This window comes from Tamandua tetradactyla, chromosome 8 (assembly GCF_023851605.1).
Source record: "Tamandua tetradactyla isolate mTamTet1 chromosome 8, mTamTet1.pri, whole genome shotgun sequence".
In the NCBI taxonomy this organism is placed as follows: domain Eukaryota; kingdom Metazoa; phylum Chordata; class Mammalia; order Pilosa; family Myrmecophagidae; genus Tamandua; species Tamandua tetradactyla.
The window spans coordinates 63564529-63636617 of NC_135334.1; the positions used below are offsets into that span (position 1 = coordinate 63564529).

The 72089-nt window shown below is 36.6% G+C and overlaps 1 long non-coding RNA gene across 1 annotated transcript; it reads left to right on the plus strand.

Annotated features, from left to right (window-relative positions):
- The first annotated feature begins 11380 nt into the window (after nt 1–11380).
- LOC143643438 (uncharacterized) lies at nt 11381–21095 on the plus strand. The gene is made up of 3 exons (XR_013156283.1): nt 11381–11599; nt 13308–13361; nt 20786–21095. It is a non-coding gene; the product is annotated as an uncharacterized LOC143643438 (long non-coding RNA).
- The last annotated feature ends 50994 nt before the right edge of the window (nt 21096–72089 follow it).

Sequence of the window (72089 nt, forward strand, 5' to 3'; positions counted from 1 at the left end):
TGCACTCCAAATTTCAGAAAGAACTAACGAGGTGGGGTGGGGTAAGGTCCATATCTCCACTGCTTCCTAGAACATAGACATGTCATTTCCACTTACATTTTATTTGACCTGAATTTAGTCACATGGGCATATCTGGCTATAAGAGAGTCTATAATGTATTGTTTATTCTAAATGGCTCAGCTAAGGGAAAAATGTGAAACAGAATGGATACTGGGTGACGGTAGTCGCTGCTTCAGCAGAGATTTAAGAGTCCAGCAGTTTGTGTGTATATATATACATATATATATATATATATATATGTATATATATATATATGTATGTGCTAACTTAAACACATATATAAAAACTAAAGTAACACTGTATAAGTTTCGTCTCTGGGCGAGGATAACATGTAACATCCTGAATCAAAAAGAATATTTTAAACTGCTCTCAATTATAAACATGGTTTCCAAAATATAATAAAATATAATTTGAATATGACAAAGCTTAAAAAATCATGATACTGTTATTTTCTAGAAATATAAGAATGATATAGTACAATTAGGCAAGAAAAGTAAATGAGGAAATAGGATAAAAAACAAAGAAGAGGTGTTATCCTCAGGCAATATAAATGCATACATAACAGATTCAAGAACATCTAAAAGGTATAAAAATAAGAGAGTTCATGAAGATTGCTGAAACAAGACCACATTCAAAAACCATATAAGTGGAAGAACAAACATCTAGAATTGTGAAGTTGTTTTGACATTACTCCCCCAGATAGCAATACTTATTACATAACTATAGTAAAACAAACCAAATGGAACTTGGTGGGTTAAGAAAAGCATAGAGTAAGAATAGAAGATTCAATAATGGACAATTACATATATCCCATTGGAAAAATGTTTTTTCATTTCAAAAATCTTTTATAATATTTCTCATAAAATTGTAACATTTTTATAGAAAAGAATAAGCAGCTAGTTTTGAATATCTAAAAAGTGAAGGGTTAATTAAACAAGGCAGTTAAAAAATAAATCACAAAAGTTAATATCCTTTTTTTTTTCAATTAATTAACGGAAAAAAAGAAATTAACCCAACATTTAGAAATCACACCACTCTACACATGTAATCAACAATTCTCAACATCATCACATAGATGCATGATCATCGTTTCTTAGTACATTTGCATCGGTTTAGAAGAACTAGCAACACAACAGAAAAAGATATAGAATGTTAATATAGAGGAAAGAAATAAAAGTAATAATAATAGTTAAAAACAAACAAACAAACAAACACACAAAAACCTATAGCTCAGATGCAGCTTCATTCAGTGTTTTAACATGATTACTTTACACTTAGGTATTATTGTGCTGTCCATTTTTGAGTTTTTGTATCTAGTCCTGTTGCACAGTCTGTATCCCTTCAGCTCCAATCACCCATTATCTTACCCTGTTTCTAACTCCTGCTGGACTCTGTTACCAATGACATATCCTTTTCAATAATTCAAAATATAATATTTAAAACAAAACAAAAAGATACCATCAAAAAAGTTAAAGAAAACAAAAAAAAGGAAGAACTGGATGGAGAATTACACAGCAATGTAAATTTTTCAAAAACCTTATAAATTAAAAATATAACAAGCTAATAAAAATACAGACCAAGGATATTAGCATGTACCACTGAAAAAAGACCATCCCAATAGCCTAACCAACAGGAAAATAATCAACCTCACTGGGTTGGGAAGTACAAATGAAAGCAATGAAGTCATTTCACAGCCATAATGTCTGCACACATTTAAAAAATATGACAATACCAAGTGTTGACAAAGAAACTTATGTATTCATAAACAGCTGATGTGAATAGAAATTTGTACAATATGCAAAATCTAGTGAAAAATCACAAAATGTATGTCTAGTAAGGTTGGCAGTGTACTTGACCTAAGACCAAAAAGTCCCAGTTATTGGTACATGCATTAGAGAAATTCTCATACACGATGCGAATTGATATAATAGTATGTTTAGAAATTTGTTAATAATAAGAAAAGATGGTAGAAACTTAAATATGTAAATATACTATGGCATATTTATATAATGGATTACTGTTTAGCAGGTCATTTGAATTTATGTATTAAAGAAGACATTTATTGAGCATCTGTTATGTGCAGAACCTATTTTAAGTACAGGGCGAATAAGTGAATAAAACTAACAAGTGTAACTCCCTTCATTGAGCTTTCGTTCTAATGGAGAAGAGGGAAATCAACAAGTGAATTCATTAAATATATATCCTTTGTTAGATGTGTGTTCTATGGAGTAAAACAAAACAGGCAAGGGAAATAGAGATGAGTGAAAGGCAGAACTTAATTTTAAGTAGGGTGGTAAGGGAAAGCTGCATCCAAAAGGTGACATTTAATAAAAAACCTGAAGGAGAGTGTAAGGGAATAAGTCATGTGGATATCTAGGAAACATCGTGCTATGCAGAGGGGATGGCAAAGACAAAGAGTCTGAGAACAGAGGACACTACGAATTTGAGAAGTCGAAAGGAGGCTCCTCTGATAGAGCGGAGTGAGAGGGGACAGAGAGGAGCAGTGGGAGGTAAATTCAAATAACTAACGGTGGGAGCGTGGGTGCTACTATTCCATATATTGTTCAGAACATTTGTGTATAGCCTACTTGACGGATTTTAGCCTTTTCTCAGGGCAAAGAGGTTTTGAGACAAGACATGAGATCTTACTTGAGGTTTAAAAGGATGGTTCTGCATGCTCTTTTGAAAGTAGGAGAAGGAACAGGATAGAAAATCATTCAGGACACTTCCATCCTGACCTCATGACAGATTGTGGCTTGAACCTGGGTGTTGGTGGTGAAAAGTTGAGAAGCAAGCAGACTCTCGGATATAGCACTAGTACCCCAGGTTCATAATATTCTAAATTAGATGTAATAGAAATGGGTTTGGGGAAAGGAGGGGTGTGGGGTTGGAAAGTGACAGCCTCCTAAACCCTGGGGACTTTCTCAGTTGAGGCTAAATTCCACGTTTTGCAATGTTTCACTGCTTTTATTTTTGTGGTTTTTTTTGTGACACTAGAGACTCACTGAAAAATACTTTCATCATTAGCTTCACCATCATGCCACCTCACATCTTATGTGATTAAAACTTTTGGGCAGTGCCACTAACACATCACAGAAAGTTTTATTGTACTTTGAAGGCAGAGCCAGCAGAATATGCTAAGAGGTTGATTAGAGAGAGATTTATAAGAGTCTAAGATTTTGAGAAATGAATGATTAGAAGGATGGAATTTATGAAATTCCCAAAGCAGCAGTTTTCCGTAAAAAAATAGAGTAGTAGTCTGTATTTGGCTATGTTAAGTTTGAGAAACTTATTAGACATCAAAACAGGTATTTGGGTTATTTAGCTATATGAATCTGGGTTCAAAGGAAAGGTCCAGATTGAATGCATAAATTTGGAAGCTCCCAATACACATACAGTATATACACCTAAAGTATTTAGCCATAAATTTAGCATACATAGAGTACTTAGTCATATAATTTTAACCATAAGAATAGATGAGTCTAGCATAGGGCTGAATATAGATAGAAAGAGAAGTATGAGGATTGAACTGGAGGGTATTCCAACTTTGAGAAGTCAGAGAGATGAGAAGGGGCCAGCAAAAGAGACCGAGTAGGAGTTACCCTACATAAAATCATGAAAATGTGTTATCATGTAATCTAAGTAATCAGAGTATCCCGAAAGGTGTGATCAACTGTGTTCAAGCTGTAAATAGGTTAAATAAGAAGACTGAGGATTGGTCTTTGATTTTTATAAACGTGAAATCATTACTGATCTTGACTGGAGCAGAATTAGGCAGAGAGTATTGTGGATGGAAACCTGGTTGGTGTGATTTCAAGAGCAAATGAAAGAAGAATCAGAGAAAATTTTGCTATAAGAGAGGACACATAAATAGAACAGTGGATGAAAGGAAATGTAGTTTTGAGAAAGGTTTAATTTTTTGCTTTTGAAATTATAGCATGCATGTATAGATGAAAGAAATGATTCAGAAGCAGGGGAAAATTTGTGATGCATGAGACAGAGGGAGAATTGCTAATGTCCTAGGTTGAAACCCTAGTGCATGTGGGTAGGGGCTGTTTTTTGATAGAACCATAGCCCATTCATTTATTTAAGAGAAGAGAAGGCAGAGTAGTGAACGTGGCAGAGGGGCACTTGAGGTTACCAGTCATAAATCTAAGCTTTATTTAAAGGCATATATAAATTAATATAATACTAATATGTTCTTCTCTGGCCACATTCATTTATGTAAATATAGATGCAACAATGGTAGAGGGATGACCAGGTTTTTGCTCATGATAGGCAGGTGTGAGAAAGCAGTGTAAGGACAAAGAAGTTGAGCACATGCTCAAGAGAGTAATAGCAATACTGGGCTGTAGAATGTAAGCTGAAGATGGAGGAAATGACACAATGATAATATCCTGGTGTAACACACTGATAAACATAGGGTTAGAAACATTGGTGAAGTGAATATGATAGATAACAGTTCTCAATAAGGCTAGGCTCAACACACAGCATTGAATGAGAAAAAAAGTTTATAAACATAGGCACAAATGGAATAAATTTTATTCTTTTATTCCATTTAAGTAAATTTTAAACTGTATTAATCATAAAAGTATATATGAGTAGACATATAACAGATGAAGTATATATGAATAGATATGTATAATAGAAATGTACGTGAAGATATATAGCATATAAATAAGGGAAGGTGGGAAGATACCCTCTAGAGTCACAATAGTGGTAGCCTCTGTAGAAGGAGAAAAAGGGCTTAACTTCAGTAATATCTTATTTTTAATGCCTTATTTTTCTATAAGAGCGATAGTGCATAGTTAAGAATGTCAATTGGCGCTCGACTCCTGGGTTCAAAAGCTGTGCTGCCATTTACGAGATTACCCTTAGGTGAATCATTTAATCTTTTTTGTGCTTCTTTCCTTTTTTCAAAAGTACTCTGCACCCCAACTTCACTTTTCTCTAAAACAGAGATAATAAAAATGCCTTCCCCATGAGGATTAAAGCACTTCCATCACCGGTACATAAGTGCTTTATAAGCATTTGCTGTCTTCAAACGATTTGAACCACAAAGTAAAATATCTGAGTGATGAGGACATGGGCATTTGTAATAATTCCTTTAGTTTCCTGTAAACTTGAGGTATTTAATATTGTAAATGAAAGAACTCTATAAAATATAAATCAGTTTGACAGTAATACGGATTTGAAGAGCAAGATGAAGGCATGGACATGAGTTAGGATTCTATTTATAAATCTCTAGTCCTAATGAGGTATGATTAGTATTCAGCTAGAACAGTGGTAGATGGAAAGAAAGACTAAGAGATTCAAGGAATACTTAGTTATAAAAACAACAGCAAGATGAAGGAATGAAGGGTGATATACAGATTTTGGAGCCTGTATAGCAAGTGATGTCATTATTGAAATAGATCCTCTTCACAAGAGATTTATTCAAGCAAGATGATGCATTTCTCCTTTGACCAATTCCATTTTAACTCATTTTAAACAGCAAACAGAAACAATCATACCAGTACTTTATGTGATTTTGGTTTTGCTATTAAGCATTGTACCACCCCGTTGCTAGCTATGTAAGTATACATCTGTGGTACATGTACGAATGGGTCAGGAGAACATGGTTAAGAAAGATGAACCCAGGATAAGCTCTGGAAGATGGGAAAATTTGTACAATGGGGTAAAGCCTCAGGCAATCCAGAAGGAAAAAATGATAGTCTCAGTACAGGGGCAAAAAATTAAAGCCATGCTGTCAGAGGTGGTATTTAGACTAAACTTGTTAGGTATGTTTTCCAAGATTGTAGCAAAAGTCAGCCCTTAGGTAGCATCCATCAAATAAATTAGATGAATACACTAGAGGGAAGAGTTGACTAACATATACCTAATGTCCATATTTAAGTGAAAAACTATTAGAGAGGGAAAATAAATAACCAAAGAACTTATATGTTGCTAAAGATTTTCAATTTTCAAAGCTGTAATACTAACTAGAACATTTTTAGGTCACAAAAGTAAATAGATTTATTTGGCCATACAAGAGTTTAGAAGGATCCATTGTGTATTGGAGAAACAAGGAAAGAAAAAAGAAATTCTCACTAGGGAAGGTACAGTAGAAGTAAAACCATCAAAAAATGTTTTTTTGTGTGTGTTTTATCCAAAATTATTTCTTGGTGTACAACATTACTAAATTCAGCATCGAGGTTTGCCAAATACTTGGGAGGATGATAGCCTCGAGGAAGGAGAAACTAAGAACTATACTTCTGTGAATAAATTTGAGGTATCTTCTGAAATTGTGGTATGTTACAGATGTTTCGGAAGGAACATGAACACATGCATTGTCAATTATGCTAGTCAAGAAAGTTTTTCCTTTTGATGTAAAATGTAGTATGCTATTTGTTATTTACATTATAGTCTACTGAGTTGGAGAGTCTTATTTTTGTAATTGATAATTTACCTTCTTGAATTACTTGGAAAGTAGAGCCTAAAAGCAACTACCAATTTCCCCATGTTTCAGATTTTTCTGTCACCATTGTTGTTTTTAGGGAAGAACAATAATCAATAACGTGACTCAAAAACCTTAATAAACTCAGTTACAATAAAAATTTTTAGGATACAATTTAGAAAGTGTTTTCCCAATCTAGAAATGGAATAATCCAAAATGTAGTTTATAATTGTTTCAGTTTACTAAAGCTGCTGGAATACAGTATACCAGAAATGAGTTGGCTTTTACAATGGGGATTTATTGGTTTATGAGGTTAGAGTTCTAAGGTCATGAAAATGTCCACATTAAGAATCAAGAGGAAGATACCCTCTCTGAGAAAAGGCTTCTGGCATCTGCAGTTCCTCTGTTACATGAGAAGGCATATGGTTGACATCTGCTGGCCCTTCAGCCCCAGGTTCCTTGTTTTCAGCTTCTGATTCCAGTGGCTTTCTCTCTGAGCATTTGTGGGTCCTCTCTTAGCATCTCTAGAACATTTTTCTCTCTAAGCTCAGAGTTTCTGCTTTTTATCCTCTCAAAAAGGGCTCCAGTAAAGGATTAAGACCCACCTTGAATGAATGGGTCACATTGCAACTGAACCAGTCTAACCAAAAGATCCCACCCACAAGTCTGCATCCACAGAATGGATTAAAAGAACATGGATTTTTCTGTGGTACAAAACAGCTCCAAATTACCACAGTACTACTACTATTAGTCCTGATAATTCTCCAGAAATGATGACAGCATGTTTCAACAGCTTAATCCTTTGTTAAACTTCTTATATGTTCCAACATCATATGTATTTTTAGTGTACAATGTACTCTGTTTCCTTTAGTAAAGATATTATGCATTTGCAGAACAATCATGCATAAACACAGGATTCGCATGTACCACCCCATCGCTAACAACTTGCATTGGTATGGAACATTTGTTACAATTGACGATAGCATATTTTTATAGCTGTACTATTAATTAAATTCCATGGTTTAAGATGGGGTTCATTCTTTGTGCAGTATAGTTCTATGGATTTTTTTGAAAAAAATTTATACTTTTCCTCCTGTAATCACATTCAGATATATATTGCAGTGCTGTTAGTTCCATTCACAATGTTGTGCTACCATTATGAAAACATTTCCATTATTCCAAATAAAAACCCTGTGTATTTTAAGCCTTTACTTCCTATTACCTATCCCCACACCATCCCCCAATAACCCATATTCTAGATTCCAACCCTATGAATTTGATTATTCTAATAGTTTCAAATCAGAAGATCATACAAAATTGGATCTCTTGTGTCTGGCTTATTTCACTCAACAAGATGTTTCCCAGGTTCATTCATGCTGTCACATATATCAGAACTTCATTCCATTTTACAACTGAATAATATTCCATTGCATGTGTACATCAGATTTTATTTATCCATTCATCAGTTGATGGACATTTGGGTTGCTTCCATCTTTTGAAAATTGTGAATATGCTGCTATGAACTCCAGTGTGCAAATATCTGTTCGAGTCCCTGCTTTCAAGTTTCTGGATTTATACCTAGTAGTGGGATTGCCAGGACACATGGCATTTCTATATTTAGCTTTCTGAGGAAGCACCAAACTGTCTTCCACGGGGGTTATACCATTTTATGTTGCCACCAGCAAAGAATGAGTGTTCCTATTTCTATGCGTCTTCTCCAACACTTATTATTTTCTGTTTTTTAACTAGCAACCATTCTAATGGGCGTGAAATGGTATCTCATTGTGGTTTTGAGCCATCCCTGATGGCTAGTGATGATGAACATATTTTCATGTGCTTTCTGGCTATTTTTTTTGTTAATCTTCTTTGAGGAGATGTCATTCCCCAGCAAAAACAGGGCCAGGGACCCTTGAAAGTGGTGCAGATTGGCTCCAAATATCCCTGGGAAACAGATTAGGAAGTGTGTCAAATGCTTCTCCAACAGCTCCCCAAAGCTAAGCTTTCCTGATCTGCTAGCAAAGGCGGTGCTACAGCTAACTGTCCCTTGTAAACCTGAGGAAACACAGTGTCTTTGAATTTCCACCACCTCTTTGCCTAAGCAAGAAGAGTTGAAATAATGGCTGTTGCTTCCTTTGTTCAGGACAGTTTGAAACAATAGCTGCCCTCTGAACTGGGTCCCAGGTACATTTAATTCGCTAATCAAAAGCCATGACCAGCAGTTGGCTATGCCCACACCTGTTCTCGGGGAAGTGGATTTTTATTTTCCTTTCTGTAGCCAGCAAGCTAGCCAGATACTGTTCCCCAAGGCTGCCTGAAATTAGAGTAGAGTTTGGGTGCCCATAACTAGAGTACATAAAACAGTTTCAAACCAGCACAGAAGTTTTTACCATAATTGGAGCAAGCAAGAGAGGTGGCCTGGGCCAGGACTGTGGCAGGAGAAATGGAACATAGTTGGCGAATTAGGAAGATGTGTTCGAGATGAAAGCTTCCAAATTTGATGATGGATTAATAATAGGAGTAAAGAGAGAGTAGAGTGAAAAAGGAAACTAGGTTTCAATTGAATATAATAGACTATTGTTCTGTTTATTGTTCTTCCTTGTAAAGATTTTTTTTAAATAATTATAGCTGTTGGGAAAATAGAAAAAATTATCCGAAGTATTAATTGGCTTAATATAAAAGTTAATGTTCTTTTCATATTTTCTACACACACACATACATACTTCTTCATTCCTTTATTACTAAATTTAAATACTGTAACAGTATCTTTCTATGTTGACATGCAATTAAACATTTTTAAACTTTTTATTTTTGTAAAACTGGATGTACACTGCTAAAAACATATATTGATAACTCACTGAAAACAAACTTCAGAAGCAAAACTTTTTGAAGTGTTTGAATTCTTTCTACTTCTGATGGGAACACCTATAGAAAGAAATCATGAGCTCTAAAATAGCTGCCCCCCTTCCGTGTGGGAGACCTGGGTTCAATTCCCTAACCATACACCTGAAGGAAAAAAAAAAAAAGAAAGGTAAATAGCTGTTCCATAACATGTCTGCCAATTGTCCTTGATTATAAGAGATGTCATTCATTTTTTTCCTTTTTTTTTATTAATTAACGGAAAAAAAGAAATTAACCCAACATTTAGAAATCATACCATTCTACATATGCAATCAGTAATTCTTAACATCATCACATAGATGCATGATCATCGTTTCTTAGTACATTTGCATCGGTTTAGAAGAACTAGCAACACAACAGAAAAAGATATAGAATGTTAATATAGAGAAAAGAAATAAAAGTAGTAATAATAGTAAAAAAACAACAACAAACAAAACAAAAAAAAAACCTATAGCTCAGATGCAGCTTCATTCAGTGTTTTAACATGATTACTTTACACTTAGGTATTATTGTGCTGTCCATTTTTGAGTTTTTGTATCTAGTCCTGTTGCACAATCTGTATCCCTTCAGATCACTGTCCTTTACCAAAGAGTAGGTTACTATTTATTATATCTGGAAGATATTTTTCACATCAAAATGCTGAATCGTGAAATTGAGGTTATAGGAAGTTTCTACAGGTCAGAGTAATGAATCTTAAAATTTTTGACTTCCCATTTTGAATTTGTGTCAGTTATATACAAATCCAGTAACCCATTTTGAATCATTGGCTGTTGGTAAGCTTAAATTCTTTATTTTTTAAAAGGAAAACAATCTATGAAATTTTATTATTTTGAAGAGGATTATTTTAAGTAAATTATAATTAATGGGTCTGTCTTTTATGAAAGAAATGCCATGCATAGTAAATTCCATAATCTGATCTTAGATTAGCTGTGCAAGTTTAGAAGACCATCTTTAAAATTAAAGTGTTTAAAGTTTCTGGAGTTGTATCAGTGTCTACCCAACCGCATCGGTGATTGGCATTATAAAAGCAATTTTGTCTCAGGTACAGATGTAGCGAATATATTTGCTTTCCTCATTGCAGAACTGGCAGATAAATAATAAATGGATTGCATTTGATTATCAACGTAGTCAAGATATGCAGTTGTCAATTTAGTTCTTTATTTCTGTCCCTAGAATCAGAATTAGCCCTAAAACTCAAGTATCAGGCTCTGATAAGATTTTGCGACCCAAGAGGGCCATGGTGGCTCAGCAAGTAGAGTTCTCACTTGTCATTCCAGAGACCTGGGTTCATTTCCTGGTGCCGGCCCATGTGAAAAAAAAAAAAAAAAAGATTTTGTGACCCATCCGAGATCAAATTTTCTTTATCTCTGTTTTGAGAATGAGATGAATAGAAAAGTGAAGTACCATCCCTTCATCTAAACCTTAAACTGACTTCAAACCTTGCTTTGACCAGATAACCAATTCAGTGAATGCTGCGAATATTTTATCCTGCATCTAGTGAGAAAGCAACTCATGAGCTGCCTCCGTCTTCACCTTTGCGGATGGGGACCTTGCCTGTTACTGCTCAGAACTCTGTGCAGCACGGGCTCTGGCAGCCTCCTGAGTCATTGCATCACAATGCTTCTATGTTCTAATTGTAATCCATCCTGGACCCTTAGCTTTCTAAAAAAAAATGGTTAATGATATTCCCTTATTTCAAATTGTCCAGAGCTCCCATTTCCCATAGGTTAACTTGAGAAATCCTTTGTCTGGCATTCTAGTTTCTCCTTCATCTGGCTCTCTCATCCCTCCTAAGTCTGCCTCCCATTCCTATATTCACACACCATGATAGTAACCCCTGGCTTATTGATTTTCCCCAAATACATTGTTCTATTTCAAGGTTCTGTGTCTGTTTCATATATCATTCTCTTTTCCTAAATTGCCTTTTCCTTTTCTCTCCAAGAAAAAACTCTTCTTAGCTGACAAAACTGAGTTCATTATGACCTCATCTGTCAAAATTCCACCATATCCCTTGGCAACTATTTGCCTTCTCTTCTGTGTCTATGACAAGTCTCCCTATATCTTATTATTTATTGGTCTTAATATTATTGAGAGAAAGTTCTCAACAAGTGATAGTTGTTATCATCAATCTAACATCATATTTGCCACCTCTTCTGAGCATCTAAAGGGTTCTTGGCAACTAGTAATCACTTAGTAGATGCTTGGGTAAGTTGCATCTGCTCACTGAGAACATTCTTTTTGGTGAGAGAAAAAAAAACATTTAAATTCCATTTTTCAAAAGGTACCTTTGAGAAAAGCTTACTGGATGTCATCCTAGAATATAATAATGTTGTGTAAGTGAAAAAGTAGGGCAGATAAATTCAGTTTCTTTGGACTTTGAAGTAAAAAATATGTTTCCTTTTGCATAGGAGACTAAAAATACACATCTCTGCTAACATCCAATAAGATAAAATATGTAGATCCCTGTAAAGCCAAGAATAAAAAATATATATACTGATTGTTTTCTAGGTAGAATTTAGAGTAAATCAATTCTGTTGAAAACAGGATTCAGGATTACTCTTTGCGCAATCATAACTTTACTTTTTTTTCCCCTGTCACAAATTGAAATTTTAAATATGTTCAACAAAATTATGTTTGTGATACTCCTTTAGAAACTGATGTGTTAGTTGTTGGGAGTTTTATTGTTATAATAATATACTGTCATTCTCTGTGATATGTGAAAAGAGCTGTTATAATAGTAACAAAAGAAATGTTATCAAGACTGATTCTGGTTGCATACCAAATCCCTTTTACAATTAATTGAGTTATACAGTTTTTAAGAAATGGATAATTCCAGCTTTAGTAAATATGTCCTTGTCTGAAAATACTTTATGCTTTGAGATCTTTAAACATCATTTTAGCTGATATAATGATGTTTATTATTACCTAATAGTTATAATTTGGAAGACAACTATGATTTTTTTCCTTTTATTTGGTATTCATTGATTCAGAAAGCATTTACTGAATACCTGGAATTGGAGATACAAAAACTAACATTTATTGAGTGCCTAATATCTACGCCGAATGTTATAGGAAACATATAGTTGGGTGTGTGTACGTATGTTATTTCTGACAGTAGTTCTTCAAATATTTTAAACAGTGTTTTGCTCACAACAACAAAAACAAGTGCAAGATCACTGAGTATAGGAAACCGATAGAGTAAGGATCTGAAACCTCCACTCTGCTTTATACTTTGATGAGTAAACCAAAGACTTTGGCTCTGAGAAACTGAAACAAGGGTAAGGGCATTAGAGCAAGTTGGGTAGGAAAATGTTTCTCCTCCTTGAGGAGATGAGGGGGATAATAGAATCCCTGTCCCAGCACATTTATGAATCTAGAAGATGTGTGTGTGCGTGTGCGTGTGCATGTGCGTGTGTGTATGTGTACACCTCCTTAAAGAGATGTGATGTTTTGAGGAAAAGAGGCACTGAGAATAGGGACAGTTTTCTTTGGTGGGAATCCCAGCTTTGCTATTACCAGGTATGAGACCTTAGCCAAGATTTTTAAATTACCTGTGCCTTGATTTTATTGTTACCTTGTCTCATAAAAGTTCTGGAAGGATTAAGTAAGTTAAAACATGCTAGATCCTCAGATTATGGCATGTCCCAAATTAAGTGCCCAATAGATGTGCCTTACGATGTTTAGTATTTCCACCACACAATAGAATTAATTCAGAAGACCAGTTTTACATTTCTGTTAAGATGTTGCTATTGATGTTTCCTTGTGTTCCTTCTGTTCACTTTGCCTTGTTTCCTCAAGTGTAGTAAAACAGGCATGTAAACTAGCCTCAAGTGAAGATTAGTTACATAATTGAAGAGTTCTTGCAAAGATAGAAACTGATTTTTTTTTATTTTAGTTTTATTTTCCTTTACAGCATCCATATAGGCATTTGAGACCAAGATATCATCATCTGAAGACCTAACACTTGGTAATTAACAAGTAGACTTTGAGTCTGCAATTTTATATTCTAATTTTTATTGGGAATCAGAGGGGTAGTGTCAAAGGAGTGTCAGCAAATAATTTCTAGTTGAGAACATCTAGTAATGGAGGATGGCTGTATTTTGTTGGAAATCCTGTTAAGTTTCTGGTGATTAGCAGAATAGAGTTTGTGTCCATGGAGAATTCTGGTTACTAAGCTCATATAGTCAAACCAAATATATAAAATGGGTCTAGGTCAGACAACCAGGAACAGATCATCAGTTTAGTCAGATTTTAAAGGAGTAACTGTTACAAGTTTGACTTCATTTTATGCTAATAAAATAACACTGTTGTCTTTTAATTTAACACAACTCCGTCTGTGATGTTCTTTTTTACTGAGGAAAAATGTTTCCCTTGTATGATAAAAATAATATTGGTTAATACGATTCCAATACTTACCTCCCTCAGCAATTTCTTAAATTAATTCTTAATAAATCATATTAAACGAATTTTGTTTTTTTATTTCACCCTCAATATCCATATCTGTAAATTAATAAGGAATAATACCTACATCAGAGGGTTAAATAATATAACATTTTTTAGTCTTGGCGAATAATTGAAACTTAAGAAATAGTCTTTTTCTCCTTCATTCTGACTTGTTGCTAGACTTGGCATTATATTACGTTGTAGTTTTGAAGGAGAAATAATTTCTAACTAAAAGTCCAGATCCTATGCTAATTAGTTGGTAAGCACTTTTAGAAATGAATAGACGCTTTAGAAATTTTGTGCTCTGAGATAAATGTAGGGTTGAGATTGCCTAACGTTATACTTCAAAGCAAGGGGAGTCATTAGTAAATGATGTCAATTATGAAAAGTAATTTGGCAGAATGGGAAAGAAGAAAAGTGAAATCTGAGTTCTAGTTCTGAAGCTGGGTAGCTTTAACACATGGCTTACTCCCTCTGAAAACAATTACTCTCCTCTGTGAATGAGGGAATTGGAATAACTATCCAAGTGCTGACTACACCAGGACTAAGAATCTGGCATCTGCTTTCATGGTTTCATTTCCATCATTCTTTCTTCATCACGTACTCACCTATAATGAATTCCTGATTCTTTTATTTATTTATTTATTTTTTAAATAGTTAATGCTCCATTATTTAACATTAAGTAGTAATGTAGCTCATATGTGATTGGCATAAAGAAAAAAAAATAGCTGTTAAAAAAAAAAGTGTTTTGTTTGCTTTTCTTCCCTTAAAAAACATAGGGGAAAACCATGGCTGGACAGCTAATTAGGTATCCAGGGTTATATAAGCTCACATGGGTAGTGATTGTAGGGCAACAATAGGCAATTAGTAATCAGTCAAGTTTAGGTATCATTAGAGTTAGTATTAGTTAGGTGGGGAACTAGATTACTATTTTTGATGAAATTTGGAATAATACTTGCCATGTTTTCTGAATACCTAATGAAAGCATTTTAATTATAGGAAATAAAAATGTTAAACAAGAATAAAATAGATATTGTTCTATTCTTGCACTCAGAGGTAGCATCTATTAATATTTCTTATATACCATTCTATATTTTTCTATGTATATATGTACCCATGTATATTTATTTTTGTTTCTTAAATGCTACAAGAATGCAACATACCAGAAATGTGTTAGCTCATATTAAAGGGAATTTATTAAGTTACAATTTTACAGTTCTAAGGCCATAAAAAATGTCCAAACTAAGGCATCCCAGAATGAATACCTTCATTCAAGGAAGGCCTAATGACTGTCCTTTGAGAAGGCGTGTGGCTGGTACCTGCTATTCCCAATTCCATTGTTTCCAGTTTCTTCTCTAAGCATCCATGGGCCTTCACTTAGCTCCTCCAGGACACAACTGTGTGTTCTGGCTTGCTTGGCATCTCATCTGCATCTCCAGTTGTCCATGTTTAGGTGTCTGCTCTCTCTGTCAGCACTCCAAGTATCTCTAAATATCTGTATCTGTGTTGGCTCTCAAATAAATATTTTTTCTCCAAATGTCTCCCTTTGTAAAGGACTCCAGTAAACTAATCAAGCCCCTCCTTGAGTGGGCAAGGTCACATCTCCATCTGATCAAAAGGTCAGACCCACATTTGAGTGGGTTACTCTCCATGGAAACAATGAAATCAAAGGTTTTCACCCTAAAATATTGAGTCAGGATTAAAGGACATGGCTTTTCTGGGATACACAACACTTCAAACCAGCACAAGATTCGCAGACATATTGCTAAAGTTTTATAGGCTGTTTTGCAACCCAAATTATTTTTAACTTTTCAAACAAATAGTCCTTATTATTAAACATTATTTTACTTAGGCAATTGTTTTGGCTATACATTATTATATTGAGCAGATGTATTATAGTTTATTTTGCATAACCCTGTTTTTGCACCATTAGATTGCTTCCAATTATTTTTAATTTGACTGGTAATGCCATAACAAACATCCTTGTGTGTGTGTGTGTGTGTGTGTGTATACATATACAAATACATGCATATACACTTCTGGTTACTTCCTTAAGGTAAAAACAGAACAGACTTGCAGAGTCAAAGAGTTAGCACCTTGCTGAAGGGAGACTTTTTAATAGTGAAATCATTCAAATGCTCACCCATTATAACTAAACAGCAAAATTTTATCCCCATCATCAGTAAATTTTTCTTCCCAACTAACCAAAGAGAACAGAATTGTACACCCCTCAGCTGTTCATGCAATTTGTATAATGAAAGAATATTAGACATTTTGTGGAATATGCAGAAAGAAGTGCAGGTTAAAATGAGCAAGTGTAGAAGATAAATATTTAAAGTTAGAACCATGAAACACAGTTATATAATAACTACAGTAAATTCAGAGGAAGCCTAAATATAAATATACATGAAAAGGATAACCAATTAAAAGGAACTGTCCATCATCCTTAGTAAGAGAACATTTTCCAGGTCTCACAAAGAAGGATCAGCAGCCAAAGACACAGGCACACGTTAGACAACCCTCGGAGTTAGACAGAGATTTCAATTTTATTACTTTTTAAAGTCTGTTTATAAGCTCATCTATAATATAACCAATAAAATCTCACCAACAAAGGCCCTTTAAGTTTACTTAAATTAAGGCTAAATAGGATATAAGGTTTATTTAAAAAGCAAGAAGATTCTAATAAGCATGCAGCTGTGGTACTAAAGCACAGGAAGGGAAGACTTTAAGCATCCTCCAGGGCAGTCAGAGAAGGCAGGGATTATATCATTTCCACTCTGTGGTTGTCACTGTGATGTGCCAGCACTCCCAGACCCCTCCTCCATGAAGAATTTGTTGCCCCAGCTGCTGGGATGCTGTCAGGAAGTGGCCTTCAGCTGTCACGTACTTCAAGGACTGCCTCCACTGCAAAGAGCTACCTCACCCAAGGCCATACCTTTTCCTGAGATAATCCGTATCTCGTGACTGATCAGTGCAAGAGTGTAAAGGCCTGGCTGTCTCAGCCCAGCTTGGGACAAGTCAGAGGGACATTCTGCTCCAGAGCTCTCTGTGGGGGTAGGTGGTGGCTGTCGCTGGCCTCACTGTAGCTTGACTTCTCTCTGCAAATCCTGCTTTTCACCCAGAACTTCCACCGGTGTCGCTCCCATGGGCACAGCTAAATCCACACCAGGCATGCTGAATGCCATCTCAGAGACTGCTTCCCTGAGCCAACTGTGGTGGGCTGTGGGTAGGAAAGGTTATAATAATATTTTTAGGTGCTATAATTGCATCACTGACTGATTGCTTTTGCCTAAAAATGGTCCCCAGAGGGAACTCAAGCCCTTTATTGTAAGCCAGTTGGCTCACAAAATCTGACACACCTACCAATTGTAGCATAGGACCATGTTAGTCTAAATTTTCCCATCACAGTTATATAAAACATGTAAGACTTTAATGATGAACGTCTTCTTTCTTAAGTCAACTGTTTTGCTATTAGCTTTATTACAGATTATTCTTACTGCAAAAAGTAAGCTATATGTTCAAAACAAGACATACAAATAAATTTATGCTTAGAGATCTAATAATTTAAAATTCAAATTGCTGTTGAGACTTTTTCAAGTAGGTGTGATGTCACAATATATATTCTATTCACTTACATGTACTTTTGTAATAGAAATCTTGTGGCTAGTTGTATTCATATAACATTGTTTTCCTCCCCCCACCTCCCCTTCCCATGCATGCACAGTTCTTCCCTTCTCTCTCAAGTCTTCAAATCCATATTTTTACCTTTCCCTGCTATGTGACATTGAGAAAGTTACTTGACTTCTCTGAGCCTTAGTGTCCTTTATGGTACAACAGAGAAAATATTTAATCATGAAAACTGTGATATAAATTTAAATGAGCTAATATATGAAACACACAAAACATGGTGCCTAACACATACTATATGTTTAGCTTTTTTTCCTTTATTCTTTCCTGTGAGAAAGGCCATGAGAAAGACTTTAAGTAATGGAAGACACTGGGGCTGGTTTCAAATGGTGGGTGTGTTGCGGCAGGCAGAAATCTTTCTCTTCATATTTTGATTAACCCTTATCTATCGGACACTTACTGTGTGCTAGGTGTACACCTGTGTAAAGATAAAGTCTCCTGACTCAAAGAGCTTAGTGTCTACTGGGGGAGTTACAGGCAAGAAAAGAGCAATGTCCAAGTGAGGGCAGGTCGGTGGTGTATATATAGGGAGAATGAGATGGTTAGTCCTTTCCTTATTTATAACATTGCTTCTTAAATACAATAACAACAATATTCAGAGAGAGAGCTAGATTGCCACTCTGGGGTAGCATGAAGAAAATGTTAAGTACACATGAGACTCACTTCCAGAACAGGTGTGTATTTCTGGCACTAATACAAAGAAGCTCAACCAGGGAGAATTACAAACTATCTCTGCTCCTTAAGTACATCCCCTACCTAAAACACCTGGCTTTCCAAATCTAATATAGGTCTTTGAATCACTGTTAACAATGGATAAATGATGACTAGAAAGCAAGACCTAAGTGATGTCTTTGATGAAATAGGAATTATTGCAAATTGGGGGAGGAGCATATCTTCAGGAGCTCTTACCCCTCCCCCCCCAAATAATTACAATACGTGTGTCAGAAGCAAAGGTATCTGCCTATTACTTTGGCCTATGTGTCATTCAGGCTTCTCCAGAGAAACAGGACCAGCAGGAGATATATCCATATGTATAAAGAGATTTATTATAAGAAATTGCCTCACATGATTGTGAGGGCCAGCAAATCCATTCTGCAGGATGAGCAGGAGGTTGGGAATTCTGGTAAGAGAACTATTGCAGTCTTGAGTACAAATTAGTTAGACTAGAAACTCAGGAAGGAGTGGGGGGTATAGTCTGGAGGGAGAATTCCTTCTTTTTCTGGAACCTTCAGTTCTTTGCATTTAATGTTTCCAACTGATTGGATCAGACTTACCCATAGACTGAGGGTAATCTCCTTTGCTTAAAGTCAACTGGTTATAGATGGTAATTCCATCTATAAAATACCTCCATAGCAACATCTAGGCCGATGTTAGATCAGACAATTAGGCAACATAATCTAGGGAAGTGGAAACATAAAATTAACTATTACACACGGCTCACTCCAAAAGACTTTGCTGTCAATGAAGCAAATGCCTCAGATGAGCATCATTGATTCAACATATGTTTCTGGGAACTTCTTGAATTTGAAATGTGCAAAACTGCCATTTGCTTACATGCTTCTCTTTTTTTTTTTGGTGGGGGGGTGGACTGAAGAAAGCATGCAGTTATACAGTACAGAACACTGTATCATCTCTATAAGGAAAAAACTTGGACAATTAGCCCTAGTTTATGACAGAATAAAACTCTTTGGTAATAAAAAAGCATGAAAGTGGAATAAGCAAAGGTTTGTTTGATTTATCACCACGAATGAAAGAGAAAAGATATTCAACCAAGAATAAAGAGCAGGGGGCATAGAAGAAATTTTGTCAGAAAACTGGAAATACTACAGTGTATGAAGATGAAACAAAATTGGATGAAGGAAGGAAAGGGGGATGCAAACTCAGAGTATTGAATATGTATTCAGTACTTTCATTCATTCTTCTGCTTACTCATTATAGTATTTTACTGATAAAGCACCTGAGGCTCAGATCGCTTAAGCAGGCTTCCCAATTACCCAGCTAGTAGGATGCAGAGTTGAGATTTTGGCCCAAATCTGCCACGGCGCAAAGACCACTCTTGTTGTTATAGGTCTCAGATTGCTGAAAAATCTCTCCTTGCATACTAAGGAGACTGACAATACGGCTTATGTTGATTGCTGTGAAGCACATCCATTCTATGCTGCAGCATGAGTGGCGGGTGGTTTCTGTTTACCCGAACAGAAGGAGGAAACTCACAAGCCCAGCTAGATGCTTCAATTGAAATGGTTTTTTTTTTAAAGCTCATCTTCCTAGACACAAACCTTCCAATTTTCCCAGATTTCAGTGTGAGAAGACTTCTATAATCTATTCTTTCCTCAGTTCCCAAGGTCTTTGCTTCTACTGTTCGATGCCTCCCCCAAGTACTCCACTGGCCGCCATGCGCTCACACTCATGGATCCCTGCTGTGGCTCTGCATTCTTTCATCACATCATAAAAGACCTGGTCAGATCAACTCCTTCCATGACACTCACGCAGTATACTAAATAGCTCTGCTATTTACTGTAAGCACAGTTGTATGTTTGCGTTTATCTGTGTAATTTTTGGCCAATGCTTGCTTCTCATACATCCACAAGGAAAGGGACTGTATGGTTGTGTTATAATAGTAAACATTGCATCCCCAGGATATAATTTTATTAGAAGCTTGAGTGGATTAATAGTAGTAATCCAATAAATTTTTCTTCCTTTCGTGGAAAACACACTACCTTGGGAAAACTATGTTCCTTTAGTTTCTTTTAGTGACATTGGATAATATTGTGAGATGTTGAAGGGACCCTGAGTTTGATAACATTCAGGGTTTGAATCCTAGCACTGTCACTTAATGTGTGACTTCGTGTAATTTGTTAATTAAATTGAGCCTCTGGTTACTCATTTATTAAAAGTGAGATAAATTCATATCTCATGTGGCTGTTCTGTGGTTTGACGAGATATTGATATATTCTATGTACATAGCAAATATAGGTTCCCTAACTCTTCCCCTCCCATGCCTATGCCTTCATTCTAACAAAAATGCTTGATAGATGTTAAATATGTGCTTTGAAATCTTGATAGTGCTCACTATCACAACTCCTGTCAGATTTTCCTATCTTCATATCCATAAGATTTTATCTCCAACATGAATGCCAATCTTATTCTGAGCTAAGGAGGATGCAAACAATTGATGCATTTTTATTAAACTAAATAATAGCCATAAAACAAAATCAAAACAGGTGTCTGATAAACTTGTTTTTTCTGGTTCTGTTACAGTATCATTCAATTATTTTACTGTTGGGTTTGAAAGAGACTGAAGAATTGAAAGGAGAATTTGGAGACAAGATGCCCCTGCTCATCTTACAACTAGAAAAGGACAATGTGAAAATGTGTCTTAATATAAACGAAAAAAAGTTTAGAGAAAGGGGAAAGAAATTGCCCATATGTTTCTCTTTGTCTCTTAAACTCCATTCAAATGAAGGTGGAAGCTGTCCATGTACCCTCTAACAATCAGTTGTTAAGCACGTATTATGTAGAAGCCATTGTGATCAACAGTAGGGATAAATAAAAAATAAGTTTGTTCTGAGTTATGGTAAAAAATGAATCTACTTTTCCTTAGTACACTTTGGACCTAGAAGAAATTGAGTGTTCAACTTTTACTGAAGAACTAACAAAAAGTGTTAAAGATTGTAGTGAGAATAAAATTCACAAGTTTAGTACTTGCTTTATAATGTTTTTCAAAGTCTGGTGGAAAAACAGATACTTCAGTATCACCTAGAACTTGCTAGAAATGCTAAGCCCTCAGGACTCACCCCAGATACACCAAATCAGAAATTCTGAGAGTGAGACTCTGAAGTCTGTCTTTAACAAGCTCCCTAGGTGATTCTGTTGGATATTAAAATTTGAAACCACTGTTTTATATGGAATAATCTATATGGATCATCTCATTTAAATCTCATCAGCCTTATGAGTCAAATATTATTCTATTTCTGTACTAGTTATCTATTGTTGCCTTGCCTATCACTCCAAAACTTAGTAACTTAAATCAGCAAAAAAACATGTTATTATTAAGTCTTATGATTCTGGCATTTGACTGGGCCCAGTTGAGTTGTTCTTACTCAGGGTATCTTTTTTGGTTGCGGTCAGAGCTTGGCTAGTGCTATAATTGTCTAAGCACTTGTTTATGCCTATGTCTGTGGTCTATTTAGGAAGATTTAAATAGATGGGAGATGGAATATTTGCAGCTGTTAGGGCTCTCTCTGTTTTTGTGTAGTCTTTCCACATGCACTCTCTATCATGGCAACTGCAAAGAAGCCAAGCTTCTTATACGGTAGCTCCAAAATCAAGAGTTTACCTATATAAGATGGATGGATGGATGCAAGAAAGGAAGGAAAAGTAAAAAAGGAGAGAGAAGAAAGAGGAAAGAAAGAAAAGAAGAGAAAGAAAGAAAGGAGAAACTAATCCCCTTTTATGGCCTAACGTTGGAAATTATGCAGTTGACTTTCCTCATTTCTACGATTCAGTCAGTCGCAAAGGGTGTGGTGTGGACTCAGCCTCTCGATGGGGGCATCAGCAAGTATTGGACTGGGAATATGTTTGCACACACTTTTGTAAAATATAATTTGCTACAGTCTCTATTTTTTCTACTGAGAAAACTGAGATGGAGGGGGGAAAGTTAAATAACTTGACCAAGATTTTACAGTTAATAAGTTGTATAATAAAGATTCAAGCTCAGAATTTACATTCTTTCTCAGCATGAAATACTGGTTTACATTCTGTTTATTCTCTGCTAGGTGGGACACTGTATGTGGACTATTTCTCTTTAACTTATGGAGATCCAATGAGGTCTAAACAATTATCTTCCTCATTTTATATATGAGGATACTGAGGCTTAGAAAACATAAATAACTTGCCCAAATTTACGTGCCTAATAATTTGTGGTATGACGATTTGAAACCAAGTGGTTTTATTCTAATGCATATACTCAATCAAAGCATTATATTACTGGTTGCTTTTAATAATTTCTATTATTATCATATATGCATATAGATTTTTTGATGTGTTTCACTTTTAATTTCCTCATTTTTTCATTTCTAGTTTAAAAAAAAGTGATTATTACTATAATAGAAAAAAATGAGGCCTTTTTAAGGAAATATAACCAGAAAGGAATGCAGGCAGCCTCATATTTTTCTCATATATCCGCAGCACCTAAAGAAAGTTGTAGCATACAGAAAGAACTCAAAAAATATTTGAAGTGACTCAAAGTCTTCAGATAAAGGAAATACCTTTGCTCTGAGTCAGATATTACCATCTGCTTTAGAAAATATACAGAGAGATTAATCCAAAGACTTAGTACAAGAAGAAGGTCAGAAAGACGACAAAGACATAGAAAATAGTTAACAAATAATAGAATAGTTAAAGAAATGGGACATGATTTTTCGCTAAAACAAACAAAAAACAGGAAGAAATTAATGGGGCATAAAATTTCTGTCTTTGTGTATGTAAAGTTCGGTGATGGAGAAGACCCTAAGCATATTCTGTGTAACTCTCAAGGGAGAAGAGAGACAGAATTAATGGGTAGATGTTTTATGTAGACCGGGTTCTTCCCAGTACAAAGATCTTTCCAATGATGGGGACTACTTGGCAATGCAGAGGACCCCTAGGATGAACCTGTTTTCTGTGGATGAAAGTATTAGCGAAAAGGCCAGGTGATCAGGTGCTACAAAATTGCAGAAGAGTTTCCCATATTGGGCAAAATATTAAAGGTGATGGTTTGTAAAGTTTATTCTAGTCCTAAGATTCCAGGATCGTTTGGCAATTTATTGAAGACACAGAACAGAAGGACAATTGTAAACACTGACAGGGGGGCATCTTAGGCTCAAGCAAATATTAGACCCAGTAGTTCTCCATGGAAATGTCTACTGAGAAGAAGCAGCCGGAGCTTGTTGGCAGGGCAGCATGAGGCTTCTCTCTCTGAGGGAGCAGTCCTGCAGCAATCCATGCAATAGTTCCCACAGTGGCCCAGGAGCTGTCTTCTTCCCAGATGACATTGATTCTTCAAAGCATCATGTTTTCCAGGTATTATTTTTTTATCCCAGGTTTTAGACAAAGAAATTAAATATTGAGATCGTAAGTAACTTGACAAGGTCATACAAAGTTAGCAAATCGGAGACAGGGTCAGAATTTGAATGTGGTTCTCTCTGATTCTGGAGTCTGAGATCTTAACCATTTGTTTATTTGCTAACTATTTATTGGCTTCTAACTCTTTTCCAAAATCTTTGCTAAGAGCTAGGGATAAAGAATTAAACAAGACACGTGGAGAACCTGTATATGGTATGTAGTAATGACCCATGCTGAATACTTAGAGGTGAAAAGGTCCAAGTACTAAACTATACAGAAGAAGATGCTATTAATGCTTGAGATGCAGTGATTAACTCTGCAGCTAATTAACTTCCGTAATGAAATGCCTTGGACTGAGCAGGATTGGCCCAGAAACTCCTTAGAACTGATCACATAAAAGGGTCAAATGAGACCCGAGTTACCACTGCTTTGAGGTTATTGGACCCCTGCTTCTGTAATTTTGGAAGCTTTTATGTAAATCTTTACTAATACCTCAATAGAAAGAAAAGAATGTAGTAGTCTTCCTCAGTATGTTGTAAGGAATGAGGTTAATTCAATACTATTGGCAACTTTGAGATAAATGAGTTTTATTTAGAGATAGATTGAATGGACATATTAAATCCAATTTCTGTTTGTCATGAACTTGACTGGGTGTCATATAGGTGAATTTGTGTCCCCATTCTCAATCTCGATATAGAAACTGAGTCTTACAGATTTAAAAGGGGCTTCAGGGTACAGTTGCCCAATAAAATACAGGATAAACAGTTCACAGCAGATGCCAGATAAAAGTGAATATTTTTTAGCATAACTATATCCCAAATATTGCATGGGACATCCTTTCACTAAAAATGATTTGTTGTTCATATGAATTTCATATTTAGCTTGGTGTCCTGTATTGTTAATTGCTAAATCTGGCAACCTGACTTCAAGGGTAACTGTGCTTGGCATACTACAAACTTAGCTTTGCAGAACTGGGAACATCTTTGCACTCAGGGAGCTCATTCATCCATTCCTTCACAAATATATATTCACTCAAGGCCTACTGTATGTCAGATAGTATTAGAGATGGACATTTATTTATAAAAGTATAGGTGACTATGATGCAAAGTAGAAAATATTATGAAAGCCAAGATGTCAAAAAATTAAAATGATTACAAAATGGCCAATATTTATAGTGCTCTATCCTCTATGGAGATACCGGGTTGAGCATTTAGATGTGTTTTCTCCCTGAATCTTCATGCCAACTCCTTGAAGTAGGTCCATTTCACATATGGTAGAACTGAGATGTGAGATTGGAGATGTTAAGTCATTTACCACACAGCATGTGACTGGTAAAGGGCAGAGACAGGACTGAGGCTTTGGTTAGCTCATGGGCACAGGCTGAGATATGGCCTCTGCTATCACCAAAGGAAATAAAGCTGGGATAATGCAGTAGGATCACAATAGGATTCCTTTAGAAAGTGCCTCAAACTTATGTTTCTTAGTGCAAGTAGGGAGCGGCCAGAAGAGCAGAATGATTGGTGCAAGTGAAGAGGGTCTTCTTAAGGAAATGCTAAGCCTGAAGAGTAAGGGGTAAGGCGAGAAAGTGGACAGAAAAATGGGTAGAAAGCCAGTCAATGTTAGGTTTTTAAGTCTCCTGTTGAAGAAATCTTTTCTGATTGTCCCATTTCGCTAATTACTGATAATATCTATTTATAGATAACCACAAATTAGGGTCCTTTTTATTTTAATGAGAAGGATCTAGTGTAATCAAATACTTAAATAATTTAGCAAGCTCACCCGATGTGAAGATAATAGCAAATAATAATAACTACAGCAATAATTTGTTAGGACTCGCCATGGGCCGAGAACAATTTTAAGTGCTTTACACATATTGACTTCTGTAGACTGCACAGCAATGCTATGGGTTAGACAAAATTTGACCTCATTTTAAAGCTGAAGAAACTGAGGAGTAGTAATGAATTGAAATTACTTGCTCAAGGATGGCACTTCCATAAGGAAAGTTTAATGCTCTGGCTATCCTTGCGTTTTGGTTTGTTAAAGCTGCAGAAATGCAATACGCCAGAAACGGGTTGGATTTTACAATGAGGATTTATTAACTTACATCTTACAGTCCTTAGGCTATGAAAATGTCCAAGTCAGGGCATCCAGAGGATGATACCTATACTCTGAAGACAGGCTACCAGCATCCAGGACATATCTGTCACATGAGAAGGCAGAAAGCTGGCATCTGCTGGTCTTTTTCTCCAAGGTTACTCTGCTTCCAGCTTCTGGCTTTAGTGCCTTCCTCTCTGAGCTCTTCTGGAACTTTCTCTGTGAGTGTCTCTTAATTTCATCTCTGAGCTTCTGTATTTTATCCTCTTATAAAGGACTCCAGTAAGAGGATTAAGATCCATCTTGAATGAAGAGGGTCACATCTCAATTGAAATAACCTAATCAAAAGTTCCAACCTACAGGAGGTCTGCACCCACAGGAATGGATTACAAGAACATGGCCTTTCCTGGGGTGCAAAGCTGCTTCAGACTACATACCTTGTTTGTCAGCTGATCCACAGAAGTCTGATTATGGCACAGAAACGGCTTGGTGTCATTGTGCAATGTTCAGTAATCCCAGGAGTCTGAAGGTTGAATGTACACAAGTAATTTCAAATAACTTTGTTGATTTAATTCAACTATTTTTTACTGACTGCTGACTCATATAAAAAGTCCCATGGGAAGTCTTGCTGGAATTTTGGGCCCTTGGGAATCTTATGCAGAAGAGATGAGGAGATTAGAATCCCTCACAGGCAGCTGCAGATGAAGTTCTGGCAATATTCAGAGGTTGGGGAGACCAGAGAGGCTATATGTAGGAGGCAGGCCACAAAAAAGCAAGATTTCAGCAAGCAAATCCAAGGAGCTTAAAAAAAATGCTTCACACATAGAGGACTGTGTGAAAATCCAGTCATACATGAGTATGTGTGGTGTGTTAAAGGAAGTAAAGGTAGAGCATGAAAAGTGGTACAAGTGAAGTGTGAGGGTCTAGAATGTGCCAGTAGGTTTGCATGCCTTCATTTAGTTAATTGCCACAGTATACTCAATGAATTATTACTACTTCTATGCCCATTTTACGGAAGAAGAGACTTAGTCAAAGAGACATTGTGTGTTATATCAAAAATTGCAGGATTAATTAATAAGTGGAAAACAATACGCAAACTATGGCTTGTCTTACTGCAAAAAATGTAACTATTTTGCATTCATTTATTCCACGAATATTTATTCAGCACCTCTTGTGTGTTGCAGTGAATAAAACAGTCACAGGTCCTCATGTCATGGTGCTCTTGGTCTCTGACCGACGTTGTCCCTGCCATCTCATTACAACCATTTATTTCATTCTCTTATTTCATATCATTTCATCTAGCACAATCATATGCATTCTAGATTGAGCAAAGAGGGAAGGATTTGCTGAGGCTCCAGCCATAGTAGGGTCCATGGCATAGAGTTAATATAAAATAAATAGTACCACTACTCCAGATTGTGTGGTTGTCAGTCTGATACAATTAACAAATACTAAACTGAAGAGCAAATCAGTAAGTTGCTTGCAGTGGGACTGCCAGAAACAACCCACTGTCCTTGTTTAATGAAAAAGGCCAGACTGATGTCTAGCTGTGCTGTCAGGAGTACATGTCAGCTGTGGGTGATCACATTACAGGAAATGCTGCAGTGATCGAGAAATAAAGAGAGGAAAGCAAGGTAGTACCTAGAACCCAGAGCAAGTTTCAGGGTCAAAGTCAGCCTGTTCTCTAAACACCTGGGCACATTTTTGTTCAACTTGATTTGTATTGTATTTAACTTAGTCGTAGTATGTATACCTTTCAAAAAAACTGTGGACTTGTATTTGTTGAATCTTCCAATCTTCGTATTTGTCCTCTCTCTAAGATGCTCAAGGGGAAGGAGTGGAACCAAGACTGCAGTGGTTCAGAGCACTGCAGGAATTCAGAGCATGAATTCCCTTCAGTAATTTAAAATTATTTCTATAATTTAAGATGTCAGGGAGAAGAATTGAGGCAAGTACTTTCAGGCAGGATTTTAACTTTCAAACTATTTGTGGATTGCAAAGTTTCATCACTTACAAGGCCTTCCTCACAAGAACTTACTGGCTTTAAACTCTTGGATCTCCTCCTCTCGGAGACCCCCTTGCTCGCTTCTTCCCAGCACTCTGTGCTCTCCATAGCCCTCAAATGGACCTCTACCCACGTGCCTCTGGACTTGCCTTTCCCTCTGCCAGGATTCTCTTTCTCCTGACTGCCCTCTCCTCCACACACACGTCTTATAATCATAAGGCCTACTCTGATTGCATTATTTTAAGATCGTAGTTAGAAATTCTGCTCCCTTTCCTTATTGTATTTAACTTATTCATAATCTTTCAAAATACCTTATAAATTATGTATGTGTAGTTACACATAGGTTTTCTAATTTATTATTTTCCTGGATTCCCTACTAGAATATAAACTCCAAAGGGTATTTACGTTCGTTTAAGTTCCCTCTCACTGATGAGTATCAAAGTGTCTAGAAGTAAGCCTGGGAATCTGAAGGAGTAAGTGTTCTTTTAAAGAAGGACAAAATTTCCTCATACCCCCTAACTATACACAGACACTCACATCTTCTTGCATGGTTATTAATATAAGCCTGGTTCCATTTGGAAGTTCTGGCTCTGCTTAAAATGATAGGAAGTTACTTGTAATTTCATGGGAAACTGATCTCATAGGGAAGATCTGGTTTATCAGGTCCTATAGAATTAATTAGGTATTAGTGAAGTAAATACGCTTTTCCTTTAGGAGAGGTGTGTTTTGTTTTATTTATTTATTTATTTTTGGAGAGAGAGTGCCATCAATTGGGAAGCATTGCCTGAGGGATCATATTATCTAGTATAAGAATTCTTGTTTGTAAAAGTAGAGATGGACAAGAATGAGCCCGGGGTGGGGGTGGGCCAGCACGGATATCCAGTCTTCCTTTTTATTTTGAAGCCTTTCAATATAATTTGAAATTACATACTGTTTAGAAATGGAAAGTAGTGAATTCACTTTGAATAATAATCTACTGAAAATATCTAGCCTTAAATGAAATTATTAGAATTGATCAAAGAATTATGTGTTTTCAAAAGCAAGTTCTTAAAATAACTGATAAAATAGAGAATCATTGTTAACTCTGATTTTGGGGAAAGAGGGAAAGATGATAAAATAAAATTAGAAGTAAAAAAAAGTTAGAAGTAAGAAAGGTTCACAACTATAAAATTAGAGAAAATTTAAATAATTAAAAAACTTCAATGTATCTAAAAATAGAAGTGATAGGGTTCTTATTATAATATTGTTTGTAATAGTGATAATTATAAATAACCTTAATAATCATCAGTTAGAGAGCAATTAAATAGCTCTTGGTATTCATTTTATGAAAAACTATACAAGGGCAGAGTGTTAAATTTATATATGCATAATGTAGATTGCATAGTATATAATATTGTTTTATATGTAATAAGTATTTTAGGTGTATTATTTGATATTACATATATATAAGATGACAACAATCCCGAAGACATATTAAGTGGAAGAAGAAAGTAACAGAATAACATGTCTCCACTTATAGAAAACAATAAAGAAAATGTAAAGAAAAGAAAAATTAAACCCCAGTAAATAAAAGCTATATGTTGTATATATTTTAATCTAGAAAGATGTAGAGAAAACTCTTAATTTTATTTCTTCTCGAAGAGAGGGATGACTGGCAAGTCTAGAAGGCAGCCTTTTGCTCATCTCTAGTTCTATATTGTTTACATTTCCAATGAGATTGTATTTAAATATAACTTGTATAATATAAACATATATAAATACTTTTATCTCTGTAGGGGGGCTATAATTATCAGAAGTTTAATTCTAGAGCCAGCATATTTTTCAGATAAACAAATGCAGATTCAGATCAAGAGATTTTTTTTTTTGCAGGTAATTTATTTCTTTGTGCATTTCAGATCACCTAATCACTGCTCAATCACTGCCATCATTAGCTACTGTGCTTTAAACAAAAGCCAAAATCACTTACACTCCTGTCTGTTAGGCTTCCTCTTACGTTTTGCTATTAGCAGTATCAACTTTGAGGATGATGATAATGATGATGTTAAATCCATAGAGTTTTGCAGAATGCATCTCAAGTGGTTTGGAGTTGATTCTGTATGGAATCAATAACATTTTTTAATAGAGGAGTAATATGATTAGATGTAGAGCTTATAAACTGGTCTCCTTACAGAGTGGAAGTTGGACTGCCTTGGGGCAGACTGGAGGAGGATAGACCAGTTAGGACAATGCATCTCCCTAGAGTGCACATCAGAATCAGTTGGAGTATGGTTAAAATACTGATGACTGAGTCCGACCCCCAGGACTTAGAATTTCTGAGAGAGATGAGGAACAAAGTCTTTCTCTACATGTGTGTGTATGAGCACGCATGTAATATAAATGTTGGTGTGTATGTATGTGTGTGTGTATTTCCTTAAGGTCTCCAGAAGATTCTGAAAGCCAGAGGTGGGAATCTCTGAGCAACAATCTCTTACAGTAATCCAAGTAATTTTGGGAGAGCTCAGGAATGGAAGGGAAGGGGCAGAATGGGTAATTTATAATGGAGAGATTCTGTTAGGAGATTAAGTTGCCAGCCTGCTACAATAAATTGGTTTAACCAACAGACATTTATTATTTCACTGTCTCCGAGACTAGAAAGCTTGCATCCTCCAAGGGTTGGTAGTGTTCTGGTGCTGGCTGACATCAGTCCTTAGGGTCTCTTGGATTTCCTATCACATGGTGATGTCTTCTTCTTCCTGCTCTGGGTTCCCACTGAGTTCCTGCTTCTCCCTTTGGTCTTCTGTATATAAAGCCTCCACTGTGATTCAGTTCATTACAGATAACTAAAAATAAAATCTTTAAAAGGTTCTACTTAACATGCGTTTACACACATGGGTATGGAGAGATTGCAGAGTAGGAGGCTCCAGGAATCAATTCCTCCAACCAAAACAACTATTAAGTCTGAAGGAATGGTTTGAATCAACTACTGTGAAATTCTGGAGTCTAGTGAAATACTGTGTGTAACCAGGGAGGCATTGGAGGAAGAGGCTGGTAAATTGTGATAAACCAGTGAGTTTCACCCTCCCTGAAATGGCTACCTTCCCCCTCCCCCCAACTTATGGTAGGCAGCAGTGGAGAGTAGGATTTGGGTTCCTGCTGAATTTGCTGGTGCCGAAGCAAAACATAAAAATCTAGTCCTCTAAACCCTGGTGGGGGGAATGGGGGAGGTTTCTCTTCTCAGTATTTTTGATCAGCTACTTCAGATGACTGGGTGTCTGGCTTTGAGGGTGGCCATCAAATTCTTCTTGAGCAAATGTGGCAAAGGAATGTTAGAGACATTGACCGTCCTTAAAACTACAGAAAACAGGTGAAGTGTTGCATTAACTGTGCAAGTGATGAATTAAGAAAATGCAGTTCAAAAGCCATGAAAGAGCCTTCTGGACCCCCACTCCCACCCCTCACAATGCAGGATGGAGTCAGCTTTGCGTCCTCATTGTTCACAGGAAACACAATGGCTCCTGTGTGTATACTGAGTTGCACTTCTGTAAGTGCCAATCTACTGAGTAGAAGTCAAAGAGACAGAGCCAGAAGCAGGTCGTAGGTTCATGGTCCCAGGATTTGCCCTGAGGGCAGAGCAGCTGCCTATGGATAACTGGCAAGTCTAAGAAACAATTAAATTGAAAAAGCCTGGGCAAAGAATTACCTGCATTAAGTCACTAAAAAGTGCTCCCAGTATGTGAAGGACTGTTTCAAAGGGAGTAGAGAGGGCATTCACGTTAGCTTCTATAAACTATAGAAGGGAAATTCCTAAAGCCTCTAGAAAGCACAAGCCTGAGAAAAGAAGCAGAGTCTGCAGCTCCAACTCCACAGGCTTACATATGACAGAGATGACCCTTCAGTTCTCATTTGCTTTGGGTTGATTTTCTTGATTGCAGAGGGGGTTGGCCATGCTAAGCTCTGAAGGAGACCACCAGTCAGTGCAGAGCTCATTTGCAAAGAGAGTGAAAGTTTGACTTGATTTGTTTTGATTAGCTTCTGGCATTCAAGAAATCTCTGTCATATCACAGTTGGATACAAACTTAAAATTTGGACAGCTCAGGGACTAATTTAAAATTAACACTTTAAAATATTAAAAGGAAAAGTGTACAGCAGAATACTATAAGACAAAGAAACGGTAAATGATGGTCCCTCCAAAAGAACAAGATAAAAATCCAGAAACCATCAAAAAAAAAAAAGGACCAGAATCTGTATTTACCAGCCACAGACTTAAAAAATGAATATCTAATATGTTCAAGAAGATAGAATTAAGAAGTAAAGCTAAAGGGCATGAGGAAAAAAATAAAAAATATGAGAGTCTCTCCAGAGAAATAGTGGAGTTGAATTGAAGAACACCATAGCTGAAATGAAAAATTCCCTAGACAGTGTCACCAGTATATTGGAGGAGGCAGAAGAAAGAATCAGTGATCTCTAAGTCAAGATAGCTGACATGAAACAGACTGAGGTACAGAAATCAAAAAATAATAAAAAACAATGGAATCTAGCAGAATTTGGGGACACCATCAACAATGCTAATATATGCATTGTGGGGACCCACAAGAGGAAGAGCAGGACAGAGGGGATATTTAAAAATATAATAGCAGAAATGTCACAAATGTAATGAAAGATAAGAATATGCACATTCAAGAGTGCCAACAAATCCCAAACAGAATAAACTCAAATAGAACCATACACAGACATATAGTATTCAGATTTCCAATGCTAAGGACAAGAAGAGTTTTCTTAAAGCTTCAAGAGAAAAGCAATGAGTTATGTACAGGGAATCCCAATAAGACTAAATGCTGATTATTCATCAGAAAACATGGAGGCAAGAAGGTAGTGATGGGAAATACTTAATGTGATAAAAGAAATCAGTCACCAACCAAGAATTTTCTTTCTTATTTATTTTTTTTAACTTTTTCTTTTTTATTGTGAAATATAAATTCCCACTTAGTTATAGAACAGATTTTAAAGTTTGGTATGGGTTGCAATTCAATGATTTTTTGCTTTTTCTTCTACATGTCTAAGACATTGGAGACCAACAGAAATATTGATATAATGATTCAGTAGTCATATTCATTTGTAAAATCCTATCTTCTCTGTTATACTCCTTCTCTTTAAATAGCATATATACATAAAAGCAATGAATGTCAAAGTACATTGTAACAGCTAGTTGTAGAACAGATTTCAGAGTTTGGTATGGGTTAAGTGTTGGAGGGATGAAGAACAATGTGTATATATATATATATATATGCTATTAATGATAAGTTCTTATAGAATGAAATATGATTTTTACAGACTTAGCATGTTAAATTTTAACCCAATGGCAACAACAAATAAATAACATGAAAAATATATTCAGAAAGAAAGGAGAAGGGAGTCAAAATGGTACAATGTGAACAACACATAAAATGGAAGTAGGCATTAGCAGAAGAATTGAGGGTCAAAAATGGTACTAGGCTTGCAAAGACAAAATGGCAATATGTCAAAACAAAGAACTGCATTAGCAATAGTTACTTTAAATGTAAATGGATTAAACTGTCCAGTAAAAAGGTAGAGATTTGCAGAGTGGACAATAAAGCATGGCCCACCTTTTTGCTACTTACAAGAGACTCACCATAAATTAAAGGTTAAGTAGCTGGAAAGTGAGTAGAAGGGAAAAAAACATCATGCAAGCAATAACCAAAAGAGAGCTGGGATAGCCGCACCAATATTAGACCTAGAGTAAAAAAAATGTTACAAGTGACAAAGCGAGTCATTATATACTCATAAAGGAGGAAATTCAGTAAGAAGATGTAACAGCTATAAATATATAAGAACATAAGAGCAGAGCCTGAAATACATGATGCAAATACTGACAAATTTGAAGGAGGAAATAGATGGTTCTACCCTAATAGTAGGAGATTTCAAGACACCACTTTCAATAATTTTTAGAAAATCTAAACAGAAGATACCACTTCCATTAGTGTATAGAACCTCTAGACAGAAGATCTATAAGGAAATGGAAGACTAGAATGATATCCTGAATTATCTAGACCTAACAAACATACATAGGACACTATACCTAATAGAAGAAGAACGTACATTATTCTAGAGTGTACATTCATCATTCTCCAGGGTAGACCAGATGTTAGGTCATAAAACAAGTCTCAATAAATTCAAATAAATTGAAATCATCTAAAGTATCTTCTCTGACCTCAGTGGAATGAAGCTAGAAATCAATACAGAGGAAGAAATAGAAAATTCAGAAATATGTGGAAATCAAACAGTGCATTCTTAAGCAACTAATGGTTCAAAGAAGAAATCACAAGGGAAACTAAGAAATATCTTTGGTAAGTGAAAATTAAGACACAACATATCAGAACTTACCAGCTTCAGTAAAGACAAGGCCATGAGGGAATTTTTTATATTTCAAAATGATTAGATTATAAAAGAGGAAAGATCTCAAATCAGAGACCTAACATCAAAACTGGAGGATCTAGAAAAAGAAGAGGGAACTAAATCCAAAGTGAGCAGAAGAAAGGAAATAACAGAGATTAGAGAAGAGACAAATGAAATAGAAAACAAACAAAAACAATAGGGAGAATCAACAAAGATAAATTAACTATAGTTAATTGGACAATTTTGAAAATGTTCTTTCATGGATTGTAACAAGCATACTGCATTATGCAAAGTGTTCATAATAGGGTAGTATATGGGAACTCTGTATTTTGTGCACAATTTTCATGTCAACCAACAACTTCCTTAAAAAATTTTTAATGAAAAAAGCCTAAATTTGGGGTACATAATTCAGTCTTTCATAAAGAGTCTGCTTGGAAAGATAAACCTATTTTTTTTTAACATTGTACACATTAGGCTGTCCCTTAACCCACTCATGTTGTTTCCATATTTACATATCTAGTCATCATTTCTGGATTAGGAATCTTCATTTCAACAGGCCAAGTTTAATTAGAAAGCTGGGCTTCTTTCCCGGTTCTCCTTGCTTTGTATGAAATGAACAGAATTCAAATTGGAAAAAGGAAAGAATGGTGAGACTAAAGGGGGATAAATATTAACGATAATTACTTATATTTCATAGAGAAATTATATTTGGCAAAACAGTACTTTATATAAATGAACAGAAAGCATGCTACTTGACTTCTACTTCCATGTTTGCTTATGGTCCTGTGTATCAATCTCTCAGCATTTTATCACTGTCTAGAAAGGCTAACATTGTCTGGCCCCAGACTTTGTCCTGCCTCTTCTTGGGCCAGTTCCCTCTTCCTTGCTTAGCTGCTGCCACACAGACTTATGTTGAGCTTCTGTCCTAGAAACCTTTGTCCTTGTTCTCCTCTCTGGAACAGTCTCGCCCTCCCGTTCAAATATTTGGCTGCTTCTTAGTATATAGATCTCCGTTTAAGTTCCACATTCACACGAAAAGACTGTTCTTGACCCTCCTACATAAAGAAAACTTCCCTATTTTTTATTCATTTCTCTGCTCATTTTCTTTTTAGGTCTTATCACAGTTTCTGATATGTTTACTTACAGGTTTATTATCTGTCCTCACCGTTGATCATAAGGGATCTGTAGCTCCTTCCCCATACCGTATAGCCGATGTCCATTAAGGAGCCTGAAAAATACTTGTATTCAATGAACATTTGTTAAATCAGTGACTGTGAAAATTCAGAGGGAAAAAAAAATAATAACCAAAAAAATGCAAGCATGAATACAGCTAAAATCAGGAACCCAGATGCCAGGGCCTTAAAAAGTATGGAATTACCACAAGATCCGGCAATCCTATATTAAGGTATATAACCCAGAAGAACTGGAAGCAGGGACTCAAGTAGACATTCGCATACAAATGCCTGTTAGTTTCAGGAGAAAGCAAAATATACACATTCATATATATGTTAATCATAAAAGTAAACTGTTTGTAGCTCCAATCTGCTAGTATGAGTTTCTAAGTGGGCCAGGAGGGCTGGCTGTTTTACTGGAATGTGAACTATGGATTAGGTGGCTGAGAACCAGATGATGCATATAAGTCTATAGAAAAGTAAATAATAAAAATATCCTGTCTAGAAAACTCCTTAGTGATACAATCCTCAGTTACCTGAGGTCTTGCCCTTACTTTTAAATCTATGGCTGTGTCATGCCCAGGAGGGGCGCGGCTTTGGATGGTGGTAGACAGGACTTTCCACGGGCAGCTACTTGCTAAATTGAATATACTTAAGCTATCTTGTCAAGTCCTAGAGTTGTTTGATTTCCTGCAGGAAATGTTTGCCTTTGAAAACTCCAGTGGGGTAATAGCTTTTTCACCTCTGCTCAAGAGAATGAGTTTGACATTGTCTGAAGATGAGATTCATCCCCTGGAGGAGGTGCAGAGCATCTAATGAGCTTGGGAACAAATCAAAAAAACAGCAGGGAGTGGATTCCAATCCCCACCCCCATCTCAGTTTCATAAAACATCAGTTTTAGTTGTTTGTATGAGTGAACGATCCATTTACCCTGATTTTTGTCTGTGTGCTATGCTAGATATGTATAAATTTAATGTGGAAGCACATCTAGCCACATCATACTTTGTGAAAGGTGCATGAATTTGCTCTTCAGGGTGCATTGCTATTTAAATACTCATTAATGCATTTACAGCCAGGCATGTAGATATATTGCTTTCATCTCTGAGTCCTGCTATTGGCACTCTAAGCCAGAGCAACTTAGGTGCATGCACCTACACATATACATGCATCTCACGTATACCCACTAAATAGATGACTGCCCAAAGGTTATTCTCAATAGCTGTGTCTCAGTGACCTCAACTTGTACTTGCATGCTAGCTGGTAAGTACCTACTTTTTTCTCAATAAGATTTCCTCCCACCTCCAATTTTCAAAATTAAGCATCTGACTCTGGTCCTTTGCATGTTTTTGAATTTGTTCCTCCTGGACTTTGATCCTCAGTTGGATTTTCACTTATCTCCTTCCCTGTCCCGTATAGCACTTGCCTCCTATGGTAGAGGCCCTTGCCATATGGTTCCATCTTCTTAGATCCCAGGTCCCATTAAAGGCCCTCTGGCTAGTGATTTAGTCACACAAACTCAAAGGAATATGTGAGTTGAAAATATACATGGTTTTAAGAACTAAACACGTACATTTGGATAGAATAATATAATCTAACAGTACAATCATAGCTCTGATCACTATAAATTATTTGAGAAAGAACAAATCCACAAAGGAGAGTACAAATGAACTGTAGAATAGGATCTTATACTAGTGTTCTATCTAGATGTTTTTTGGTTTCTTTTAACTTACAGTTAAATATAGAATTAAATTCCTTCTATTATAAAAGAACAAAAACACATTTTTGCTTTGCTTTGTTTTATTTGCAAAAAGAAACTTATACACATTCATCTCAAAATCTTTATTTCCTCGAATACCACAATTCTTATAACCAGTAAGTGGCAGTCAAGTATTCTGGTCCAAACTGCCATCACACCTTTCCTGGTTATTGCAATAGTCTCCTAACTGGTATCCCTGCTTCTGCCCTTGTCAAACCTCTACTCAAAACCCTCCAAAGTTTTCTCATCTCACACAAAGTAAAAAGATGACATCTTTACTGCTACCTACAAGTTCCTACATAGGATTTGGCTCTCAATTCAAAGTCTGTTTGCAACTCTTGCTTTTTCTGCTCCATTTACATTGGCTTTCTCATTATTTTTTAAACCTACTGTGCACAGAGGTGGGGTAAAATGGCAGCTTACTGAGGTGTAAAATTTAGTTTGTTGTCCAGAGCGGCTAGTAAATAGCCAAAAACAGTACAGAACACCTCCTGGGGGAATATCAGTGGCCAGACATACGGTGTCCACCAGTCTGGACCAAGTGGTATGGCTGAGACACCACACAGAATTGTAAGTCCCCCAAGCCACGGAGGCCATCACTTCTCTCCCACAGGCACAGCAGGCTGCTTCCTCTAGGGGAAAGAAACTGCCTTTACTAGCAGCAAGAACTTAGCTCAACTAAGCTCCAGTTACAGAATTAATTAACACATTCTGACTACTGAAAATAGGCTCCCGGTGCAGATAAACCTGGAATAAGCACTAAAAGGAGTTTCTGTCCCTGCAGAGAGGGGGTGGGGCTGATAAAACAAAAAAACAGGATTTTTGAGTTAGCACAAAACACTGGAAAAGGGCTGGACCTCAAGAAAAGGGGGCACATAGAACGTGGAGATACATAGAGCCATGTACAAGCTTATGCTCTTGATTGACAAACCCAAAGAGCAGGGGTCTGGCTCTGAAAAGGCTTTTCTTTCTTTACTTCTTTTTATGCTCCCTAACAGCTCTTTAGATAGAAATGGAAGCACTCTCAGACTCCAGCACTGCCCCAGACAAGGGCAGAATTAAGCTTGTCTGACAGACAAAGTAACTAGTCAGGTGAACAGAGTTAATTCCCTAAAGGGTGTGTCTTACCCAAGAGAAAGTTGGGACCTAGCTCAAGTAGAATCCCTCCTTCAAGGAATTCAGGCCCCAGGGACTTGAAAACTGAAGCATTTAAAGCCACCCAACAACCTTCACCTCTATCTCAACCATGCTCCCAGCAGAGAGAGTCTACTGAAATTAAAAGTACCACATGATTTCACACTGGTGGGAAGCTGCAGGCAGATGAGTGCCACATGCTGGGCATGATAGGAAAAGCAGAGTCTAGAGGCTTCATAGCAAAGTCTGACAACCTGCTGGATCTCACCCTCAGGGAAAACTGATGCTGGCTACTCTCTCCTCCTGATACCTGGGCCTGTCTGGTCTGGGAAAACCTGATTAGAGTCTATAATATCTGTGGAGACCTTCCTCAAAGGAAAAAAAGGCTTCATATAGACAGGAAAAAACAGAAAACAAGCACTGAAAAATTCTGAGAATTTAAACAGAACCTATGCTAGAAGTCTAGAATAAGTTGAACTGAATGTCAAAGAATAGAGGTCAAAGCCATCCAGCAAGAAAGCCCTAAGTATAAGAGTGAAAACAACTTCCAGAATAAACTAATTAAGGAAATAAAATGCCTAGATGTCATCAAAATGTAATGAGTCATACTAGGAAAATTGAAAACATGGCCCAGTCAAAGTAACAGACCAACACTTCAAATGTGATACAGAAGTTGAAACAAGTATATCAGGATGTTTGAACAGATGTGGAAAATCTCATTAAAAATCAAATCAATAAATTGAAGAAGAAGCATATAAAAAAGACACTGGGAAAACAAAATGAAGAACTTAAAAGTTTGTAAAAACAAATCACAGAACTTATGGGAATGAAAGGCACAATAGAAAAGATGAGAAAATCAATGGAAAACTACAACAATAAATTTGCTGATGCAAAGAAAGGATTAGTAAACTGGAGGACTGGACATCTGAAATCTGGCATGCAAAAGAAAACACAGGAAAAAGAATGGAAAATATGAGCAGAGTCTCAGTGAATAGAATTACAGTATGAAGCACACAAATATACCTGTTGTGGGTCTCCCAGAAGGCAGAGAGAAAGGAGGAAAAGAAAGACTAATGGAGGGAATAATCACTGAAAACTTCCCATCTGTTATGAAAGACAAAATTACCAATCTAAGAGGTACTGTGTACCCCAAACAGAAGAGATCCAAGTAAACATACTCTAAGACACTAATCAGATTGTCAGATGTCAAAGAGAAAGGGAGAATTTTGAAAGCAGCAAGAAAAAAGCAATCCATCACATACAAGAGAAGCCCAATAAAACTATGTGTGGATTTCTCAGTAGAAACCATGGAGGCAAGAAGTCAGTGGTATGATATATTTAAGATTCTAAAAGATGAAAACTGCCAACCAAGAATTCTATATCCAGCAAAATTGTCCTTCAACAATGAGGGGTAGATTAAAATACATTCAGACAAACAATCACTGCGAGAATTTGTGACTAAGAGACTGACTCTGCAAGAAATACTAAAGGGAACAAACACTATAGGAAAATAGGAAAAGGCAGGAGAGAGTGGTCTGGAGATGAATGTAGAAATGAAGACTGTCAGTATAGGCAGAAAGAGAATAAAAATCAGATATGACATTTTGCCAGTTTGAATCTGTGGTGGACCCCAGAAAATCCATGTCCTTTAATCCTCATGCAGTATCACTGGCTGGAAGCTTTTTGATTGTTCCTATGGAGATGCGGCCCACCCAATTGTGGGTGGTAACTTTTGATTAGATGATGTCAGTGGAGTTATGACTCTACCCATTCCAGGTGCGCCTTGACCGGAATCCTTTAAAAGAGGAAACATTTTGGAGACTCCCTTTTAGAGCCATGAGGCTAAGAACCCACACAGCCAGAGACCTCTGGAGATGAAGAAGAAAAATGCCCCAGGGAGAGCTTCATGAAATAAGAAGCCTGGAAAGAAAGCTAGCAAACATCACCATGTTCACCATGTGCCTTTCCGGTTGAGAAAGAAACCCTGAATTTCATCAGCCTGTCTTGAGTGAAAGTAACTGTGTTAGTTAGATTCAGTTGTCAACTTGGCCAGGTGAGCATACCTAGTCTTGTTGCTGCAGACATAAACCAATGGTACGTGAACCACATCTGTTGCTAATTACATCTGCAGTCAGCTAGGAGGTGTGTCTGCTGCAATGAGTGACTTTGACTTAATTGGCTGTTGCTTAAATGAGAGAACGCAATGTAGCACAGCTAAGCAGCTCGGCATTCCTTATCTCAGCACTCGCAGCTCAGCCCAGGCCTTTGGAGATGCAGAAAGAAGTCACCCAGGGGAAAGTTGTTGGAACCCAGGGGCCTGGAGAGAAGACCAGCAGAGACCATCTTGTGCCTTCCACGTAAGAAAGAACCTCAGAGGAAAGTTAGCTGCCTTTCCTCTGAAGAACCAACAAAATAAATCCCTTTTTATTAAAAGCCAATCCATCTCTGGTGTGTTGCATTCCAGCAGCTAGCAAACTGGAACAGTAACCTTTTGGATATTTAATTTGGACATTTCTGTAGCCTTGCTTTAATTTGGACAATTTCACAGCCTTAGGACTGTAAAAGGAACTTAATAAATTGTTCCTTTTAAAAACCATTCCATTTCTGGTATATCACATTCTGGGAGCTGGAAAACTAGAAGAGACATATAAAATTCAAAGTAAAAAATGGTAGAAGAATATACTTTACTGTAATTACATTAAATATTAATGGATTAAACTTTCCAATCAAAAGAAATGGACTGTTAGAAAGGATTAAAAAACAGGACTGCCCCCCCCCCAAAAAAAGCAGGACCCATCTAGATGCTGTCTAGGTGAGACCCATTTTAGACCCAAGAACAAAAATAGGTTGAAAGTGTAGAATTGTAACTCATACCAAACTCTGAAATCCGTTCCACAACTAATTGTTGCAGTGCACTTTGAAATTTATTGCTTTTTTGTGTATATGTTATTTTGCATGTAAAAAGAAAAAAAGAGAAGAAGAAATATAGCAGAGAAGATAGGATTTAACAAAGGAGTATGACGGTTTCTATAATTCTAGTGAGACTAATCAAGACAAAAAAAAAAGAGAGAGAGAGAAATTACCAATGTCAAGAAAGAGAGAATATCACTGCAGATCCTAAAGAAATTAAAAGGATAATAATATATTATGAATAACCTCAGACCAAAGGAGTCACACATATAGAAGAAAGGGACAAAATACTTAAAAATGGGAAGTACTGAAACTGACTTTAGAAGAAATTGTGAAAACTGGCTACCTTGTATCCACAGACATATTTTTGAATTAATAAATAAGTACTTTCCCATAAAGAAAACAGTAAAACCAGATATTTACTTTGGCATGCCTGTCAGAGGAATTATTCTCTGTGCAGGTTTTCTATATGGTCTTCTCAGCTTATTCTCTGGTCCTGCATTGTGGCTTCCTGCATGGTCCCAAGGTGGCTTAAGCACACAACATTGACAAGGGCCAGAATGGAAAAATCTGTTTCCTGAATCTTTTTTTTTTTTCTTTAGGAAAGTTGGAAAACTCCTATAATCCCTTCCCCAGATTTCCCCTCACAGTGTAGTGGCCAGATTTGCATCCACAGCTGGGCCTAAAGGATCAGTGGGCAAGAAGAATGGAGTTCCTTTGATTGGTTTCCATGAATCAAGATTTACTCTACAGGACTGGGGAGGAACCCATCATCCTCTTCAAGATACACTTATCCATACTAGAATAAAACCAATATCTACTGTTAACAAAGATGAAGCAGGCTGGTAGGAAACCAAGGAGACATTTACTTTAGGGAATGCAACATTGTTCGTGGTCTGGTGACCCAAAAGTCAAATTATTTGGCACATTGGCAGTGTCTCCATGGGCAGTAGAGATAGAGGTCAGTGGTGTGTATGTGTGTGAATGTGAGAGAATAATAAATAATTTAAAGTTAGAATTGGAAACTGTACCAATTGTTGCTCTTATTTTTTATCAGAATGTTGTTCACTAAACTAGAAGTCAAGATTCCATATTGCTATTGAATCTTAAGAAATTTTTTTTGCTCTCTGCCCCAATAAAGTGACTTGAGGATGGTCTCAAAGAAGCCTAAGCCTTTAAGGACTTGGCATAGAAACAGAGACGTCTGTTTCCATATCCCTGAATAGTAAAAGCCCTTGGTACTTTTTAAAAAAGTATTAAGTTCAATGATTTTCATATCTGCTCTAGGGAAATGACTGTCTTCTAGAAGAATGTCACAGTTTCTAAAACCGTAGAATATTCTCTCAAACAGCAAAGTTATAACTGTCATTTATGTTTTGATTCTCCTCAAGATATACTTTGCTCTAGGCTAACCAATTGTTGGCTGTTGTTCATACAGGTATTTTCTAGAGAGGGTATGATACAAGTGATTTTGTTTCTACTGACTGAATTAGAACTTTCACCTCCCTAGGTCCCAGAAATTACTCCTAAGTTATTTTAGCTGGAATTTAGCAGTGTTTCTACCTCTTGGTTTCACTACACTGAAAGCTAATTATAAAAAGTATATGCGGAATCTTCTGGGAAAGATGGTGGAGTTGGACACTCCATGACTGACTCCTTCCTTCAAAACAGCTAGTGAACTGGTAGGAATTGTCTGAAACAACAGTCTTGGGGCTCTGGAGGCTGAGAGAACACTGTATAGCATTCAGGGACGAATGGGAACAAGACGCTTTTAAACTACTGTAAAGGACTGTGAGGAGCTCTCTCTGTTTAAAGGCTGCTGGCACCCATCCCCCACTCTTATGGTGGTCACCATGAGAGCTAGTACGTGGCTAGTGGCTGCTGCAAGAAAGAGGCTTAAAAGTCACCTTCCCTATAAACAGTGTGGGTAGAGGAAGGGCACAAGTGAGCACTGATCACCGCTTTTGGTTAGTGAATTTGAATAGCTGGATCCTGGCTCTGAGCTGCTGTTTCAACCCACCTTAGACAAAGACAACTGCGATGTTGTTTCAACCCCACTCCTGACAGGGGCAGAGGGGTTAAAGTTTTAGTGACATAGTATCTACTCAGGGCTGCAAGGAACAGTTTGCTTAAGGGTGCCATCTTCTGGTCAGGCCAGGAAAGCACAACTTCAGGGAGTCATCCAAAAGGTTTTTGGTATTTTTTCAGACCGTCTTTCCAGGGCACTTTGGAGCTAGTCTCTGTGTTCTTTATGGTTCCTTGGTCCTGTTTGGCTGGGAAATATTGACTTGTGACATTTTTCTCCAGGATAACCCTTCTCCCAGAATTTGCCCTCCCGGCCAAAGCAGCTAGTGACAATTAAAGGAAGGTGTTTTGTTTTGTTTTGTTTTGTTAAAAAAAAAAAAAAAGCTATAGAGGCAAAACAAAACCAAACAGAACATATTAAGATAGCCAGAGAAGGAAGAGAGGAAAGAAATCTTTCTCCTAGGGAGTGAAACAATTGTACAAATAGTGCTTTCTTAAAAAGTGTACTGCATAACAAGGGCAAGAAGCAGATGAAGAAGAGCTGAAAAATTCTCACCAGTTAAACACAGGTTATTCTAAAGATCTAGAATCAGTTGAACAACTGTCAAAGAAGAGCTTTAAAACACACCCAGTCAACAATAACACCCTAGGTAGGAGAGACTGTCACAGTAAACTCATCAAGATTATCAGATAATTAGACATTAGCAAAGAGTTACAATCCACACTAAGAAACAGGAAGATTTGGCCTAGTCAAAGGAACACATTAAAATTTTGAAGGAGACACAGAATTTGTAACAACTAATCAAAAATGTTCATATAGATCTCCTAAATCAATTGGAGATGAAGGAAAATATTGCCAAAGACATAAGAACATTAAGAAGAAACTGTATGAGCATAAGGAAGAATTAGAAAGTATAAAAAGAAATATAAAAATGATGGGACAAAGAGGCAAAGAAGGATGCTATATTTTAACCAAGGGGGCAATCCAGCAAGAAGAAAAACAGGCATAAATATTTATGTACCTAATGGAATTGCCCCAAAATACATGAGGTACAACACTGGTACAAGTGAAGGAAAAGTAGCCATCTCTAAAATAATAGTGAGGGTCTTCCAAATACCACTCTCATCAATAGATAGAACCTCTACACGGAGGATCAATAAGGACACAGATAACTTGAATAATGTGATAAATGAGCTAGACCTAACAGACAAATACAGACCAGTGTACCCAAAAACACAGGATATACATTCTTTCCAAGTGCTCATAGATCACTCTCCAGGATAGACCACATGTTGAGTCATAAAAACCAGTCTGAATAAATTAAAAAAAATTGAAATTATGCAAAGCACTTTCTCTAACCATAATAGTATGAAACTAGAAATCAATAGCCGGTAGAGAACAGAAAATTCATAAACATATGGAAGTTAAACAACATACATGTAAACAATTGGCAGGTCAAAGAAGAAATTGCAAGAGACATCAGTAATACATGGAGATGAATGAAAATGAGAATACAACATATCAGAACTTATGTGATGCAATGAAGGAAGTGCTGAGAAGGAAATTTATAGCCCTCAATACCTACCTTAAAAAGGAAGAAAAAGCTAAAATCAAAGACCTAACTGCATACGCTGAGGAACTAGAAAGAGAACAGCAAAGCAATTCCAAAGCAGGCAAATGGAAAGAAATAGCCAAATTACAGCAAAAGTAAATGAAATTAAGGATAGATAAAACAATGAAGTGAATTAAATAAACCAAAAGTTGGTTCTTTGAGATCAGTAAAATTGACAGCCCCCTAGCTAGTATGACAAAGGGAAAAGGAGAGAAGATGCAAATTAATAAAATCAGAAATGAGAGGTAGTACATTACTACTGACCCCATATAAATACAAAAGATCATGAGAGGAGACTAAGACAATTCCATGTCAACAAATTAGACAACTTAGATGAAATGGACAAAATTCTTGAAACCCACAAAAACAAACCACACTGACTCAAGAAGAAATAGAAGATCTCATTTAAAAAAATGACAACAAAGAAAATCCTAGGAAGAGATGACTTCACAGGTGAATTTTACCAATCATTCCAAGAAGAATGAATACCAGTCCTGCTCCAAAATGCCCTTGGGGAAGCTGTTTTTAAAGGAGAAGAAGAAAGAATGCTAACAGGCACCACCATGTGCCTTCCCAGCTGCCAGAGAAATCCCAAACATTATCAGTCTTTTCTTGAGCCAAGGTGTCTTTCTCTGAATGCTTTAGTTTGGACTTTTTTTTTTTTATTTATAAACTTAGGACTGTAAACTTGCAATTTAATAAATTCCCTATTTAAAAACCATTCACTTTCTGGTTTATTGTATTTGGGCAGATTTAGCAAACTAAAATAGCAACTAAAAGAATCAAATATCTAGAGATCAAGTTAAAGTATATAAATGACTTGTACACAGAAAACTTTAAAACATTCCTAAAAGAAATCAAAGAAAACCAATGTAAATGGAAGGGCATTTCATATTCATGGATTGGAAGATTAAATATTGTTAAGATGTCAATTCTGCTCTAACTGATTTACAAATTCAATGTAATCCCAATCAATATTCTAACAGCCTACATCGCAGAAATGGAAAAACTATCAAATTTATTTGGAAGGGTAAGGAATATCAAATAGCCAAAACCCTTTTAAAGCACAAAGAATGAAGATACACACTTCCGTAATTTAAAGCATATTACAAAGTATGGTGGTCAAAACAGCATGATACTGGCCAAAAGATAGATGTATTGACCAATGGAATTGAATTGAGAGGTCAGACTGAGACCCTCACATCTATGGCCAATTGCTGTTTAGCAAGATTGCCAGGTCCACTCAACTAGGAAAGAGTACTCTCTTTAACATATGGTACTGGGAGAACTAAATATCCATATGTAAACGAATGAAAGAGGGCTGTGATGGTCAGGTTCATGTGTCAACTTAGCCAAGTGGTGGTTGAGGAAGTGCTGGCTTGTCTTACTTTTCTGTTGCGATGAGAACATTTCATAGAATTAAATCATGATCGTGTCAGCTGCATCCACAGCTGATTCCATTTGTAATCAGCCAAAGGGGCATGTCTTCTGCAATGAGTGATCCTTAATCTAATCACTGCAAGCCTTATAAGGAGGATTCAGAAGAGACAGGCAATTCCTGTTTTGGCTGGTGAGCCTCTCCTGTGGAGTTCATCCAGACCCTCCATCGGAATCGTCAACTTCACAGCCTACTCTGTGGATTTTGGACTCTGTGTTAGCACGGTCATGTGAGACACTTTTATAAATTTTATATTTGTGAGTGTTCCCTGTTGATTCTGTTTCTCTAGAGAACCCTAACTAATACAAGGGCCAATCAAAATGTATCAAAGACCTAAATATTAGAACCAGGACCATAAAATTCTTAGCAGAAAATGTAGGAAACATCTTCACATTCTTTAGGTATGCAATGGTTTTTTAGACTTTAAACCCAAAGTACAGGCAGTGAGAGGAAAAATAGATAAATGGGACCTCCTAAAAATTAAAATATTTTGTGCTTCAAAGAACTTTATCTGAAAGCTGAAAAGACAACCTACTTGGATGGGCAACTGTGCCTTAGTGGCAGAGTTCTCGCCTACCATGCCGGAGACCCAGGTTCATTTCCTGGTGCTTGCCCATGTGAAAAAAAAAAAAAAAAAAGAGACACTCAATGGGAGAAAATATTTGGAAACCACATATCTGGTAAGGGTTTGCTGTCCATAATATATAAAGAAATTCTAGACGTCAACAATAAAAAGACAAAATTCAATTTTAAAAATAGGCAAAAGGCGTGAATAGAAATTTCTCCCAAGAGAAAATACAAATGACTTAAAAGCACATAAAAATACGCAAAACGTCACTAGCTATTAGGGAAATGAAAATCAAAACAACAAGATATGATTTCACACCTACAAGAATGGCCACTCTTAAAAATACAGTAAACTACGCGTTTTGGAGAAGATATGGAGGATAGGAACACTCATTCATTTCTAGTGTGAATGTAAAATGGTACAGTTGCTGAATAAGACAGTTTGGCAGTTCCTCAGCAAGCTAAGTATAAAATTGCCATGTGATCCAGCAGTTCTGCTGCAAGTTATATTCTCAGAACTGAAAGCAGGGACTTGAACAGATACTTGTGCTGATGTTCATAGCAACAATATTTATAATTGTCAAAAAAATGGAGTAATCCAAGTGTCCACCAACCAATAAATGGATAAGCACATTATAGTATATATAGATGATGTAATATTATTTAGCTGTAAAATAGAATGAACTCTTGAAGCATGAGACAACATGGATGAAACTTAAAGACATTATGTTGAGTGAAATAAGCCGGATGCCAAAAGACACATATTGTATGATATTACTGTATTGTATGAAATTAGTTCAAATTATAATAAGCATATAAGAGGTAGAATCTAGAATATTGGTTGGCGGTATATAGATTGGGGAATTGATGCTTAACTTGTACAGAATTTCTGTTTAGGCTGATGAGCAGGGTTTGGAAACAGATGGAGTTGATCGCACATTTTGTGAGTGTAATCAACAGCACTGTGCTATATAGGTGCAGGTTGTAAAAGAGGAAATTTTAGGATGCATATATTACTGGAATAAAATTAAAGATGAAACATACGAGTGTACAGCATAGTAAACCCTATTGTAGATGATGGACTGTAATTAATTATACAAGTATGAGAATGTCCTTTCATGGGTTATTACAGATGTATGATAACAATACAATAGAGTAGTATATGGGAAAAATATACTTAATGTTAATAGTGGACAATAGAACTTTTTAAATAATCTCTTATCAGTTGAAACAAAGGCAATTATTGTTAAAGTAAAAAAGTGCAATTATAAAAAAGGGCTCTGATCAGTAGTAACAAACGTCCACACCAATACAAGGTGTTGGTTGTGGGGTGGTGTACAGGAATCTTGTACTTTATGTGTGATTGTTTTGTAAACCTACAACTTCTTTTTTAAAACGAAGTCTATGAATTTAGCTAGTTAATTCAAATTGAACAGTTTCTTTTGCTTAACTACATATTCTTCAGGGATATTTCACTGTTGTTTTCATAGTCTCTCTACAGACCACATTGTTGTAAAACTTAAATATAGATACATATATGAAGAATCTAGTATATTTACTGGCATGGCTGACCCGTGCATAGTAGGCACTCAGTAGATGTGAGATGCTACTATTATTTCATTCTAGGAAATATGAATTATGACACTTATCTCTTGAAGTTATTACAGGCATGCAATTAAATATCATCCATTTAGATGCCAAGTATAGTACCTAGCTTCTAAATAGGAGCTCAATAAATGTTAATTTAATTCCCTTTCCCAGCCTACTAAACAAGACTTTCATGGGGATAATAACACTGTCTTCATGATCCTATATCACCGCAGCAGGATAATTTCCCCTTCTTGGAAGAGAGAAACTAATAAAGCCCATTTTCAATTTCTTTTGAATATTCTCTCTTTTTGGCAGCATAAAATAAATCCATTATGAAATAACCTTGTGGTGAGCTAGATATAATGGTAACTTAGTGCCACCTAGTCCTTCTTAAATTAAAAATATTCCAATACAAGAATGCTATAAGCATACCAGTTCTCTGAAGAACTAACCATTATAGCCAGGGTAGAGTTACTGTGGGTGGCAGCGGGAGCTGGAGAGTGCAGCCTCTAGGCATTTGTAAATCTGAGTGTTACTGCCTGCTTGAAAGAATTTGCTATTTACTTCCAACTGAGGACAATTAGATTTAAGTTCCAAAGCTACATATCAGGTAAGTGAGAGGGAAGAGCAGATAAGGAGTGATTCTGTGTAATTTAGGTAGCAGGAGTCTTACCTTTTGTGTTGCTCAGGTGAAGTATAAAACATCAATAATGATGCCCTTTAATGCTGGATAATTTCTTTGGGGAAGCTTGCATTACTTGTCCTGAGATCTCCCTCAGAGTATGAGCCCTATAATGCTTCACAGAAGCACATTTCTGCTACTGATTTTAATGACAGTTCCTTTGCACACCCAGAGGTAAGAACTCTGAAGCAATTTTCACAAATTGTGACATTCTAGGTTAGATGATTCTTAACGTACAATTTTCATGCAATTTTAGATTTTGGGGGGACTGGTAATTTTTGAGCTTCTGTAGTAGATGGTCATCGATTCTTCCAAAGAAGCCAACCAAAAAATTACCCTTTATCCTCGCATACTTTTATTTCAAGGGAGCCAGTTAATTGCTGAATTAAATGTCACCAAGTCATCTTCTCCAAGTGAATGATAGTTTTTGCTTGTCCTGTCACAGTGCATATAAAAATAAAGTTTCCAGCTTGACAATTGTAATAATTAGGGGTTTAGGGAGAGTATGAGTAATGGAAATTTGGGCTCATATATTATGATACAATATTAATATATCCATTGTGTGGAGTTAATGCAAAATTTATAAATTTAAAAAACTCTAATAAATATTATCAATGGATGTTAAACAGTTCACTGCCTATATTAGTAATGGATATGTTTGGCTAGGTTCTCAAATCTTATAATAAATTTTGACTTTTCCACTTGGATCTTTGTAAGCAAAGTATGAGGTTACATGTCTAGTTGAGAGCCCATAATATAGTAAGTAGTCAGCAAGTATTTGCTGAATGAATAGTAGCAGCATAGAGTGATGGATCTTTACAGTAAGGTTAAATGGGAAATGTTTGAAAGAAGTGAGCATAGCGGTTGTTCAGTAGTACTGTTTTAGTTTCCTTGGCTGCTTAAGCAAATATCATGCCATGGGTTGGCTTAAACAAAGGGAATTTATTAGCTTATGGTTTCAAGTCTAGAAAAATGTGCAAATCAATGTATCATTAAGGTGATGCTCTCTTCTCAAAGTCTGGTGTTCTGGGCTGGCTGCCAAAGTTATTGTTCCTGGGCTTCTCCGTCCTATAGCAGTGTACCTGGTGGCCTCTCCTGGCCTCTCCCTTCTCTGCCAGGTCCCATAGGCTTTCAGCTTCTTGCTTCCAGTGGCTCTCCCCTATCTGCCTGAATTTCATTCTGCTTTTAAAGGACCCCAGTAATACGAGTATGACCCATTCTGACTGGGTCAGGCCACAGTTAGTTGAAGTAACCTCATTAAAAAGTCCTATCAACAAAGGGTTCACTCCCACAGGAATGGATTAAGTTTATCAACACATTTTTCTGAGGTATATACAGTTCCAGACCACCACAAATATTGAATTTTAATCTGAATGTGAGCTGTCCGTGACATAGTCAGAGTATAAATGTAAACCCTCTGCTCGTCCAGCTGATAAAGAAAGCAAGGAAGAAGGGTCGTCTGATGACTATTACTCATTCACTACTACAGGGTGTCTTGCAGAAAGCAAGGCTTTTAAGAGTCTAGCTTAATCCCCAACAGAATTGCACTTGATGAATTTTGCTTTAATGTTACAACTTCAACTATTAACCACTTCTTCAGATTATAAAGATGTGGTGGTGGGAAGTGCATGAATCTTGGGCTCTAGACAGAAGCGGGTTGGAGCTTACTTTACTGTCCTTATTAAAATATGCCACCTTGAGCATCCTTCTCATTCATAAAATAATAACCTTGAATGATTGTGGGGAAAATTGCAGATAATTTCTATCAAATTCCAGTATCATGGCCTGGTACATACTAGGTACCCAGTGAGAATCTCGGAATCTAATTTTTGCTGTTATCACTATTGTTGTTATGGTTACTGCTATTCTTAGGGCTGTAATCCACCGATTCCAATAATATCAGGTTCCATAGGTGAGAGCGTTTTGTTTTTTCTTTCCTTTTTTTTTTTTTTTTTTTTTTGCAATTAAGTCAGGGAAACCTTTCCTGTCTTGATGTTCTTTTCTGATAATTAGAACTATGTATTTTATGATGTTTCTACTTTAATCATTGCTAACTGAAAACACAGAGCCAAATTTTGCGTTTAATCACAGCTCCACTGATAACCACAAAATGTCTATAATTGTCTCTTATTTTAAAATCCATAATCCTAATGTTTCCAACTCCATTTATCTGTTATTTTCCTAATTGCTATTCTGCCTTTTGTAAATCACCTCAAATTCTTTTTGGAAAGAAATTTGGTCTAATTAAATGAAAATGCTTACAACCTGACTAAAATTGATGAGTATTGGCATTATTTATGCTTTGCTTTGTTCTTTGCAAAATCAACTTTATTCTTTCCCATAAATATCTCCTGAAAACAATTTTAAGGTTATATTACAAACTAGTTATGTCATAAATTTTGGTTTATCTGTGTCATCTGGGTTTGAACTGCATATTTTTTACCCATTTAAAAGACAGAGAGATTTATATCTCTTTATCTACATCAACTGTAGACGTTGTGACCCAAGGCTACATTTTATTCCACAATATTTAATTTTACCTTTAGGATAACTTTAATTTTCCTGAAGAAATTCAGTTTATTTATTGATTAACTAGTTGACTAGACAGTATTCCATTCTAAGATGAAACATGAGTTCAGTCTACATAGCTCTGAACCATCAAACTCCCTCCTGTGTCAAATTCCTACTTAGAGCCAATTTACCCCAAATATGGCAACAGAGTCTTTTGTTTTAAAAGGGTAGACCAGTTCAAACTTCAGATTTGGGCCCAGAGTCATCATTGCATTGGAGCACTTGTTATATACGATCACAATACGTGAGGTGAACAATAGAGAAGCTGTCCTTTCATTAACTCATTCGTCACACATTGAGTTCCTCCTACACAAGAAGCATATGTATACAAAAGTTATTAAAACATTTTCCTTGCTCTCAAATAATTCAGTTTGAAAGGGAAATAAATGTCTATAGATGAGTAAATGCAGCACAGCATGATAAATACTAAAATTGAGTTTTGCAGGTATTCCAGTGCTAGCAGGTGGTTCAGAAAAAAAGCTGTTCATAGCAGGTGATGTCTAAGTTAATTCTTGGGATTCTACAGGCGGACAAAATAGGAAAATTTATTCCAGATATGTGTAAAGATAGTGGAATCAACAGAACACATCCAGGAGACTATAAATAGTTTAGTACAGAAAATTACCCTGAGCAGTTTGTAGAGTAGCAGAATCCATTGAAGAGATGATACTTAAAGCACTGATATATTAGGGAGCAGCCCTCTCTCTTGGGGATAATAATTCCCAACATCAGTTTACACACATACTCTGACCTGAGAGAAGACTTGATGCCTTATTTGTCTTTGAACCCTCAGTCAAGACAATATCAAGATAATTAATTCATTAATTCAGCAGGACCAGTTATAGCACTCGACCCTGGGGAAACAGGGATGAACATGACAAATAAGGTTCATGCTCTTTCTTTAGAGAAGAGACAGACAGATAATAACCAAATATAAAAGTATAAATCAAGTGTAACTCCATGAAGTAAACATGACAGCGGTTGACTATAGATGAAGTGATCTTGGAAAGCCTCTCTGAGATGACTTTTAAGCTGACTCTTGAATAGCGAGAAAGGGTCAACTATGTAAGAATAGGTAGGTAAAGGAATCCAGGTTGAGGAAAGAGCATAAGGAAAGGGAGGTAATAAACTTGCCTTTTTCAATAAGCCCTGGAAGACTGGACTAACTAGAGTAGAAGGAACCAAGGGGAGATGGTATGAGATGTGCAGAGGGAGGAGGAGCTCAGTTAATACCAGTGTTTGCCAAATGGGAGAAAAAAAATTTCAGTTGTGTTATTGATGCGCTGGGAAGCTATTGAAGATTTTGAGCAGAAAAGTAACAGGATCTGATTGATGTTTCAAAAGGAGCACTACTGGGGTTGTGTGGAGGACAGACTGGTACAACAAGAATGGAGATAAGGAGACAGCTTTGAAGGCTTTTGAGTAATCCAGGACACTTTAGATTGGGTTGGGGACAGTGGAGAGGGTAGGAAGAGGACACATTTGGGACCTACTTTGGACATTGAGTATTAAGACTCACTTTTGGGTTAGCTCTGTAAGAGTCGGGTAAGCAGAGATGGATTCCTGGAAGTTTTCTAAAATGGAGAAAGGGGCAAAAATGACCCAGTTTTAAAATAACAATAACAATGGTAATAACGAAGATAATAATATCAAACACTTAAATAAGTGTGTACACACAGTAAAGCAGAGAGATGTTGAGAATGTTGTCCCAGGCCATGCAGTTGAGCAGTTTTATGTGCAGACCTTTAAACTGCTATGTTCTCGTCTCACTTCGAAAGTTACCTTCTCATTGAAGACTACTCTGAACTACTCTATTTAAATTGTAACACCCACCTTCTAATGCCTCCTCAGTATAGTTTACTTTGAAGAAGCAAATAATTTACATATTTATTTTTTCTGTCTACCCTATTTGAATGTAAAATCCGTGAAGACATGGGTTTTGACAGTTTTGATCATCATTGTAGCTCAAGCATTTGACCTTGAACAGTGCCTAGCACATTGTAAGTAATCAATAGATGAAAGAAGGAAGGGAGGGAGGGAGAAAGGAAGGGAGGAGAGCTGGGATTCAAATCCAGGCAGACTGCTTCTGGAAACTCTATGTAAAACCACTATACCATGTTCCGTCTCAGAGTACTGAAAAGTGACTCTTCTTCCTTAGCCAGTAGAAATCTTTTATACTGAACTGATCTAGATTAAAAGTTTCTGAATAGAAGAAACGGTGGATAATTCAGCTAGCACTTACCTCTCTGACCTCATCTCTTCTCTTACCCCCTCTTCTGTCTAGAACGTTTTTCCCCCTCACTCTTTTGCCTGTCTGACCATAACATATCTTTGTAATTTTAGCATAGATATCAGGTCTTCTATAAAGACAGTCTGTATTTTGTCAAGAAGGAGTTAGTTGTTCCTTTCATGTTTTTCCTTGAATTCTGCTTTTAGGCTTTATAAGTTTTCTATTGAATTGTGCTACATTTATCTTATTGAGCTCCCTCTACTATCTGGCAGTGACTGGCAACAAGTATTTGGTAAATTGAAGTGAATGACTTTAGGAAATCCCTAAAAGGTAAAAACAAAAGTAAACAACAACAAAAGCAAACAGCAACAACAAAAACTGTATAAATAGATTGGGTCCTGGCCTATAAAGAGTTAATTCTAACCATTTAATCTGCTGTGGACTTAGTGGGTCATTGCTGCCAATAGTCCAGTTTGAATTATGTTATAATCAATGTGAACCTTTGTTCTCTTCATCCGCTCCCATATCACTTAATGAAGCCAACTGACATAGCAGAGTACAAATTCTAAAATCTCTGAACCATTGAAAGCATACATTTGAGATTAAAATCCCTTTTCAATTGGCTGAAGCTACCATAATTGAAGCCAATTGAATCTGAGTCTAAACATGTCTGAGTTGTGATAATATTGACAGAACTGTGTTTACTACATATAAAAATCTAAACAATATGGATTATTTGGTAACATAAAAAGAGTGTTTAGAAAACAATTTATAGTTTGTAGATTGGAGGAAATAAGACCTTGAAAGAAGACCTAATCACATTTTTGTATTGATATTTTAGGAAAATTTGTGGTAGCAATATGCTAGCTCATAAACCTCACCGATGAACTGATCTGAAGTTTAAATCAAAATAACTTGTATTGGTCTATTCTAGCTGCTGCTGATACCTTTTTTTTTTTTTCAATATGAAAAAACAGCAATATGCTCTCTTATGTAGCTGGTTTAATTTTTTATAAGGAGCTATAAGGTTAAAAAAAAAGAACTTGAAAACATAATATGTAATTGAATCATCATGGGACAAGAACAGTGGAAGGTAATAAAGATTTCGGTAAGGAAGGGATTTCACACTGTTCCTTCTACTCTTCTTTGCAGTCACATCAGTGAAGCTGAGATTTCTGGTTAGAAAAATCAATAGGAATTTACAGTGAACCTTGAAGGAGGGCATCCTGATGTGACTAAGGAACTCTGAAGGCAATTGCTAATCTCAATGTTGAAGCGAGCCCTTTCTGTTGCTTGGAGAGGGGATGGGTAGATAGGAAGAAATTGAGTAATGAGAGGATCCTAGCTGGATAGTGATAGAGAAAGTCTCAATGATACATTATTTTCCTTTCTCTCTTTCATCCACTTATTCATTCATTCAAATATCTATTATGCACCTACCATGAGCCAGCCTCTCTTTAGGGACTGTTTTATCCAGAAATCAATGAGGCACAGCTCTTAGTCCCGAAGATCTCATTGTCTAGAAATGGAGGCAAACCAGAAAATTGATCATTAAAACACTTGGTGATATTTGCTGTGATAGAAGTGATGGACATTCCAAGCCTTGACTGGCCTGTGGAATCAGGGAAGAAGTCCTAGAGGAGGCTGGATGATGATGGAAAGGGGTAAAATTCTACTATAAAAATTGGCCCAAGAATGAGCATTCCAGATAGAGGCAGTAGAATATTTGAAAGACTTTATACTTCATCAGATAGGACTAGATTTGACTCCAAGTAACAGAAAACACCAAATAACAGTGGTATGAGCAGTACAGAGGTGTATCTCTGATTCAGATAAGTCGTGGGGCTGGTAGTGTCTTCAGGAATCCAGTTTTTTCACTCATTATTTCGTTATCTTTGGATGTGGTTTTTATTCTCTTGGTCCAAGTTGACTTCTGTATTCTAGAGAGCAGGGTAAAGAAAAGAGCAACAAAACATGGAGGCAAAAGGAGCATCCCAACCCTTTCTTTTTTAAAATATTTTAAAATTTTATTGATAAAACCAATCAACATACAATATGAACATTTTTTTCATCACATAGTTGTATATTCATCTTCATGATCATTTCTTGGTACATTTGCATCAATTCAGAAAAGAAAACAGAAAAAAACTCATACATACCATACTCCTTACCCCTCCCTTTCATTGATCACTAGTATTTCAATCTACTAAATTTATTTTAACATTTGTTCCCCCTTATTATTTATTTATTTTTAATCCATATGTTTTACTCATCTGTCCATAAGGTAGACAAAAGAAGCATCAGACACAAGGTTTTCACAATCACACAGTCACATTGCAGAAGCTATATCATTATACAATCATCTCAAGAAACATGGCTACTGGAACACAGCTCCACATTTTCAGGCAGTTCCCTCCAGCTTCTCTGTTATGCCTTAACTAAAAAGGTGATATCTATTTAATGCATAAGAATAACCTACAGGATAAACTCTCGACTCTGGAATCTCTCAGCCATTGACACTTGGTCTCATTTCTCTCTTCCTCCTTTCGGTAGAGAAGGTTTTCTCAATCCCTTGGTGCTGAGTCCCAGCTCATTCTAGAATTCCTGTCCCATGTTGCCAGGAAGGTCCACAACCCTGGGAGTCATGTCCCATGTAGAAAGGGGGAGGGCAGTGAGTTTGCTTGTCCTGTTGCCAGCCCATTCTTAAAGAAGATTCTGACAAGTCACCCCATAATACCCTTTCTTGTGTTTCATTTCCCAAAATCTAGCTGCAAAATAGACTGGGATTCTTAGAGTATATTCCTGGAGGCTGTGTGCCAAGTGAAGATTCCATTGTTGTGAAAGACTGAGAGACTGGATTTTGGCAGGTAGCAATAGCTTTGGGTTATAAGTTGGAAATTGTAGGATAGTATGTTCAAGAAATGACAAGCATTTCCACATGATTTAAACTGAGAGTGCAAAAGGTAGGTGAGTGAAGGGAAGAGAGAATGGTGTGCTCTAATGTTAGAGGTATAGGTGGGGGTCAGATGTGATGAGTCTTTTTCTACTATTAAATATGATTTATGTGTACTGTCTTATTCAGTCTTCTAGATCATCTCATGAAGTACAATTATTATTATTCCCATTTTAACAGATAAGGAAGCTGAGTCTTAAATGACTTGTCTATTATTATGATGCTAGTAAGTGTCGAACTGAGATTCAAGTTTAGGTTTATCTGACTTCAGAATCAGAGTCCCAAGGAGCTAGCCTTGCATGGGAGCCCAGACTTCATCCTCCCTCCTTTGGCTCCACAGCTCCAGAGTCTCTTAACGTTTTTCTTTTGAGTGAGCTACCTAGATGCATTTAGCAAATCCTGATGCTGTCAGAATAAAGTGCTTGAGAAAAAGAGAACAGTAAACTAAGCCTCAGAAGCTCATGATGTAAAATAGAAAAGGAGTCTGCAAATTAAGTCTTGGCATTTCCCCTCACGTTTTCATTAAGCTTTAACTCAGTATATAAAAAAGTTAATTATATGGTGCTTTAATCCTATATAAAAGGTCAACGAAGTCCTGCATTATGTAAGGTGTTGAGGCAATTGTTGAAGTAGAAACACATTTGAACAGTTGATCAAGGTAAATCATAAGCATTTCATGAAGCGCTCTTAATAATAAGATTCAATTATTTCCAATGAGAATGTTTAAGTCTGGTGAGTGGACTGCCTTGACTATTGTAAGCAAAACTAATCTTACCAAGGATGAAACGTTATAGCTTTGTGTTTTATAGATTTATTTTTAGAAATGTATCTTTTCTATGTGTGTATGAGTCATGCATGCACATTCTAGAAAATTCGAACACAGAAACATATAAAGATCTAAATAAAAATCACTAAAAAAACTACCACCTGGAGAAAGTTGCTGTTGCAAATTATAGTATATTTCCTTCTAATTTTTAAAGAATTTATATCTGTGCCTGCTTTTCTTGAACTACTCTAAATTTTTGCATGTATTTGCAAGATTAAATTGTTTATATTTTCCACATCATTAAGATAGTTATAAACTATTTAAATGGTTTCATGCTATCCCATCCTGTGAGGGTACAGTCAATTAATCAATCTTTAATTGGAAACATTGTAGGCGGCTTGTGTGTGTGTGTGTATGTCTGTGCCTTATATCTGTGTGACCAAGAGGACTGTGGAGCCAGACAATTTTGGTTATGGTTGTAATTTGAATAGTCCAAAGAGTCCTGGTTCCATGAGATTTTGGAGTGCTTTGCTCTTTCCTTTCCCTTAGCCTCCTAAGGTAAGTGTGTCCTTTTCTCAAACCCACTATTCCTGCCCAAGATTAAAACCCACCCACTGTGATGGCACTTCTTTTTAGAAGAGCTAGGTAGGCAGGAATTAAACACTAGCAACTTGGGACCAGACACCCTGCTTTTAAATTCTCATCAGTATACATTATGCCATTCTTTTGTTTGATTCAGAGACAATTGATTCATTGTTCCCAAACACACTACATATTTTTATATCCTTATGACTTTGCACACACTGGGCCCTCTGCTGTGTTCACGCAGTAATACACAACCTTCACAATCCAACTCAATGTCATTTTCCTTTAGCTTTACCTCACCCACCCTTTCCTTTTCCCTACCCTGATTGCAGGCGGAATAACTTGTTCTCTCCACTCTGTCCTGCTACAATTTCATTCTTAACTCTAGAGGAAAGCAATTATTTTTTCATCTTTGGGAAAATGTCCCCACTGGAAGGAAAACTTCAAAAGCAGAGACTCTAGACTCTTTGAAACAGCATTCTTTTGAGACACATTCTCTTATTTCTGGCTCCTAGCTTGTCACACCTCACTTGTAATGTCAGGTACCAAGAGACAGTAAACTGGCCCTCAGTTTTCTCATAGTAAAGTGGGCTCTAAAATGGTAGTATTTCATAGAAAGATTTTAGGGATGTGCTTTATTTGAAGGTGGGAATCTTCAATGGAGGTTGAAAAATAACCATTGCCTCCAAGATTACTGTAAGTGTGTGATTTGGACAATTTTTCTCTTTCTCCCCAAATGTATGAGTAATTCGTCTGTGGAGAATTTTCATATAAGTATAGGGGGTTATAAGGGTGGGAATATGTCACTGAACTAAGATAGACAATGTAGAAAAGGTTAGAATATTTCAACTATATTCTGACACATGAATTTGATTTTCAAATGAGGCAATTCTCCTTTAAAAGTTTTCTGTCAATAAAATCCCTATAATACTTGTCCAATGGGATTTAGAGAGAGCTAATGAGATAGGCTTGTAAATCATTTTGAAGATAACTAATAACTTCTACTTTTAGTATGCTTCACCTGGAGATTTAAAAGCATTCTCTGATTAAAAAAAAAAAAAAATTACTGTTCCTCAGAGAGGAACTGAGATTTTTTACAAAGAGGTATGAACACCCTCAGGCCATAAAATGAGATCCCTGTATATCGTATATACAATTGGTGTTTTAATTGTGCTGAATGCATTTATATAAGCAAGTACAGAAACAGAAATATTATAGGGGGTAAAGTGTTGGTCAGGATGGGGGAGAGTGTGTTTACAGAACACTTTCCTCAAGGAAGAATCGATTGAGTTAAATGTTGAAGGACAAACAGGAATCTCCTAGTATTGCAAAAGGTAGGGCGCCTGTGTGGAAGCGTGCTGTGCTGTGAAGCTGTCTGAGAATGAGGAACCATGTGAATCTACTGCCTGCCATTCTGTGTGCCAGGCAGTGAGGCTGGAGAAGGAAGTGGTCAGGAACCAGATGAGGAACAGTTTAAAATGCCATGCCAAGGAATTTGGGCAATAATGCCACAGGGATGCTATTTAAGTGTTTACTGGAGGGAATATCATGAACAGTTCTGTGTTCCATGAAGAGGTTTTCATCAATTTAGACTAACTTATGCTAGGGATAACAACCCCCAAATCCAAATGGCTTAAAATTTCAAAACTCAGACCTCGGCTGCATGGTTTGTTCATCGCGGGTCCCCTACAACACTGTTCTGCCTTTTCATTTGTTGGGTCCTACGCTGACAAAGCAGCCTCTATCTGGGACACCGGTAATTTGGGGGGAGAGGAGATTAAAAGACCTTGAAAACATGAGCTTGAACTCAAAGCTTCTTCTGGAAATGATACGTATTACTTTCACCCACATTTTAGTGGCCAAAAGAACTACATGGCCACGGTTAGATTCATGAGAACAGAGATATCCAGTTCTTCTTAAGGGATGGCCACCCCAGGGAGAGCAGAAAATATTTTGAGCAGTAACGTAGGATACCACAAAAGATCATGTTGGGATTGTATTCTTGAAATAGGAAAACTTCACTAGTAAATAATTAGGGAGATAGGCTAAGTTGGAGATAACTCTGAAAGTGGAAGCTCATCCTATTTCAATTGCATAAATATTTTAAGATTGACTTTGATTTTTTTTTTTACCAACCAATGGAGCTTTCTAATAATAAATTGACCCAGCTAAGACCTAAATATAACACTGCACTTCTCTCCATGCACATATAGGTTTTATCAGAAAGCCATGGGTGCTCTTTGCCCGTAAGATAGAGATAACTCTGAATCAAGCAACATATTATAAATTTTAGTTTCAGTATTTTAAAGTACATCCAGGAGCATGAAACAAGCAAAAACATGTGGCACTACTAGATTTGCTTGATGAGAGATAACAATTTTTCCTTATTGTCTCATCAGACAATAATTTCTAATCATTATCAGATTATTACTGCTGATAATCATAACTTAGCCTGGGCTGGGAGCATCTTTTCATTTATTATGTAGGTCCATTATCCCATTTATTCACAGATGCTTCACAGCCCTCTGTGAGACCTGTGGCAACCAACCTTGTTCCCATTTTACAAAGAAGTAAAAAGATGCTCACTTAAACCCATTAAGTCATCCCAAGTCACAATTGTTATATTACAGACCCAATCCTAAACTGAAGGAGCTCTGTCTCAGAAACTAATGTTATAGTTAAGTGGGCAAAATAAACTTTTACCCAAGAAATTTAATCATTGCTTGGGCAATATTATCCATATGGATGGTTGCTTAGCAGCTATTTTTATAAAATAATTTGCAGGCGAACATCATCTTTTCTCAATCATAATTATCACAAATCCCAGGTCAGTGATATATAAGTTAATGGCTTATATTTAATACTCTGAAAGTGGAAGCTCATCCTATTTCAATTGCATAAATATTTTAAGATTGACTATGAATTTTTTTTTTACCAACCAATGGAGCTTTCTAATAATAAATTGACCCAGCTAAGACCTAAATATAACGCTGCACTTCTCTCCATGCACATATAGGTTTTATCAGAAAACCATGGTTGCTCTTTGCCCAGAATCAGCATTCTGTCAGTTCTCTGGTTTGTGTGCGTTGTCAGAAAATACTCTGTCAAAATGAATTTAAACATTTACAGAACACACTTCACCTGGGAAAAATTATCTGCAAAGCTTGAAGCGGCTTTATAAAGATTTATTCCATAAAAAGTAAAAGGAGAAAAGTCAGTCATAGCGCTCTTTAAAGGGAACCATACAGATCCTGATTCCTTATTTTCTGATTTGAATAAAAGGAGCACAAGGAAAGCAGGCAGGGGAGGTTTGCGGGGGCGGGGGGAGCACAGTCTTCAGGAGACTGGTGACAGGTGTTCGAATTCTTGGTCTACCTCCAAGTCACTTTGGACCCTTGGACCAGATGCTGGAATTCCCTTGATTGCTGGAACCAAATGTGTAAAAGAAGCATCAAATAGATGATTACGATCTGAAAGTGCTAATGTTATTTTAACAGAAAATACATATTCATTTATACCATGCTTTAATGTATCAAATTAGTTTTCAAGTGGCTGTTCGGTGTCAGGTCTCCAATAGAAAGCTGGTATGATCCTTATGTGGGAGAGTTCGCAGTTCATTGCTGGGAGGCAGGCAAGGATAGGATGCTCTGTGCACAGTGTGAATGCAGTGCTGGAATATACGTGGGGAGGACAGAGAGAAACAGAGGAGGCCTTGTATAAATTTTTAACTTTGTTGTAGCACGAGTCCATCTAGCAGTTCTCCTTCCTGTGCTGTTTGTACTTTATTCTCTGTTCCTTCATGCAAAACATTCCCCATTTTACCCACAGTTCTTGTATGAAACACCACACTATTACTCCTCTTTAGATAGGAGACTATCGAAGCTCAGAGAATGACTTGCTCAAAGCCTCATGAATGTGCAGTAGGGAAAAAAGCCTCTGAAGCCCCATTGTCTGACCCCGAAGCCAATGCTTTTATCCACAATGCAAGCTTTGTGAGTTTGTGCATTTTGAACGCCTTGTGAATTATTTTTCTTGATTTCTTTCTACGTCTTGATTTCCTTGTGCAATTTCTGAAGAATCCAATTGCACTTTTGCTAGAGACTGATGAAACCAACTATCCATTTTTTTCTTTGTACGATTAGGTTTCCTGCTTGTTAACATTGTGCATCCCTTCAGCTCTGATGAGGGCCTTGATTGGAAGAAAGAGGCATTGATAACCCTCAGCGGAGCCACCGGGGCAGCATGCAGGAAGTACTTTTGCTTTTTCATTCAGACCAATGAAGAAGATGTTTAGAATAGAAACAAATGTTTCCCATTTGGCATTTTCACTCCTGGATTAATTTTGCTGAGATGGATGCACTGTAATCTCACTTCCAGGCCACTTAACAAAAACCCCTTCAAGTGCAAAAGAAAATGATTCCTTAAGAGGCCAGAGGAAAAGCGTGTGAAAAAAAAAGAAAAGAAAAGCAGCTGAGTGTTAAAAGATGCCTAATCTTAGAGACTTCTTCAGATTCACTAGCTGAACTACTTGGAGCATGAAGTAGCATCTGTAGAGGCTGTGGACAGATGGAAATGCAATAAAATGTAAAGCAAAATACAAATTTAGCCTTCAACAGCACATTCCAGTGGCTCACAAAAATCCCCCAAGTTTCTGGTACTCGGTTACTTAAGACAGGCATGGACAACCTTTTTCATTTTCTTTTGCTGCTTCTAGATGTCCGTGTCAAGGACTTGTGGTAATGATAAGGCGAGTAGTTTTCACTGGAAGCTTCTCAGCCACTAGTACTCTGTTTTCCCGACATATATAAATAGGAATAGGGAAACTGTAAAAGCATCCAACCATTCTGTTCAGTCATTGACATGTCAGCCCCCTGGACCACATTTAAAGGTTTTCTGGAACAGAAGAGATTCAAAGCCAAGTTCTAACTGTCTACAGGATGTCCCAGAGTTCAGTGTGATTGGCTTAAAGAAAAGTTTCACTCTGCACTTTTCTAAGCAAACAACTCCATGTTTTTGTTTTGTTGTTGTTATGTTTTTTTGTTTTCAAATTGAAAGATATAAAGGATCAATAAGAACATAGCAAAGTATCTGATGAAAAAATCACAACTATATTTCAGTGCTTGTTATATGCCAGGCACAGTATTACGCACTCCAGAGATATCATTGCATTTAGTTACCACAAAATCCACTTCTGCTTTCATTTTTCAAATAAGGTAACTGACCCTTCATAATGTTAGCTAATTTTCCCATGGTCAAGAGATAAAAGAAGCCAGAGTATAAATGTGGCTTTCCCAATCAAAACCAGAACATATTCAATACGTCTGCCTTGGCCACGTGGTGACTCTCCCGTTTCTTCAGAGTTAAAGTCCACCACCTCCACTTCAAGGATCAGGAAATAGAGGCCCAGAAATAATAACTAACCCAAAGGAAGGAGCACTGAATGCAGTCAACAGTCTTGGTTCCAGTCCTGCTCTAACATATACTCTCTGTGATCTTGGGAACGCCATTTAGTGACTGAACCTCAGTTTGCTTATTCGTGAGACAGGAGCATGGACGTCCCCCTCTACTTCAAGATGCCTTCATCCCATCCCGTTCATTACTTCTCTCTTCAGTGCATGTCTCAGTTAGAATTTAACTGTCAGGGGTAGATTTCAAAATGTTCCCCTTCAGAAACTGAATACTTTTTTGTGTAGAGAGAATATGATTCTCACCATTCAAACTCATATAAGAGGGAGTTTGTACTTATTTAAATATCTTTAAAAGTTTTCCTGGGCGTCAAAGCTTTCTTTATGGTTTTTCTTCAGGAGAAAGGATTTAATAGTTATAATATTCTGAATATATATGCGCTCCAGACACTGTTAGATTTGATAAATATACAATCTTATGCACATGGTCTTTATAGTAATTCTACTAGGTAACATTATCCCTTATTTAAAGAGGAGAAGGATGAAGTTTAGAGTGTTCCAGCAGTTTTAAATTTGTGCAGTTTCTAAGTGACGAAAGTGGGAGTCAGACTGAAGTATACTTTGATTTACAAGCATATGTCGCTCTCACGGCTCCACTGCTTTCGGCCCATTGCTTACCATGATGCAGTTGAAAAAAAAGCACAGAGAGTCGACAGGAACCACAAACCAGGCCCGCGGGGGCCGTGATTGGTCTCCAGTTGATAACCACACAGGCAGAGATATCTTTTGCACAATAATTTTTCCGGAGTACAGTGACTCAGATGCCTTCAAATAATATTATGCGTGTATCTCCCATCCATACAGCCCATTTTCATGAGACTCAGAGAGGGAATGTAGGAACTTGGTGTCTGAGACAAGACCCATGGCGTGGATTTCTGGCAAGACCAATGTTCTTTTGTACCACAGTCCTACTACAGACGTTAAAATTTAACTTACCTTAAGTATTGCATTTCAAATAGTATAGGCTCTCTTTTAACTAAGCACAATCTTAAAACATGTAAGAGAGTAATTGGGTATCCATGAATCAGTTATTATGATAAAATGGGAATAGTGCTAATACATGCCTCACCATGTAGTCAAATTATCTATCCATCTTCTCAATAAGAGTTTTTTATGCCCCATGTGGCACAGTCTGTTGTGAGGACTGAGTTGCATTCTGATTATGGAAGCATCTTCCCTAAGTAAACACCAGACGGTGTTGGCTAGTTGACTCTACATCACCATTTATTATGATGTTCTCTTTTGTAGTTGACCACAGTGATGTTTGTACCAGGCATAGATGATGCCTGTTATATTGGTATTTAATTAAGTGCAATGGACATTAATGAAATTAATTAAGAAGTTAAAAACCTACAGGCATTAAAAATAGAACTTCAAAGTAGCCTCATTAAGTGTTAAGAGAGAATGCAAGTAATTAACTTCTACAGGTATAATCTGTGAAAGTAAACTCTCCTTCAAAAGTCTTCAGCACATAAATAGATTTATCAAAATGTATTAAAAAAACTGCATCAGAAATCTAGTTCCAGGAGAAGAAATGCTTGAGCATGGCAGTCTTATTGCAAGTAGGGGAAAAAAAAAGACTTATGCTTTTGTATTAATAGAAGTTTCGATAAGAGCCTTTCTAAGGGGTTTAATTATACTCAAATTAGATAAACATTTATAATTGGCTACAAATAACTTGATTTCCTTGACAAGTTATTTTTTCAAACACAATACATATACTGTATGTTTACGGTTTGAAAAGCTTGTTGAATCTCTGTGTGCATGGCATAGTGATTTTTCTGGCATTTTGGTTGGGGTAACTCCAAATTTTAGTGTCTGTTTGTGTGCCTGTTTCTTCTGATATGGTCCTGTTCAACCAAAGATAAATCCTCCAGTCTCCTTCATGGAATTATTAAATCGTGTTGGCCAGGTCTCTAGGAGTTGAAATGGGGAGAGGTTAGGAGAGGACTCAGTGTTCAGCTGTTTTCTTTGTTGGAGCTCACTCATGTCTTAGCTGAGCCTCAGCTCCCGTGCACAGACTAGGGGCCTCAGTCCTCAAAGCATCCAAGTGAATGGTTCATAATTATAAAATGATAGGAAAAAGTGACAGTTATTTAGCAATGATAATGTCAGGCACTTTGCTAGATACTTCCCGTATCGTATTGGACAGAACCATGATGGCAAACCTGCCATGTCATATCATTGAATTTACTTCTTAGAGGAGGGAACAGAGGTCAGTGAAGTTAACTAATTTTTCCTATATCTTATACCTTATAAATGGTAGAGCCATCATGTGCTCTCAGTCTGTCTAACTCTGAAGCCTAGGCTCTTTCTACAGGTAACACAAGATTTAAAATACATACATACATATGGTACATATATACATACATACATAGAATAGTGTATGCTGAGTATGGCCATCCTTCATATGGACAATACTGGGATATCAATGTATCTGGGCACTCATTACATGTAAACTGACTTCTCTTACCAAACTCCCCATCATAGGCTCTAACCTCAGTTTTCTATCTTTCAAGTAGATGTTATAGTATTTACCTCATTGAAGTATTTTAAGTATTTAACTAGGTAATATGAGGAAGGTACCCAGCACAGAGACTAAGAAATAGTAGGTGTCCATAAATAGGAGTTGCTACTCCTAATAAGGGTAAAGAAAAAGAAAAAAAAAAATATATATATATATATATGTATCCACAATCTTGCCACCTCTTCCATGTTTTTTGTTCATATCTTAAATAATTCTGGAGATAGTGTTTCCATCGTGATTTTAGAATTATAATTATACTGAAAGAATTTTCATTATTTAAAAAAATGTTCTTTTATATCATCTAACCTAACTTTTTAACTCATCCCAAACATTCAGAATAATAACCATGAAAAAATATTTGCAGAGATGAAATACCTGAATGTCTAACCATAAGGAACGGTTAAATTAAATATAGTGAATCAATATCTGATGTGATACACTAGTCTGAAACCCTATTAGATTTCCAAAATAAATTATTATAGTAAATAATGTCAGTCCTGAATTTTTTATAAAGGACCCCCCTGACTCTGTAAAAACTGTGGGCAAATCTCCCTTTCATTCACCTCCATCTGTCAACCTCATCCCTATACCTCCTCACCTCCATCAGTTACTATTAAAGTTGTAATAATATAATGTAATATGATATTTCTCTGCGTTGAATGCATATTTTGAGCGTGGTTATTAAAATATGCTAAAAACTGTGCTATCCTTATTAATGTACTTTCCCCTTTTTTATATACCAATGCAGAAACCAGTAAAATAGGAAAGAAAACAATCTCCAAGTCCTTCTTATTAGACATTTTTCAATTTGAACTTTTAAATGTTACATCTCCAGTCCTCCCCAAAATATGAATGTCATTCCTGATGGCAGTATTTAACTTTAAAATAACTGTATTCAGATATATTTTTTCTTTTTTACTAGCAATGCATTGAACTTTCATCTGCAGGGAAGAGGTGCCTTTTTTTGTCACTAGGTCAGTATCTATTTTATAGGGAAAGAAGCAGGGTAAGAAAATTTTGCTGTTAATTAATTTACAATTCATTAATTTTACAAACATTTATTGAGCCTCCAATTACAGAAGAAACCATGCTATGCTCTGGGAATTGAAAATGAAATAACCCATTTTAAACCCTCAAAGGACTTACATAATGTACAATTAGAGCATAATCATGTCATTTCCACACATTCCAGTGAAAAAACAGGAGAAGTAATCCCTAAACCTGTTCGTGGAAGTCGGGAACTACTTCACAGATGAGGTAGCCTAAATTGAGTTTCAAATAATAAATTATAGGTTTATCAGGTGAATAAGCTTAGAATGGATATGGAAGCTGTTCTACGCAGATGCAACAGCATGTGCAGTATGAGAAGTGTGAGAGAAAAGGGTGAGAGAGAATTTGGTGTTGTTAAAACATTAAATGAAAGAGGTAGCAGAGAAAGATGAGGCTAGGAAGGTGGAACAAATCACAATGACTTTTTTTTAAGATAGAGGCTTGGCCTAAATTCAGACTCAGAGGCAGAGTATTTGATTTAAGAACAATACGTTTACTTGCTAAAGATTCCAAATGCTCGCCTACTGAAATGTCCGTGTTCTTTTCCATCCTGATCCAATAACCTGGAAAAGACAGTCATTTTGGCTTGCAAACTTAGACCCGTGTTTCCTAAGTGGAACATTCATATGTATTTATTACGGAGGAGGACAATTTTATCTTTTTTTTGTAAATTTGTTTTTATTTGAATGTGTATTTGTAACTCTTGATTGGATTCTGTCCAGCAGGAAACATAAGCTCAGTACTTTCCAGGTGGTACACACAGACACAAAGTTAAGCTAATAGAAAACTTTCTTTCTCAAAGGACCTCCTTATTTCAATTGAAAATAATTGTTCATAAAAAAAATTAAAAAGGTCTATAAAAGGTGTTATGGTGAGATAATTAAACCAGTGATCATGTTTATTAGGTTACAGAGAAATGATGCTCAATTTGGATGTAACATATGTCCAAGTCCTAGCACAGAGGAAAGGTACCCTGTAAAACAAGAACAAGGAGGCATATAAAAAAGCTAATATATAAAACAGTATACTCATTAAGAGGGCTGTAAATCATTCACACGTTGTGGGAAACTAGGTACTGGGGGGCAAGACGTTTCTGAAGAATGTAAAGGTAAGTCAATACCATATAATGAAATAGATTCAGAAAACCAAGTAATTTCTTCCAGCTTCTATAGCTAGAATGGACTGAAATAAGGATTTAAACCTAAATTAATCTGACCCTAAAGCTGACATTTAACTATGTTTATTTGTCTTGTGGCACAGTTATAAAAGTAGTGCAGCGTCCCAATGCGACCTCCAACATTGAGATGCAATTTTGACATCTAAGTCAAAGACATGCAAAAGGGCCATTCTTTCTGGCCATCTCTTTTGTACATTTAATTTGATAAACTCTCAACATAACAGAATAGTATCTGTGAGAAAGAATTGTCTGGATTACTAGCTTGAGAAGAATTTTGAAGGCTATATTCAGGCTCAAAAATCTTGCAGTGATCAATTAGCAATGTCTGCTATGGCTGCTAAAGCAATGAGTCAAATTCTTTCTAATGCTGAGAAAAGCCTTTATAAAACCAATGTCTAGCACAGAATTTAAACAAAGGCTGTGTTTACTGTTCTGAATCACTGATGACACAGTTAAAGCTAAGTGGCTGCTAAAAAAGATTGGGGTGTAGTGAAGTGAAAATAGTTTCAGGGAGTAAATATGACAGTTTGCATGTAAGTTATTTAATACTTCTGGTACAATAAAATAAATATAATCACTTGTCAACCAGCTTTAAAACAAAGTATTTCTAGGGATCAGATCACTTCTGCTGCTAATGTTCCAGGACACATAAATTTGTTATTTCTCTTCAAAAGAAATTGTCTAAGAAAAAGGGAGTTTTGTAATGATGAAGTAGGGTGCTCAGCAAACCCTCTTTCCTGAAAACTACCATTTAACTGAAAAAGAATAAAAAGCAAACCAAAAAAGTCATAATTTAAAGTTTCTGGAAACTGTAGTAAAGGCATACAGCAAACGGAGAGACATCCGTTCAAGAAAAACTACATCTTGATAAGAACAGCAAGAGTCTGGCATTTGAGGTATGACGCACTCCACAACCCTCCCCACATCTTTGTATTACAGCTTTACCCTGTGCATTTGTAGCCAAGAGGGCTGGAAAGTTCTCTCCCTGCAGATTCCAGTTTGGAGCCATAGTTTCATGCCAAGAGGAGCAGGCTGTCTGCAGTTCTCATCTACCCTAGCCTCATGTTTCAGAGCTCTATTGGAGGCAGCATAGAGAACCAAGTTCTCCTTCTCCCACCCAGTCCCCAGTCATAAAGTAGAATCTCTTCTACTCCAGGCTGGTAGGCTAAGAATACTGATGGCCCTCACCCCACCTTGCTCAGAGTGCAGAAGTTCGGCACCATGACAGGCAGTCTGAGAAAAACAGAGGCTCCTGCCATGGCCCAGCCCTCTACTCATAAAGCAGGACTGTCATTTGGAGTGGACCAGGACACAGTTTCTACCTTCTGAGCAGTGGTACAGAGATTTTGCCCAGGGGGGGAGGCAGTCTTTAAGATAGAGAGCTTTAAGGCTCTCCCAAGGAACTGACTTTATTTGAAACAAGAGTGTGGGATAGTTCAAACAGTACTCTAGAAAAACAATGGAGAGTTTCCTAGTAAGCAATTAAGAGGAGTTAGTAGCTTCTGGAGAGCTAACAAGCTAAGTCAAAGGACAAGTAGTTTACCAGAAAGACCCAACAAGAGAGCAAAGAAGAACCCTGCTAGGATCAGGACAAATCTCAAAGATACAAAGAAAATAACTCAAAAAATATAATGAAAAATCATTAAAGGAGCTCACAAATTTAAACATATAGCTACCATATAATCCAGGATTGTACTCCTAAATCTACACCTGAAGGAAATGGAAATATTTGTACATGTAACACTGGTGCACAAATGTCCATACCGACTTTATTCAAAATAGCCAAAGGGTGGAAACAACCCAAATGTTCATAAACTGATGAACAGATAAATAAAATATGGCATATCTATAGAATGGAATAGTATCTGGCAATAAAAGAATGAAGTACTGATACCTGCTAAAACTTGAAAGCATTTCACGCGGAAAAGCTACTCACAAGATACCATATAATGTGTGATTCTATTTATGAAATTTCCAGAATAGGCCAATTTGTAGAGACAGAAAGTAGATTAGTAGTTGTTTAGGGTTGGGAATATATTCTCAAGCAGAAATTGTTGGGAGGTGGGGAGTGACTGCTAATGGACGTGGGGTTTCATTTAGGTAGGATAAAAATCTTCTAAAATTGAATTGTGGTCATGGTTATACTACTGTGTGAATAAAATAAAATTAAAAAAAAAAGCATTGAATTGCCCACTTTAAATATGTGAGCTGGGGGATGTGTGACTCATATCTCGATTAACCTGGAAAAGAAAAAGAAAAAGAAAAAGCGTCTGAGACCTTCATCCTGTCAGAGGTGAAGAATGATGCAAAGAATACTCTTTTCCCTACTCCCTTCCCAAGACTATCCTTTTCTTTAAAGTAAAAAATATGTTTTGACACTACATAATCCTTCTGAACCATATTTTAAACTGTGGGCAAATAATTTGCATTTTTCCCTTCTATTGCTATTCCCAAGGGATATGTAAGAATCTGTATATGAATGAATAGTTAATTATTTCATCATGCAAAAGGAAGTAAAAGTGCTGCTGTTGGCAAATCTTGGTTGACTCCTTCCCAAAGGTTAGTTTGGGTATTTTTTTTTTTCGGATGAGTTGGTGAGTGATTCTAAGTGTCAGTACAATTATGCACCTGTCAGGAACAATGATTTTCCTTCTTCTAATTGATCTCCAGGGAATTCTAAGACTCTTAAACAGTTCTGCCTAACTGCAAGCTGTTAAGGAAAACACTGAAGGAAAAGCAAGCATACTATAAAAGGTAAAGGTAGCAATACAACCTGGGAATTTATCTGAGGCTGCATGGTCATTAGCCTTTTAAAACAGAAATGTTCACTGTCACTTTGTGCTTTCCCACCATCACGTCATTTATTTGTACATGGCTACTTTATTGAGAGCATTGTTTGTCCTTTAAGGAGCAAACACTTGAAGGGAAAAATATTTGCTTAATATCCAACAGTTCCTTCATAGCATCCTTGCCTTAAATATTTGATTTTTAAATTAACATTTCATTGCATAGAAAAGCACCTTGATACACAGCAGAAAAACCGTAACTGTAAAATGGAAATAGTGAGGTGCACAGCATCAATCCAATGCCTCTTCTTTTTGTTTCCTGGAAGTTATCCAGTCTCTAGAGATGCAGGATCCTTTATGATTGAACTGTACCCAGGAACCAATAGTGAGTCATGCGTCACAACCATCCTCAGCGGAGTTTATGAGTGTCCCCTTTTCCTGAAATAATACTTTTCTTTTCTGCCTGATGAACTTCTGCTCATTAATCAAAACCCTGAGCAAACATCCCCATGAAGTTCTCTATAACCTCTCTCGCGTCAAATGCTCCTCTCAACCACCCACAAACTCCACTGGCAGCCAACATGTGCCCATCTCTATTGCAGAGCTTCTCACATTAGGTTACTATGTCAAGAATGCATTTCAGGTACTTGCTAGGGTTCATATCCTACGGTATTTTAAATATCAAACCGTCATTTTTTTCCTCAAAATCATTTGAGCGCTTTTGCCTTTTTCATATGTGTGCTACCTATTTGCTGGCACTTTTTCTTTTTTTTTTTTAAGTTCTGTTTTCTCTTTTCGCCTAAATTTTAGTTATCATGAAAATGAGACATGTTTTCTGCAATTGTGACATATCTGTGAAGAATGCATAAGAGCAGTAACCTTCCATTTGTATAGGATTTTATAATTTTTAGACATTGTATTCATTTTCATTTGATCTTAAATGTTGATGATGCCCCTGTGAAGTGATGCTG